We start from the raw sequence: 72,089 nt of genomic DNA, 5'->3' as shown, positions 1-72,089 counted from the left end.
ATTCGCACATGATAAAATTTGAATATGAAAATTTATATATTGAAATTTTATAGCGCGGATTGCCACATACAATTTGTAACGGATGGACGAAAGAACTGTTCAGATATTTTACAGATAAGGGGCCTGGCAATAACCGTGCCACACGCTAGGTATTGTTCAATCATATTATAAGGGATGTGAATTTAAAGTATACTTACTTTTGCGTTTAAAGATATGTAAATGTTGCTGAGTGTCAATATATAGTGTCATGAATGTTTACACTGACAGGAAAATTGCGCATTCGAAACTAAGAGAAGTTACTCAGACTAGCTACCAATTTCGGAAAAGATAACCAATATTAATAAATGCAGTTCTGTTTTAGTTAAAACCATCATTTATTCTATTTCAGACCTGTTAACCACTTCAAAACCATGTCAGTAGTCCCCAAGTCTATGTACTTTCAATTATCCGTTTTGATTCATGTAGACAGACAGGCCCAGACTGGGCGGAAAAAATGTTTGAGCCATTTTTACGTGGTCGGTAGCAGGGTGGGTGTGGGGAGGGTGTTCCTTCCCGCTTTGAACTGCAGTCAGATTTTGAAATGGGCATTGTGGCAGGTGGTAAAAGGGCAAATGTATCAAACTGTAAAGTGGCAATATGGGGGGAGGGTGTGGGAGGATACCCCCTCCTGCAAGTAGGGTTTGGGGTATCACCACAAGGAAATTTGAAAATGTAGACCCTTGATACAGCCTTTGGTGCGATTTCTAACTGAAAATTTTATGTTTCAATTTCTAAATATTACCTAGATTCTTTTTAGTATTACAATATTCAAAGTATGAATGCCTGTCACTTCATATTTTTACTTTCAGGTCATGCCTCAGCACTAGAATATAAGTCTGATATCGATTCTATGTATGTATAATAAAATTAAATTCTAGAATCATTTCTGTTACAATAATATCTATCATGTCTGTTACTTTAATGTTTAAATTTCATAACACAGCTCGATATTTACCCAAAGTATTATATCCGGATATGATTACACTTTCTTTTATACCGCCAAAATCTCCAGTTTCAACAATAAGCGGACATTTAGCAGCAGTTGGCAGTATCTGACATTGAAGTTTACGGTTAAATTACCTCTTATTTAAATCTTTTCATAAAAAAGTTGTTTGTTTCGTCAAAGCAGCCGAACATAGACGATCTACTTTCGATTTCAAAAACTACAAGAAAATACAATTTAATGTTTCGCCGATCTGTTTTATTTCTCGGAAAATAAGAATTAATATCATTTTTAATATCAGTAGTAACTAAACAAACCAGTAAGAGCTTCTTCTTCCGATAATTTATCCGTTTACTGACTGCAAAAAGTCGTAGAAGCATTGTTATAAACAGATCACGCGTGTTCGCCGAGAAGTGTCCAGAATGTAGTTAGGATTCATCCGCGAAGTCTCGCGGAAGAATTAACGTACTGCACATATCTTATTCGGTTCATTTAAAATGAAGCTGTCATAATTTAATTTCATCGATGTGGTAAACTCTTTGATAAGAGACATTCCAATGCTTTCAGAGGTACCCACTCAATAAAATACTAGCAGTATGTTCTGGAACTATATTTTGTCTTTCGCTGGATGTTACGCAAGCTTTGTAAGTCTGCGCAAATTCATAAAATGCAAAGCACAATAAATTTGTTATTTGCGCAATGATTTCAAAGATTATTTTTTTAAACGGACAGGGTAACAAATGAATAATTTGGCTAATAAGTTAATATGCAGTTTTTATTTGAATTTGTGAACATCATATTTGCTATTTTGTGACAAAAGGGCATAAAATTCGTCACCATAATCATATGCGCAAATGTATTACCAAATCCCGCAGAATCGTTATGCGTGTTTATGCTTAATGAGTTACCGCGGAAGAAAATACGTGGCTTAATCCGGGTACTGCACAATTACAAGTCATAAATATGACATATTACACCGTATATTGGTCATAGCAAATAGGATTGACATAAATGAACTTCAGTCGATCAATGAACTCTTTGAAATTAGAGACAATCCAATGGAACTACATCACTTCGCTGTGTTGTGAGGCCATTTAAGACTGAGAAATCGTGCGATAGCAAGGACTCGTCAAACGCTTTACAGCGTTTAGCCGACTCAATAATTTCATAATATAAATATCATGGTTTGTATACTTTCTAAAGAAAGTCATTGCAAACGTTTCTCTAGCAAGAGCTGTTATCTGAAAGACAAACTTCTATTGCATGAAATTATTGCATATTATCAATAGACAAAACACTAGATAGTTGTTTCATTATCAATCTGATTGTTTTAACAAGCCGATCGTGAAATTAATATGGGTTCATCATGTGCTATCTGCTGGTAATTTAGCTAAAGTATGTCATTTTTGTATTATTGAGAGAAAAACTTGTCTCGAGGTGGCTTTCATGCTCAAATAACATTCGTAGCCTTATGCCTTTTGATTAACAATTATCAAGTGCATATTTATATATAAAATTACAATTTCGAAGTTGAATCGGTAACGTGCTACTACATTAATTATAGTTAGCTTCAGCTTAAAACGGTCGATCTTGATAATTTATAGAATCGTAGAAAGCATGCCGGTTTCTTTTTCCACTTTCGAGTATATATTTACTTATTCCTGTATATTCACTTGCAATTTTTTGCAAACATGAACATACATGTAATTATAAACATGTTTCTCTTAATATCTAAATATTTCATTTTTATATGTCGTCCCCTTTTGTTTCGAGTCAGTACTTTAGACAGGATGCATCAATAAAATCTTTCAAATATAGGTTTGGTTTGATAGAGCCATTTGTCAAAACTACGTTTCGCACTTAAAATTGTAAAGGTTTTTCATGTTTATGATACAGTCTGTAACATTGTTTATGCATATTAAAATAATTTTGCATATATATTCAACGAGCAAGACAATGTGTTCTGTAAATAGTTCCAATTTAATGGCAAGGACACTAATTACGTGCACGAGAAAAATCAAACGATTTGTGCAACGATGTATATTTAGATAATTTTCCACGACTACCCCCTTGGAAGGAGAATAAGCTTCTGACTCAAATGGTAAAAATGTGTCAAGGTCACGGATCAGCGTGTTATTTGTAATCTTGAGTAATAAATTTCTGTTGAAATTAGTCCACTGCTAATTTAATGTTATTTAGTATCATTTTGTCATGGGATTGCATTTATCACGGACATATTCAAAATATTTTTGATATCATGTCAACATGTAAACAATTACCTTTTCTAATGTTTATCCAGTATTTGATTCGATGTTAAGTGCAGTTGATGAAATTTTACTTAATACGGACGACTTTATTTACGTATGAAATGGAAAGGATCAAATTTTCCCCGCATGCATATGTTATTGTCTATGTAAGTATAACAAAATGAAGTCATTATGGGTATTAATTACCCCTGCCGTTGATCTAATTTGTAGTTATTAACAAACTGCGTATATAGTTGATATTAAAGCATTGGACTGGTTATACTTAACGCTTTCGTCATAAAGTCTCTGTATGTTTAATCATGAGTTTATGAACTATTAAATATATATCTCTTTTAAGGAAGTATTGTTAAATAGCCGTTTGCTTTATGCGTATGTTTGACACGTTTATGCATCTATTGAATAAAAAGATAGGATCGTTATGTAAATATCACCAAACACTGTTTTTATAGATTCGTTAAATGCATCTGAAATTCTATATAAACTTTACATACAACGTACATGGGACCTACATTGCAAAATTTACAGTGAGATGTCAAAAAAAACTGGATGTTCTATATAACAAACATTTACGCACATCTGGTCGCCAAATTTTTATCCTAGTCTCTTTATAAAAATAAGAATGCTAATGCGAAACTGAAAGATACATACATTCACCGAAAGCCAGTTGAATTCAAATCAAACAGGATATCGTGTCAAGTGCAGGATGAATTAAATTCTCTATCAGAGTAATGTCAGTGATTTGTTAGTTGAAGAACAGATGTGTCCAGATTAGAAACCCGGACAATTTTGTGCTAAGTAAGCAGGGTTACTTATCCTGATCAAATAATAAAAGGCACATCTGTTAGTTTCCTTCCAATAAGAAGGTTTTTCTAATTTCCTTGAACACTAAATTAACCAGCAAGTATCAGATATCAACAATCAAAATCATATGTTATAATGCGAAATATTCAAAGAAGAGGACTCGATTGAAAAGTAAAAACCCTGACAATAATTTTCAATCAAAGCAAAAAAATAATGATATAACACGTTCAGTAATAACATGCATTTTATGGTGACATATGTCTGCCATAAGATAGTTAGGTAGCTATTGCGATACTTAAAAATATCTTGATGAAACGAAGTTTCGGAAAAAGTTATCTCAATAGCTGAAAGTTTTCTGGCAATGTCATTGTGATAATTTACATTTTTGTTTCGATTCAATTTGAGTTAAGGCCAAACATTGCAAAGCTAAATTTATCAGCTAGATAGCTACTTCGATGCTTTCTAGCCATCGTGTTGAGTGGCTGAAATATGCCACCATAGTGTTTATTTTGTTCTGTTGAGTACAGTGACCTTAACTATTCGTCCATTTTTGTCATAATTATTTAACCGAGTACATTCTATAAAAGCTAAAGCAAATTGTTGTTTTTGAATAAAAGACGAGTAAAATGAATGTTCCGCTTTAATTACCAACATAATACAAATGCTGATAACACATAACAGTAATAAATTATTTTATTTTACGACTGGCAATAAAATTGTAAGCATCTTTGCACCCAGTAACTGAATATAACTAGACCAGATAGAACACAATAATGGTTGCAGTCTATTATCTGTTCACAGCTTTATTTTATCAGTAAAATTTTAATCTAAGAGGAATAGTTGAGTGTGTGTTCGAGTTTAACGTGTTTTCAACAATTTTTCAGTCATATAAACGACGGTAAGAATAGTTGAACCAAATTACTTTTAGTCTTAGTATAGAACATAATTGCGTGTTATTATAAAAGAAAGACATTTTGTCTGACAAAAAAAAACAAGAACATATTTTCCGCTGTGTTTCTTCATGGAGGTCATTGTTTGTCCAGATATAAAAAAAAAACAGAAGATATATATATATTATTGCAAAATGATGAAATTAAATAAATCTGTTTGTGTGTTTGTTTTGGGTTTAACGCAGTTTTCCAACAGTATTTTAAGTATGTAACGGCGGGCAATTAACCTAACTTCTTGGATTATGTACCAGAATAGACCTGTTCTCCGCAGTTAACTGCCAACTTGTATGAAAGGGGATGCGATTAAAATCACATTAGATATATAACGTTATTACATATACGTTAAGATTTCTTTATCTGCATGCAGCATACCTAATATGCAAGAACAGGCAAATTTCATTCCAGGTCTGTAACTATTTGGTACAGTTTTTGTAAGTATCTATCTATTCTTGACATTAATTTTTCCTGACTTGGTCATCTAATAGATCATTAATTGTACGTTTTGTCAAACATTGCTTAAGATTTCACGCTCATGTTTGAAGATGAATTAATGTGTCTGTAAACGAGCTACACTCACAAACTTGAGATAAAAAGTGATCTTAATGTTCAGTCATTCAATTCAGTCAATTGTTTTGACAGATGGCGTTTTCTGTACTATTTGTGATGTTCTATATATTAAATTAAAATGGTATTTTACTTTAAACAAAGGAAAACAGTAAATCTGCATAATATGAAATTAATGTTCAGGATGTTTTGCTTAAGTTTGTGACTAATTGTTATACCATCATCTCCCGATAGTATCTAATGTTGTTATTACCATGTAAAAAGTTTCTTTACAGAACGGTTGGAGTTGCATGTAAATAAAGATAATTGTAACAACTGTTATATACTCACCATAGAAATTAACAAAATAGGAAACCTCATCATGTATATATATAAAATATGCACAAGCTATCTGAGATAGGAAGACTTTGCATTGATATCCTCAAGATAGGAAATTATTTTAAAATTGGATCAACAATTTAATCAGCAAAATTATTTCGAAATAGACAAGGAGTTCCTGGCGAGAAGAATGTTATTGCAGAAGTCTTTGCCATTCATTGGACAAACTGCAGCCCTATTCTTTAAGTAAACGATACAAAAACCATTATTCAGTGATGCAAAACACAAAGTCTAAGTCATAAAACATGTAAAAATTCATTTTGCCTACTAGTATAAAAATCTGATATATTTTAATGGAACTGATTTACTTATCACAAGCAGAACATAAACATTTATAAATCAAACCTACCAACCTAAACAAACCTTTTGCACTATAAACCTCAGAACGTGTCGACTGTAGTTACAAATGTAAATAGTAACAACCATAATGTAATTAACTTCGTTGCTTTAGTTATTTTTCCTTTATGTAGATGAGCTAAAAAAATACCACTTTCCCCATAAGACACCTTTGTGTCTCGGAAATATTTTGAATATTAAATATTTGTTGTAATACATTCCTACAGTCTGAAGAATTTATTTAATCATGTTGTTACAATTATGTAACCTGATTGCAAAAAAAGTGATTGTTGTTGTTTTGTTTAATAAAACGTTATTTTTGAGATAAAATGCCAAATTTAAACTAAACTTTGATACCATTGTTTTCCTATTTAAGCATAATGTTACGCTGTAGTTAATTAAGAAAATATTCATTAAATCCACAAGTTAATGGAACTACAATGTCAGTCGGCAGTTTTTCTTAATATATTTGTGAAAACGATACAATTCGACCGTAACGCTAATGTATACCAGTATGGTGCATAACCTCGTATAAGGTTCCTGTGTGCCCCGGAAGGCGAAACCACGAAGACACGAAAGGACGACAAACTAGCGATTTGCAACGTCCTTCATTACTTGTGTGCGAAAGACACATCAAATATTGACCAACAACACGGCAGTTTTGCCAATAGAATATTTCATGTGTTCGTCCATTACATAAAGTTTCGTTATTTTGCCTTAACTCTTCGGTGTTCTTGTGTCTAAGTGACGATATGACAGACAAATTAGTAGAATTTTCGTCTTTTGTGTTATAGACTGGTGACCGCATGAGACCACGTGGATTTATAATTTACATTGACCAGACCGAAGATACTTCTGACCTGTCTTGGACTCACACTCGGGAACTCTCACGCCTAAGGCAGAAACTCTACAGTGTCATTATAGAATCTACCGCTATAGGACGGACGTATAAATGCATCCTTATACTCTACCCGGCTACATACATCCCTCCATATTTACACATGAGTTAAAACAGGTACTTAATCAAAGGCGGACATTCCACCGCCTCGCTAAAAAAACCTAGGTATGTAGCAAAGCGGTATTAGTGCACGTAAAGTAATAAAGTAAGAACAATACATGATATATTTATCGGCGACCTTGTGATAGAATCGTGTTTGGGATTTGTTAATTTGCATAACAAACATGTCCGACGAGGTAAGCGGGAGGAAGCAAAACATTTTACCCATGGAATGTGCTTCGCATGAAAAGGCTATAAGTAGTTCTCATATGCCAGTATATAAAAGTTCTGAAGAAAAAAGTACGCACAAAAGGATCAAAAGTGCCATCTGTCTTAGACTACAAAAGTTCTGAGGAATATTTAAAGTACACTGTGATCCCTGCAAACCTGTCGGGGATCATGCCGAGGCTCAGGGATTTTGTACTAATTGTGAAGAATACCTCTGTGGCACATGCTTTCGGAGTCATTCTAGAAGCAAGTTATCAAAACATCACGTTCTGTTGGATAAGGACGCTATGCCAAAAAAGAAAGCTAAGCAGTGCGATCCGTGTAAATCAATGGGGGACGAAATAGAGGGAGTTGTTTATTGTAAGGATTGTAACGAATATTTGTGTGATAGTTGTTACAAGAGTCATACGAGAAGTAAATTGTCGAGGCATCATATAATAGTAGACAAGGACAAAATATCCGAACAATCCGGCAGTGATGACCAGTTATCATTCGCTAAAATCGATATTAGCAAAATAGCCAGGGATGACCAGAAGTCTAAAGACGAGTATAACTACATCAGAGATGTCGATGTCAAGGCCGACGGAGACAAGGAAAACTGCTATATCACGGAAATGACTTTGGTCTCAACAATAATCTAGTTCTGTGTGAACTTAACAACAACTCATTGAAATTGTTTGATGCTGAAAATAACATCATAAAAGGTGTTTTAGCATTAGAATCAGGCGGAATCACAACTATTCCCGCGGATCAGATAGCGTTTGTACTCCAAACCAAATGTCAGATACCTATTGTATCCGTAAATGGAGGACTATTTGTAATTCGAAAAATACATACAAACGGTAAGTGTGCAGATGTTAAACATGTCAATGGAATGTTTTATGTGTCGTTTGTTGAACCTGTTATGTTCCAGATAATTCAGCTTACAGGTGAGATAAACAAGACAATTAAACCTGATTCCGAAGTTCTAAAACATTGCATTCTTCCAAGACGTTTTGCAGTTAGTCCAGACGAAAGTCTGATCTATGTGTCGGAGTGGAAAACTGACAAAGTTGTGTGCATTAACAAACTTGGGAATATGGTATCTATGTATCAAGGTGAGTTGGATTGCCCGACTGTTATCACCATTTCTCCATTCGGATCAGTCTATCTTTGTAACACAGACAAGCACAACGTTAACATGATGACGTCAGATCTTAAACAATCCGCTATGATACTAGGACCAAGAGATGTATTAAGTTTCCCCACAGCCTTGTGTTTCAATGAAGCCAAACACCCTCTATATATTAGTAGTGCAAGTGGTAATGTCAGCTATAGAAATTGTATGAAAGTATATGGATGGAAATGAATGGACAGCTTGACTGTCAAATAACTTTTGGTGAATACACAATTAATGCTATATAAAACATAATAATATTAATGAAATTTACTATGAAATAGAGAAAAAGTGGAAACTTCACAGGTCGCTCAACACGACAAAAACGAAAATGTTGCAGGCTCGGTTTGATTGAGCCTGTACACGGACGGTAGTGGAAATGCATGCTACCGTCCACGCCCTCTAGCCCCGGGTTGAGCAGAACTCAACATTTACACATGCTAAAAGTACAAAAAGCAATTTAGAGACATCCGCAGATGTATTCAAACGGCCGTGAACATGGAACCTTCAATGATACACGGGTTGTGGCGTGTAATTCCATGAAAAGCGGCGTTTTGTCCCCAGATAAAGTAATGAGTATAAATTTTGTGTAAATTAATAATGATTATATGACGATTATGCAAATTGAGACAGTGTAGTTATTACTAATACCAATTATATTAATATAATTACGACCTGTTCTGCGAATCTTACTTATGACAAAGTTTGAACTAATCATATGACCGGCGCCATGAGATCATTTATAAAGTAACGTCAAAAACCTGAGACACTAGGCGCTTCATGTGAAAGACAGCTGTTCGTTTCATTTTGTTTCTTAAACTGCTTTCGCGGCATTTAAACTTTTAAAAAACTTTGATTAGTTTGAAAAGAACCTTAGAATAATCCAAAAAACAATTCACGTGATAATGTGGTGGCGAAAGCAAAACTTTCTTTTCAATCTGCAAACATTTGAAATTTATCATAATTGATTTGATTATTAAATCGGTGGTATTAGGAGTAAAAAGTGGTCAGGTATTGGATATTCAGGAGTATCTTGGAATAACCTGATCAAAAGGACAAGACTTAAAATTTAAAACATACAGCTTGATGTTTTGAATTAAGGATTTGAGCAAAGGACACAAATAAAAGGACTATACCAGTAAAATATAACCACATTTAAGTTATATGCAGATGATATTGCCTGTCTAGATAATTTTATGTTTGTGTGATTGGCTTTTCAATCATTACTAATTTTCATACAAAATACCAATCCATGGGAAAACGGAAGCATAGCAATAACATTGATATGATTCGGAAGAAGAAATCAATAAATCAATAAAGTTCCTACTTCAAATTTTGATAATGCGAAACCTGAACAGCCTGCAGCAATTCTGTGTAACGTTTAAGCTTGTGCAGTCTCTTGAATTAGATAACGTATTCACCACACCGGAGAGAAGCCTGTGAATCTACCTGACGTGCAAACGATCAAACTACTGTAATATTGAAGCGAAATTTACGTTTTTGCAAATATAGAAGGATTTTGCGACATATACTGACGAGATAAAGAAACGCCTCATTGAAATTTGGCGTTATTTATTTCCTAACGCTTTTAATTGTTGTGAAATGTAGTAAATCTGCATGTACTCTGACCGACAAACACAGTGAACAAAAACTCGCGCGATTTTATTCAGCCATTTGTTCACTTCATGTACCTGGTCATGATTTCCTCGTGCAGTCCGTGCATGTAAACCATGTGGTTTGATTGAACGATTTTTGCACATGTACATGTGTAATACGACACACAACCATATTTTCAGCTATTCTCTGAAAAAAAAACATTAGTTTTCGTAATGCCGAGGCTGAATTCTGAAGAGAGGGCTCAGGTTTTGGCTATGCTTGAATGTGGGCGAACGCAGGAACAAGTTGCTAGACGTTTTAACGTCTCTCGTTCGACAATTGTGCGTCTTATTCGACGTGTTAGAGACACGGGAACGTCTATCGATAGACCACGTAACGTCAATACGACAGGATAATTATATACGTCAACGTCATTTACGTGACAGATTTGTGACGGCGCAATCTACGTCACGTATAGTTGTAGGTAACCGTGGACGTCCAATTAGTCGACATACAGTGAGAAATCGACTCAGAGAACGCGGAATTACCTGTCGTAGGCCCTACCGCGGTCTAATTCTAACGTTACGCCACCGTCACCAACGTCTTATTTGGGCCCGCAACCATCGCGGCCAGCGTTGGCAGAACGTAGTGTTCAGTGACGAGTCGCGTTTCAACTTGTGGAACGCCGACGGACGTATCCGTGTCTATAGACGACGCCATGAACGCTACGCAAACAATTGCGTTTTGGAGCACAATCGTTACGGTGGAGATGGAGTAATGGTGTGGGCAGCAATCAACCATAGGTTTAAGTCCCAACTCGTCGTTTGCCAAGGTAATCTCACAGCCAGGCGTTACATCGACCAGATATTACATCATGTAGTTGTCCCTTGATTCCGTCAACGTCATGGATTAGTCTATCAGCACGACAACGCGCGACCTCACGTTGCATGCGTCACCAGGGACTTTCTACAGGCTAGAAACATTAATGTTTTACCTTGGCCGGCGTGTTCACCGGACTGCAATCCGATTGAACACGCGTGGGATTATCTCGGACGGCGGTTACGCCAACGTCAACCCCAGCCAGCAAACGTCCGGGAACTGGTAGCAGCGCTGCACCAGGAGTGGGCCAGAATCCCACGGTATCTGTTACGCAACTGGTGCGGCTCTATGAGGCGTCGCCTTGCTGCTGTGGTTGCTAGCAGAGGTGGCCACACGCGCTACTGATTTTCCTAATGCAATTTCTCCGACCGGGCTATTAAAATTCAAGATTTAAGCTTAATGCGACAATGAAATGATTTCTTATTGACCATAAATTCTTGTAAAGCATCTAATTTGCGAATGGAATTGTTCTTTTCTAATTTTGAATCACGGTGAACGAAAAACTGTATACCGAGTTTGAATGAGGCGTTTCTTTATCTCGTCAGTGTAGAATAAAATCTGGAAAGTAGATCCCTCGGAAGCACAGAGAACAAGGCAAAAAGCAGACTCGGTTTGATTGAGTCTGCCCATGAGCAGTAATGGAAAATGCAACACTGCCCACGCCCCTAACACCGGCTTAAGCAGTATTCAATCTTCAAATCTAAACCCTAGAAGCCTAGTTTTGGAAGTACATTTCTATTTCAACAGGCATTTTTAAAGGATGTAGCTTACCCATGTCGGGATTTACTGCTGAATTTATGCAAGGCGCGTACTGCTTCCAGTTGTCCTGAAGGCAATGTTCATTAAAAAACACCTTCTAGAAAAATGATGTGCCCGTCTGATCGATGGAGTACTTCCTTGGAATATTAAAGCTTTATTGAGATACAAATGTCAGAGATATTGACTTTGTTGATATTATTTCTAACTGTAATCAAAAGGCCTCAACAAAAATTTGACATATATCATTGCGATTCTAACACGGTATTAAGGATTGTTATCTGCATTTTTGACGACATCTACCACATATTTGTCGGTTTTGTGTGGTTTCTGTTTTTGATCATGCCGATATAACGTCTGACGCTATGAAGTCATATCTGTGACATACACTGATTTTATTGCACGATAACGCAGTATCAGCTTTCTTTATTTAAAGGGAAACAAATTGGGTCGTGATAGAATATGCTACAAAATCACTGTGTCAAATGCCATAGCCTTATTAATGTGCTAGGATTTATCATTACAATCATGAAAAATATATATAATTGAAATAGTTAAAATTTGATTGTATTCTTTTTGTTCATATATTGACTATTTTTATGTTATTTTCTTTAGGTTGATACGCTATTTTTATTGCCTAGTTTTACTGTCCTTATTACCAATTCTTTTAGTAGATTCATTGTATCAAACTGTTTCTCGTCTGAATCTAACGCATTATTTGACCGCTGCTGGCCATATCCGAGTCCTTCTCCAATTCTGTACATTGCAGAGAAATACAAATTATAAAATTGTTATCTTTATGCACTTTCATTTGGAATGACATCAAGTGCTAAAATGTAAGTAAAGTTCTGTTTGCAGGTTGGCCAATATAACTGACCGAGGATCTGTAACAGGGTCGTTGTAAAGACACAAGTCTGTTTGTGTTTACGGGGACTGTTATAAAAGAACGTAAACTTTTCTCTCGCTTTTACATTGTACATGCGTTAAAGAAGCAAAAGAAGAAAAACACCATCATAATTCGCATTCTTTCGACTAACTTAACTTGCAAATTTGACGTGATTATGATCATACAGTCAGGTGTTACACCTCCTCGAAAACAGTCACATACACGAACCCGGTGCACGATAATCATTTTTCAACGACGTTAACGGCGTCGTGTTTTCTTAGAGATGCTTTCATTAAATTTACATTAATTTATAATTGTAAATTTCTTTTATTAAATTTTATAAACAATACCTAGGTCATAATAAGTTGTTTGATTAGAATACTTAAAATTATTATAGTATGAACAAGCATCTCGGACAGGATACGCACCGTGAGTAGTTGGTCTTTATCCAATGCGTCATAGATCGACGTATGAGTCGAATCACGGATTTTTTGCTTTGTTCTTTTTTTTTTTTAGAAATTCTTGGCCATTTGTGAAGCGGTTGTACCACTTGAAGATCAAGACACAGAAGACAAAACATTGTTTGGGCGTCTGTTTCATTAGTTTATAATTTTCATTAGTTTATAATGGTGTTTGCCTACATCTCTACAGAACTTAACAATTGTCTGATTAGCAATACTCACAAAAATTTAATCGTTGTACACTTGCGTCTCTCACGTCCGAATGACGCCATACGTTCGATGCATATCGCCTTAACGTGTTGCCGCACTTAGGCGTATTTCTAGATATATTTTTTATTATTATTTTGTTGGGCTTATCGTCGCACCGGCACAATTATAGGTGATATGGCGACTTTCCCGGTTTGATGGTGGAGGAACGTCCCAGTTGCCCCTCCGCGCATTATTTCATCACGAGTGGGTACCTGAGTACAACCACTAATTCAAGTACTTTAATGATTGCAAAACGGTGGTTTGCTGTTTGTTACACTTCGCCTTTAATATATATAAACTAATAATGAGTCTATACTTAAACACAAAATAAACATAAAATACAATACGTCCCGAAACCAAATGAAACATTATTTAGTCTTTTAAAATATTCTGATCTATGACGAAAGAGGATTAGGTGTTTATCAGTGATGAGCTGATTGAAAATCATTTAGGATTTCAGATGATAAAACAATTTTATTTCATTTTCCCTTTTATAGACTGACTAACATAGCAATTTGATATCTTGTATCGGTCAGACATGGCAGTAATCTTTATTTCATGTTTCAGTCTTCTGCAGTAGAACATTAGTGAAAGTAATATGGTATAAATGCAATCGGAGGAATTATTTATATATTTTATTGGGTTTAACGTCGCACCAACACAATTATAGGTCATATGGCGACTTTCCAGCTTTGATGGTGGAGAAAGACCCCAGGTGCCCCTCCGGGCATTATTTCATCACGAGCGGGCACCTCGGTAGAACCACCTACCGTCTGTAAGTCAGCTGGATAGCTTCCTCACATGAAGAATTCAACGTCCCGAGTGAGGCTCGAACCCACATCGGTGAGGGAAAAGTGATTTTAAGTCAGTGACATTAACCACTCGGCCACGGAGGACCCTCGGATGAATTATATTTTGTCTCAGATGGAAATGTGGCTAAACATTTGGATATATCGAAACACATCAGACATTTTTGTAAATTACATATACGAGTATGTCCGGACTTATTGGATGAAATGTCTGTAAATACCAAATTTTTATAGCGAAATTTGTTACAGGACCCATACCTTTACACAAATGAAAGAAATAAACACTGTACGAAAATGTTTATTCCTTTGTTAGTATCATGTACGGTATCCTTCTCCAGCATCCAAAGAAATGATATCAATACTTGTGATAAACCATTTTAAAATATTATATTATATGACAATGTATGTCATTTCATTTTGTCCTCGCAGTGATGGTTAAAAAGGATCGTTTTAGGAATAATTGAAAGGTTTGTCACACTGTACGTGTACAAAGTACATAAAAATTATACTAAATAAAACAGAACAGACCTGTAGTATTTCATCTAGTGGAAATATATAGTTTCTTTTTGGTTTATTTTTATTTCGTCTTTTTGCGGTTTATATTGATACTTATTGGTGTGAAAATAAATGTAAATCTACAATATGAAGGCGCCGATGCCTCCAGAGGTACAGAAAATAAAGTACACATTCCCTACTTATTTTCAGTGTCTCGTATTTTCCCAATATCGTTAAGGTGGCCCTTCCTTTCATTAAATTGTCCTATTGGTCAGGCATTGATTATCATATTTTATGTACTTGTATTTAAGTAGTCCAGTTTGAGCACTATCATCGACGCTATAAATAAATATTTGTATTAGTTTGATCCGCTACTTTTGCTTTGACTCCTAATATTTTTGACTTTCTCTTCTTCTCTAAAATAAAAGTTGAAATCGAATTGAAATATTTAACCAGATCGTAATGATTTATTGATCTTACACTTTCAGACAGGATGTCCTTTATATCATTTTAAAATCAAAGTAAGTATCTTGACACAATTATGCATTAGCCATTCAGATGTTTCGCAACCAGAACATATATCAGATAGATTAATTAAGATTTGCAGAGTATTATACAGGCACATTCTAAGATACATTGAAATAAATAAACCTTCCGATATTTTATAGATTATGATAAGAGGAGCAGGAACAAAATATTTGGAATTCAAAACAATAGATCTATAATTAGCAAATGCAAGCGATTATGGCAAGCTACAAACAACAAACAATAATATGTAAGTTAACTCATAACCTTTTTCAAACTTTGATATGCTTGATATTGTATTTCCTAATGCTAACATAATCCTGAAATTACTAAAGCACATGCGTTATGTACTTGAATAGAGTTGTCATTGACAGCATTTGTTTGGTCGTTTCAGATATTACTTGAAAGAATTTGCACATTTCATACTATCTCACGAACGGATTAAATCAAACTGGGTTTGCCATTTTATCCGTTCTTGGCTTTTGAATGAAACCAAATAGATTTTGTTGACATGTCAACAGTTAGTACCAGTTTTATGACATACACTGGTGTAGTTTTTTACCTTGTAATGGTCAATAAGATGACAAACCAGCCTTTTTAAAGTTGTTAGCCTAGAAACGTAGGTTTTAGAAGGAATGCCTTTGTATATTAACAAAATGTCAGCGCATACGTAAAGTTTAACTCATACTATAGAAATAACTCTAGTTTTTTGAATTTGCCAATGTCAAGTTTAATAAACCTGCAAAACGTTATTTGTTTTGCAAAATGTACCTATCAAATTCATAATCATAGTGAAAATTGCAAATATCGGCGAAAATCTGACGTTTATAACAAAAATGCTCTTATTTGACCTTTGACCTTATGCTGTGACCTTACCATGACCTTTAGAAGGCGGCAGCCCCAATGAAATTCCCCCAGTTATCATAAAGTTAATACTGAACATAGCTGTCAAGCATTAACAAAAATACCATCAAAGGTAATTTCTAGGCCTCTTTTTTCAGATAGGCACACTAAAAAGCTTCAAATAAATGTAAAGTTTTCAAAACTTTATTTTTGATTCACCCGATATTATTATGCCCGCAAAATATTACATACGGCGTGCACTTTGTGAAAATATTTATATTACATTGAAACAAACATCTCCTATATACCATTGACATATCCTAGAAGTTCAAATAAACTGTATACATTATTAAAACTAAACAAGGTAAAAATGCTCACAAAAATGATAACTGTTCAGACAAAGTAGGTATGGCAAAATGTATGTTTATAGTATATTGATATTACGTTTAAAATACATTGAAAACTATCAAAGAAATCTAGATATTGCTATCTTCGGCAGACAGTGTATTCCTTCATGTAGAACATATTTTATACAAACACAGTTCAAAAAGCTTCATACATGTAACTTACAATTAACAGAGAAGTGTGTTAAATCGATTCTAGAATATTTTATCCCCCTCAAATACACATAATTATGCCAATGTACTGAAAACTGTTTTAAGACCTCGTGAACAAATATGGCTATCGGGGATTCAGCGGTACATTCGCTTCCGGCTGCTGTAACGTACTCAGAATTGTGCTATGATGTATGAAATACATACTCCAGTCACTCTCAATATATTTTACAGGTGCAGCATTATTTCTCTTATTTTCCAGATAGCTGATACTCCCAGCATAGCAGTAATTTAATGCAACATCACTTTACGACACTCAATGATGAATGATCCAGCAAGCATAATATGGCCTCTGAGAGGACTGTGATGTAGAACAGAAACAGTTTATGACAATGCAATGCTTGCAAGGCGCACAGTAAAACACATTTATTGAGAGGATAAAATCAAGAGGATTGTACACAAAGGTTATGAACATCAAAACATGATACGCGAGCAAGTGTTTTCATCCGTTTATTTTGAGTTTATAAAATTAATGTAACTCATCATTGTTACATTCACATTTTCCTTTAAAACGACAGAGAAGTATGTCTGCAGTGTTAAATGTAATATGTACAAAAACGCACTGAGTCATAAGCTACATGTTGCAAGTTTAAAATATTTATGTACCTTTCCTTAAAAGAATTCTTTTGAACGTTTTTATCACATTTACCGTAGATTCATTAGCTAGATATTTTGCCTTATGTTTTTGGACCATTTGTGACACACATAAAAGTAGTTATGTAGTTTTGAGTAACTCGTGTATGTCCTTCTTTGTATGTCTAACACAACTCTGTTTTACTGTTTTCTTCTCATGTGATACAGCTATGTTATTGATGTCGCATTATATATCAAAATGAACTAGCTAAAGATACATGTATGCCTGTCGTATATAAAAGGTTTGAAGGTTAGTCATGCTGCACGACAAGAAAGGTTTGCAGAGAAAACATTGTAGCGTCACGTGTTCGGAAGCAGCCAATGTGAATCGCGCTAATACATAATAAATAAATCAAATAATGGTTGTAATGATTAAGATATATAAAAGGTCCAACAGAAATGAAACAAAAAATTGTGCAATGTTTCTATATTCATAGACTTAATACATCAATTTTGATTTCAATCTGAAAGCGAGATAGTGTACACAAGTAACTTACAAGTGCTACATAAATGTCAAGATTAGCGCTTACCTTATAACATGCTATAATTACAGAAATTGAAGACAGTAGATGCAATAAATAATTTAAATCCTGACAAATACTTTCCGCTGCAACTGCATCACTCCTAAACCTTACTTCTATCAATTCAAAATGAAATGTGAAAGGATAATATAAGTGTACAATAGAATATCATTAGAAGCATAAAAGTTAAAAATCACAAAGTAGCAACAACACTGTGATTAAACACTAGCCGAAAATCATTCGAGAACGTAAAGAATTTACATATTGATAATTAATCAAACAGTGCAACCTACTGATGAGTAGATACTACCATAGCATCATAAACCTATTTATGCACAAATGCAAAAAACAAAAAACAAACAATCGGAAACTCTTCTGCACTAGTTGACCTCTTAATTTCTGTACAAAGGACCATTTCATGTAAAACCTACTTTTAAATAAAAGTGCGCGTACTTCAAAAAGGTTGTTTTTCTTTCTGGAACTTGGTTAAACACTACTTCCTTGTTTATTTTGTCAGGCAATTGGCGCTAATAGGTTTTCAGTTTGTTTTGTAAATGTACCGAGAAACATTGAGAAAGCAATTGTTTAGCTATTATGTTTCCATTAACTGAAGTTATTTGTCGTACCGATTATGACCATTTATATAGTATGTTTTATTATAAAGGCTATTTCATTTCAAACGCATCATGTTTTATTACATTCCAGAGACACAGTTCAGTGAAATTTATCACTTACTTTAAGAATTACATAATAAATGCCAGTTAGATATTGTTGTCTGGATATTTGTAAAACATAAAGCATAGAGCATATTTTCAGACGATGCCGGTCGCAGGGTCACATCTTAGTGTCCACTATATTACTGTTTTCACTGCTCATATACAAACTTCTAGAGGGGGAAATATAAAACAAAGATATTTCTAGTGAGTTAACTTTATCTTAAATTGAAGTAATCTCTATATGTTAAATAATTAAAATATAGGAATAACCAATAATATAACGAAGCATTTGGACTGATTTGTACGAAACACCGGTAGTAACTTCACACTTCAAACTTCAGACTTCACACTTCAAACTTCACATTTCAAACTTCAGACTTCACACTTCAAACTTCAGACTTCAAACTTCACATTGCATATTTCATACTTAAAACTTCAGACTTCACACTTCAAACTTCACACTTCAGACTTCATACTTCACACTTCGAACTTCAGACTTCACACTTCAAACTTCAGACTGCATACTTCACACTTCAAACTTCATACTTCACATTTCAAACTTCACACTTCACATTTCACACTTCAAACTTTTCTATTATTTGTATGTGTATTAAGAGTTATATATATGAAGTGTGAAGTGTGAAGTTTGAACTGTGAAGTATGAAGTTCGAAGTCACCACCGGTCTTTCGTAGATTTGTTTATGTAAAATTACTTAACACAGAGACCCATATAAGGTATTTGTTAAGTCATATCCGTAGCACGTTCCTGCAAACGAGTAACAATATCATTACAAGAGTCAAGGATACATTGGGAGTGCTCGTAAAGATTGTGCTTGCTTCTTGCCTAATTCGCTGTTCTTGCCGGTTAATGAACGCTCTTTTTATCTGTTTGGTGCTATATTGTAGGGATTCGCAGAAATAAATCAAATAATTAACAACAGATCTCTTATAGATTGAAGTTGTTAACAGTAACCAGAGTTTTACGTAAGTTTATCATACCAGTTTTGGTATTTTTGAAATTGTTTGTAGCATAAAACATAACAAGGCAATAACAACGTTTAATATTTGATTTTTGAAATACATAAGTATATACTATTATCGGTAGTATCAATTTTGTAAAGTTTAATGATCGTATGTTAACTTATGCACCTGTCAATATTTTGCCCGCCCGGGGGAGCGGCGGGCATACACGGGACTTTAGACAGAAGACCATGCCCGACAGGCGGGAATTTGACAAACATTTGATGTACCAACCAGGCTCTAGGGTGGGATTTAGACAAAAAAGGTTGTCCCTAGTGTGGGGATTTAGACAACAAAATTTTTGAAATGTCAAATTCCCCCGGGTCGGCCCGCCGCCCCCCCTGGGCGGGCAAAATATTGACAGGTGCATTATTGCTACAAAAAAATCGCATTTATATGTTATGCACTTATGTTTTCATTCCTGTGTTTGACAATTACAAAATGATACTGGAATTGTGTATTTAATTAATAGTATGCATGTAACAATATCATTTTACAGTCACAAAGAACAACTGATGAAAATAATTTTCGGCTACGTTATAGGCAATATTGCAATCTGACTTTGTAGCCTTAGGTCAGACTCAGTGTTCTGTTACTATTGTAATCGTTTTCATTTTCACCGAAACTGATATCATGATCTATCTGTCATAGACGAATTCGCATTTTTCATATTGTTTATTTGGTCTCTGTCCCATGTAGCCGTGACGTTTGACAACATTAACAACATAGACAATCATTGTTTAAACTTGAGATGGAAACTCATCCGAGGACATGTGCAAGTGTGAATGTACGATTATGCATATAAATTAACGAGATGTACGGCTTTTTTCATATGTCTGTTTATATAGACAAGCGTTTTAGAAGTATTTTATCGTACACACTTGCGACGTCATTTTAGCTGTTTGCATAGTATTTGATACCCGTAACCTTTACCTGGAACATAAATACTATTCCTCATAAATTGCCAGTTTTAAGTGTTTTTTTTTTATTTATTTTAGAATGTTGTTTGCCTTCAATGACCAATAATGGGATTGGAAAATTGAGTTGAATGATAAAATTAACTGTAGATCTACGCAATTTTAAATTGTGTTTGCCTGAGGATGTCTCATACAATCAACATGTTATGTTACTTTCAGCCTTTGATCATTGAAGAAGACATGTACTGTATGTGCAGAAGGAGATATTATCTTTTATTCTCCAGTTGATGCAAAATGCCACAGAAGTTCATCCGCCTTTCATCAAAGATTCAAATGTTGCAAGCCTTATCATTTTATAACATGTGTAATGTGATTGGGAGGTGACAAAAAACAGAAACCGGAAAAAGAGATTTAGGAGAATAGTAATAATTTTAAAATAGGTAACAGCTTGGTTTCCACTCTGAATCAGATATAGAAACCGGGAAATGTTAATAGTAACTAGAGCTATCACTAAAGGTGATGAATGTACCACCTGCATGCATTGACACAGTACATTGCAATTTGACACACACAAGATTGCATAATTATGTGGACTGTATGTATATAGACTGTATGTATGCAGTATAGTAACAAAAAACAAAGTCCTATAACTATACAGAATATTTATATAAAAGAACGTAACATGCACCATGCACAACTAGGGTTGGTACTGATCACTTGTGTGAAGTTTCATTAAATTGTATGCAAGGGTTCGGAAGATTAGGCGCGCACAAGACTGCATATGCAGACTATATGTACATAGTATGTTAACAAGAAACAGAGTCCCATAACTCTGCAGTTTTTGTCGTTGAAAGAACCTAACGTGCCCCATGCACAACTACTATTGTTACTAATCACTTGTTTGAAGTTTCATTAAATTGTGTCAAGGGGATGAGGAGCGATGGTGCGCACAAGATTGTCTATGTATATAGTTTAGTAACAAAAAACAAAGTCCCGTAACTCTGCAAGTTTTTTTTCTGAAAGAACCTGACATGCCCCATGCACAACTACTGTTGGTACTGATCACTTGTGTGAAGTTTCATTAAATTGTATCAAGTGGATGAGAAGAGATGGTGCGCACAAGATTGTGTCTATGTAAATAGTATAGTAACAAAAAACAAAGTCCCATAACTCTGCATTTTTTTTCTGAAAGTACCTAACATGCCCCATGCACAACTACTGTTGTTACTGATCACTTACGTGAAGTTTCATTAAACTGTGTCAAGTGGATGAGGAGAGATGGTGCGCACAAGATTGTGTCTAAGTATATAGTATAGTAACAAAAAACAAAGTCCCATAACTCTGCATTTTTTTTCTCTGAAAGAACCTAACATGCCCTATGCACAACTACTGTTGTTATTGATCACTTGTGTGAAGTTTCATTAAATTGTGTCAAGTGGATGAGCAGAGATGGTGCACACAAGATTGTGTCTACGGACTGACAGACGGACGGACAGACAAACAGACAGACACACAGACAACCTGAAACCAGTATACCCCCCTTACAACTTTGTTGTCGGAGGGTACAACTAGTAACACGGGAGGTAAATAACTGACATACTGCTCTAGTATATATTCATTTTGAAACAGTATTAAGAGAAACGAAACGTTGTGGTAATTTCAACTCTACCTAGTACTAGGTCTTCTTAGCGAAACCAATCTAAATTTGGCTAAGAAATGAGAAAGTTAGAAATAACAGCCATTTTGTTCCCATGGCAAAGTCTTTATCGATATTCAGACAAATTGATAATAAATAAAGTCGCCGGAATGTAAATAGATATACAAATTACAATATATCATTATCTCAACGAAATGGTATAGCACTAACACGATGAATTGGCTTTGAAGTACCATGTCGAATGAATTATAGAAATTATATTGTCAGGCTCACTACATGATACATACAATTCTTGCTTGCTTTAAACAATATTGTTTGCTCTTCCTTAATATTTGAAGTAGCACTAGGGATATTTTCATTCTCAAGACTGAGCAGGTACAATCTAGGGATCCTCAATTAGCGTATGCAGTCTTGAGATTGCTAAAAAAATAAGACACTGTTTGAGTTGGATAATCACGTTGGTATCTCTATCAATAAATGACTTTATTATTTTGAGGTTATTGGACCTGGATTTCATTTTTGTTTGTTCGCTATTGATCAATATTTTCTATACTATGAGAAATAATACAATTGATAAAACTGTTCACACATTTTAACAATCACGCATTTCTAAGCAGTGCAAAATTTAAGATACGGTGTAACACCTCGTCGTCTGCGTCCTAAAAATGCATAAACACATTTACCACGTTTATGGATATGAAACTCATTGTACAAAAAAAGTATCACTAATAAACATTTATGCATTCATTTCAATTGTTTTGTTCATACTGGAGTAGCTCATAAAACCCCGAAGTTCAATGTCTGTCTTAATTGCAATAATTAAACTCGATCACTGAAACAGATCGGTATTAAGAATGTTTAAATTTGATAAATAACAGGTAATATCTTTAAATATCTAATTTCCTACATGAAAAGTACTGGTTTTCGTCAAAAATACAACACACCTTGTTTACATGGGGTTGGGGTGCACTTTTGTGACATACATGTTGTCAAGTGCTTACAAAGTATATACAATATATATATACAATATACATAAATTAATCATACAACTTTTACACTGGGCATAAAACAAAATTTTAAAACCCTACTTCGTCCCACAAATACCGGAAGAAATACTATAAAGTTAACCTTTTTATCAAAATTGGAAAATGTTTAAATACGTTGTTTGTTATTCATACAAATGCAGTTATTATCAAGTTGTAAAAACGCATCTTACTGACACTTTATAACATAGACATACATGTACAATGCTTGATGATTCAGTTGTGGTTTAAAGCCAGTTCTAAACAAAGACAAACATTCAAACTCTTTGAGTTGTTATAATTATGTTACAGTTTTTGTGGGCGCTGAATATTATTAATTCGATAAATTAGATATTAAATGGAATAATTATTAATACTCAAAGTAATATCATATGAACAAAGAACAAAGCACGACAGCCAGGTCGTCTCTATCATGATGACGTGAAATGCCCCGAGATAAGACAGCTTCGGCTTGACAGGGTAACACCATACTTTGAGAAGACAACATGACTAGTTAACATAAAAAGGCACAGTTTGGACAAGTTAACACAACACTTTTAAATGATAACATATATTTTTAACATAATAAGATAACACCTGTCTCTGTCATGATAACGTGAAATGCCCCGAGATACAGCTTCGGCGTTCCATACTTGTGCTTGTGTTAAAGATTACAGTTCATAGATAACAGCTATTAATATTTGTTTAAATGTTTTATGAAGAGTAAAACATTGACATTTTCTTATTGCGTCTTGGTCAGTATGTCAGCTGATGTATTAATATCGCCCTCTGAGTTCTAAACGCAAATTAAGAAAACAAGTTCTTTTGAAACAAAAAATGAAACGAAGCAAAATTAGACTATATATTCTGTGCAACTGAGTATGATCATGAGAGGTAACGAAATGCTTCACAGTATATTAATAAGAGGAATTCTACTAAACATTATTACCTATTTTTTTTATTCTAGATTGGTACCGAACAACTTAATATATTAACAATACTGAATCAAAGTACGAGGGGAAACAGGACCAGAAATGAAGACATTAGAACATATTTCAGGGTATTATTTGAATATCCCTCGTGTATTTTGAGGTTAAAAGTCAGTCACGCTAGACTGGAAAGTTTAAGCAAATAATGAGAACAGCTCAGGAACACATATAAATGTAGCGTAGAAAAATACAACTTTTCGTTTGGCCTGAACACAACCTATTGATATCTGCATAAGATTATTTGAAACAATCTATACTGTTCGGAACTGTATATACATTTTTTAGAGCCAAAAATGATTTGGAAAGTTGATATTATTTCTCTGTCAAAATGAACTCGTCAGTAGAATAATCGTCTTCGCTAAAGTAAATCTAAAACCTTTTTTACAATAGAATTGGTTCATTTTTTAAGCAGAATATAATCTTTTTCACATAAATCAAAATAATGAAAAAGCAAAATTACCAACAAACCATTATAAATCAATACAAATGATATTTTTCTATAGAAATATAAAAGCCATTATAAATATTTCCACTCTACTTTATTTAGCATAACTGGAACCCGACATTGTGTCTTAAAGAAGAACACGTCTGCTATATCATTTGAATAAAATACCATTAGCTTAGTTAGATCAATCACCGATATTTCATGAATACGAAATCTAGAAATAACTAGTATAACAGAAAACCAAACGAATAAATCAAACATTAACAATAATAATGGAAAACAGTCTATTCGAATCAGAGTAATGCGAAAGAAACTTTGACGAGACTCAAACTATTATGTAAAATAAAAAAAGGTAAACCACTGATTGCCAAACACGACATACACGAAAATGTTGCAGGCTCGGTTTGATTGAGCCTTCTCATGGACGGTAGTGGAAGTGCAAGCTACCGTCCACGCCCTTTAGCCCCGGGTTGAGCAGAACCCAACATTTACACATGTTGTTAGTACCGGAATGTAATTTAGACATCCGCAGATGTATTCATACGGAGGTGCACATGGAACCTTCAATGATGCAGAGCGCAATTCCATGAAAAGCGGCGTATGGTCCCCAGATAAAATAATGGCTGTGCCCTAAACAAGAAAACAATAGGTAGAACTAAACAAATTGGAATTTAGAGATAGACTTGTAAAATCTCCGTGAAAATAGTCACAGAGAAATTTGAAGTGACAAATCGAGAATTGACTGAAAACCAACGTAGCACTTTATAACTAACGTTAGAAAGATTCAGCATGATCGAAACCATGACTTTTTGATATATATCTGTATATATACATTTTCTAATTTACCGAAATATAAGTCCAAGAGTTATTGAAATGTAAAGACGTTTTCATGTTAAGGCAATCTGTCACTTAGGTTCTATGTTCATTATCACACATGTGACAGTAACGTTCTATCAGAAAATGTGATCGAAGTACTTTTGCTTCCCTGCACACACAGGTCGTTGCATCTCGCCACAACGCCTAACACAGGTGCCTTCTTAAATATCTCTGAGAAACAACTAAAACCTGTCATTTATAGAGCACAAAAAAGTTGTAGTCGTAAATCAAAGATAACGCTGCAATGTTCCTTAAAAACTTATATAGATACATTTACCATAAGGTCCGACTGCAGAGGTCTCTGCTAAACGTCAGCCTTTAAACGCAGAATTTAAATGATAAATCTGCACACGAGCTGTCTTGTGAAATGGCTAAAGTAAACTTCAGACAACAACCTAATTGTAAACAGTCAGAAAACATCGTCAAACTGTTTCAGACATTCGCAATGATCAATATGGAAGACGAACAAATGTCACAGAGTCAAAGACAGATAAAGTTTGAAGATGAACGCTGCAAACGTTTTTGCTTAGCATGCAGCGTCAGTATCTTGTTCTCCAGAGACGCAAGAAATTGTTTTGTTTCTTGAATATGCGTCAGGAACTAGTTACACGTTATTCTGCATTGTGATGTTGAAAAACCTATTTTTTGTTCAAATACCTAGCAGGAATTTGGACGCTGATATTCATGTATGCGTGCCTAAAGACAATTCCAGGTCAGACACCAACAAATATTCTGTTTTGTTATGTGTACTTTTAAAGATGTTGTTTTTTATTCAGATTATTTCTTGTGACATATTTAAACATTACGTTTTCGCTCATTTTTGGCACGGACTTTCGCTAATGGGTTTTTAGTTTGTTTTAAATGTATCCAGAACGTATCTGTCTAGACCCTTTTCTTTCATTAATTGAAGACTTTCGTCATGTCAATCGTAGCTATTTCTACAGTTTATTGCATTGAGACTTCCATTGATCTCCTGATCGATGATTCATTGTGCGAAATCACAGAGACAGATAATGGAAATGTATATGTATTCCATTTAGATGGTAAACACCACTTAGATGTCAATGTTGGAATTTTCCATCAGGATTTGTTCAGACCATAAAACATTACGAAATTGGAAGACGGGTTCATCGGGACTGTCATTGATTTGTTTACTGTTTTTGTCGATCACGCATTTATTTTTATTTCAAATCTGTTTAATTTATTTCCTCCTACACAGAAGATAAAGTCAAACTGCTGTTGATACTGTTTTGTTTTTTTATCACTAGATTGTATGTCACAACGGCACTTTTATAGGTCCTATTGTGGTTTCTGGTGACGCTGGATGTTCTTAAGAACACGTCTAGAATGGAACCGTCGTCTTTTTCTTCCAAGAACCGCTAACGGAGTATTGTTACCGATAGGGACTAAGCTTAAACTCGTACAAATTCACGTCGCATTTTGGAAGGCGGTACTTCCTAAATCTTATGAAAAAAAAGTACATCATGTAGTTTTCTGCGAGATAAAAACAGTTTACAACCAATCAGACAGTTGTTAAGTCACATCTTTGATAACCATATATCACTTATATACAAGAATTTCATTTGTATTTAAAATTTAAAATGAGTTTGATTACGGTAGTGCGTGCAGGGAAATAAAATATATTACGCTGAAGTCCGCAGTCACCTTTTTTGTCTGGACAAAGAGGTACGAGTATAAACTATGTCACTTGTAAAGTACAAAATACTCGGGCTTTGGAGATATTTCTATATTTCTGTTTTATTCTCTGTTAAGATTGAAGCTTTAAACTTCAACCCTTTACTCACAACAATACCACCGTCTCTCCTCTGCTTTGAAAAAGTATTTATGTTGTTTTTACTGCTGGTTGAAAACAAAGGCAATACAACGGAGTTTATTTTCATTAAGATGTTTTTTAAAATTGTTAGCTACATTACTGCCGCGCCATGTTTCAACAACAAAAATGTTGTATGATCGGTTTAAAAAGTAACCGAGGTTTGAATACAAGCTATAATTTTGTTCTGTCGCCATTAAACATAAAAGCGTGAAACTTTGCACACATATTTCGTTTTTGTGTTTGATTATTAAGTGCAGAACACATGCACGGCCTGTAAACAATGGCTCTATCGCTCTACGGTCATTCGCGTCTTTGTTTATTGATTTATTTCAGTATATAAAACACATGGTATGGTACAACACAAATTAAAACAAATTTCAAATATCACAATCATATACAATGACTAGGATATTAAAACATATTGAAAGACAATTAAGAATCATTACTAACATAAAATACCAATAACTGCAGAAAAAAAAAATGTACCAGGACATGTATTCATATACCCAGGATGACACAAAAAAGGGGAATGTGAAACCCCTTATTTCCATTGTGGTCCTGGATGAATAATGACATGTCCTAGCAAGGCACAACAACTTTGTAATAAATGGTGGTAACTTGAGGAAGTTTTCAGCAGTTTAAAAAAGTATCACAGTAAAAGAATCACAGTATAATTAGATAAGACTACAAGCTATGTAGAAGATGATTTTTTACTGAAACCTTGAACTGCTGCATGTTTGCAGAGATTTTAACATTATGTGGCAAATTATTCCACACAGAACAACCATTATAGCTAGAAATTTAATTTAGAGATTTAAGACTTTCCTTTAAAAGCGACAGTAACCTTTCTGGTGAGAATTTGTGCAGGCTTTCTGTAGGCCAATAGAGCTAATTAACTCTTTTTCAGGAGTCTCCGTGGCCGAGAGGTTAAGATCGCTGACTTCAAATAACTTGCCCTTCATCGATGTGGGTTCGAGCCTCACTCGGGGCGTTGAATTCTTCATGTCAGGAAGCCATCCAGCTGGCTTACTGAAGGTCGGTGGTTCTATCCAGGTGCCCGCTCGTAATGAAATAATGCACGGAGGGGCACCTGGAGTCTTCCTCCACCATCAAAGCTGGAAAGTCGCCATATGACCAGTAATTGTGTCGGTGCGACGTTAAACCCAACAAAAATAATAAAATAGATAACTCTTATTCTATGCTTTCCACATTCTTGACTCCTTTTCCGTGTATTAATTTATGTTCGTATATATTTTCTATTATAATTTATTGTTTATTATAAGATATTTCGGTGTCGTATTTTGCCGTCAATACACAAACGTTGATTGCTCTGTTGTTTAAACTTAATACATTATTTGTGTTACTGTTGAACACGTACGCGTGAAATCAATGGCGACATAAAATGGCGGCCGAGAGGACGTTGGAGTCGTTATTGGACGTCGTAATGGTCTGTTACTGGTCTACACGTTAAGCTGTTGTTTATCGCAGATTACAATGCTTGGTTCTTTGTAAAAAACAGGACATTCATGCACATTATTACATTAGAGCTAGAAGTCCGAGTTTCAACAGTGTTCGGGCATGTGGTGTAAAACAGCATGATTCGCACCACACAATTTAAAAATTTCGACGAAGTTGCAGGTTTCTTCTCAGTGAAAATGTTATGACTGCTTTTCATAAACATAGATCTGCTGCCAAGAAGACTGCAGCTCAAATTATGTGTTGTTCCACATTTTTAGAATGGCGAACCATTTGATGAGTTTGATAGGTACATAGATACGAGTTTACTGCGCTCATTACCGTCAAGAAAGTCTGTAATTTGTCTAAATGTGCAAGAATACGTTTAGTGCACTCACTTATATTTTCCCATATTGACCCTATATTGCTTCCGGGTACGACTAAACACAGATTTTCACAACAGTACCCCAAACTATTCCGCCACTACAAACTAGCGTCAGGAGTTATAAAAGCCTTAAAGCCCTCAGGCAATTATTCTTTCTCCGGGCCGATTATCTCCTCCCGGCCCGGGTCTGTCGTATATTAATCTTTAATTAAACGGCATTACTGCTAGAGTAGATACATTCATCATAGTGATGACAAAAATTGCATCTGTAATTGCAACGTTTGATCGTCTTTGCAACCAACATAGGGTTATTACAACATTTTTGGCATATAAATAACTTCTTTTTCAATTTCATATTTCTGTTTGAAGTTTATTAAGGATGATGTTTGTTACGTTCAAGTCGATGTCTGAAACGATCACTTATAAATATAGAAACATATTTAATATTATAATATTTCAATTTAAACATTTCGCATATTTTAAAGAAGCAATCGACATCTGTTATAACGAAGTAAAATAAAGTAAAATACACATGTGGTATTTTCATTTTTTTAAGGATGTAAGTCGTTCACCCTTTTATTTGCAAATTTATATAAGGCTTTTAAGAGCCTACTTAGCTTAAAGCTTACGTATAAAATCCAGTGTACGTGTACTTCACGTTTATTGTAATCTGTCTAGTTCATCTCAACAAGTAATGCAGACTACATAATACGTAATACATCCTGCCATACATTCTCTTTCTTTTCTAGAAAATATAAAGCGAATTGGAGAAATGTCTAAATTAAGTAATGCTTATAGAGACTGGTCTCACCAAAACAATTGTCTGAAAAATGTGCTATATTTTCTCAGACAAATAAATGTAGTTTTATGTTCTTATCAAGAAATTTGATTTGCCATTACTGTCATACATCTCCCAAATTTAATTGGGGTAAGACAGATTGTTACTGCAAAAGCAGTCCGGTTGTATTTATATGTATAATCGCATTCAAGGTTTGTGTTTAAACCGTGGATTTTGAAAAGTAAATTCGTCTGTAAAATGATTGTCAGATGTTGCATTCCCATAATCAAAACATATACAACAATTTTGCGATTATTTAAGGTAGTTCTGCACGTTCGGATCATAAACAACTTTTCTGCAATGTAGAATTTGATTAAATCCCGATTTATCATAACGTCAAAAGACACAAGTAAGAAAATTCGGCAAATAAAATGATAGGACCGTGTGCTCGATTTTTAAAGAATAAGGCGCATTATGTGCAAACGTTTAAGTCATTTGTAATCAAAGGAACATAATATGGAAAAAAAAAACTATGTTAACCATAACTTTAACTTGAACAGGCTTAATGAAACCGAGCCTGCAACATTTTCATTTTTTGTCGTATTTACAGACCTGTGGAGTTTCAATTTTTTCTATTTTGTCATCACAGCAGTGTTGTTTGTTTGTGCCGTAAAATATAATTCCCCGTTCATTCAATCTCGGCTGTTATATTTCGATCTTTTCAGATCGTTCAGCACGACTTTTATGTTGTGCTATGTTGTACTTTTTAGTCTTTCAGCTTGACCATTTCGGGCTTGGTGGTTCCAATACTACTGTTTTCATAGCTTTGGCTATTGTATAATCACCCCTTGGATATAGTGCCTGCTTTTTGATTTTTTCTTTTGGCAGTTTCTGTGATATGCAGGCTCCGTAACCTCAGATCCCCTTTCTTAATTCCATTTTGTTTAGTTTTGCCCATAGTTTTCTCGTTTAGAGCAAGTTCATTATTTTAACTGGGGACCATACGGCACTTATCACGGAATTACACACTAGTGTATCATAGAAGGTTCCATCTGCAACGAGTATAAAAACATCTGCGGATGTCTCTAGTTTGTTTTTGTACTTGTAACATGTGTAAATGTTGAGTTCTGTTCATTTTCATTTTTGTCGTATTGAGCGACCTGTGGAGTTTCCACTTTTTCTATTTTTGTATCATGGTAAACATGACAAGTTATTCTTTGTGATTCCTTTCTTTCACGTTAATACCATGGCGCGTTTATCTATTTTTTTGCAGGAATTGATCTATCTCTATTGATGTTGATTTGGAAAGAATTGTAATTTCAATTGTTAACTTAAGGTATGATGCGCGCTACCTGCAAACGCTTAACTCACTTAGAGAAACTTAATTTCGAAAATGGCAATATTATGGAAGCGTCCTGGTGCCAGCAGAGAGATTTAAATTTGTCATACGTACGACTTACTATCTCCTACGTAGGACTTAGTATCTCCTACGTAGGACATAGTATCTCCTACGTAGGACTTAGTATCTCCTACGTAGTACTTAATATCGCCTACGTAGGACATAGTATCTCCTACGTAGGACTTAGTATCTCCTACGTAGGACATAGTATCTCCTACGTAGGAGTTAGTATCTCCTACGTATTACTTAATATCTCCTACGTAGGACATAGTATCTCCTACGTATGACTTAGTATCTCCTACGTAGGACATAGTATCTCCTACGTAGGACATATTAAGTACTACGTAGGAGTTAGTATCTCCTACGTAGGACTTAGTATCTCCTACGTAGGACATATTATCTCCTACGTAGGAGTTAGTATCTCCTACGTAGGAGTTAGTAACTCGTACGTATGTCACTGACTAAAAGACTCTCAAGCATGCGCAGTGGAACAATATACTCGTGTGTACTATTATTTAGTAAGGATTATCTGATACCGGTAGATTTACATATTTGTAAATAATTAAACATCTCCCTGCTTTCAATGTCTCACACAAACTTCGTAAGTATGAATTAAAGACACATTTGACCAAGTTCTGAATTTAACAGATGAAGTAGTCAATAAATTTGTTTTAATAGATATTTTTGAACATTTTATTTTGTTGTTGTTGTTTTTTTTTTTTTTTTTTTTCTTTTTTTCTTTGTATTTTTTGGGGGACTACGTAGTTTGGGTATAGTCACACTGCGCTACCCACAAGGTGCACTTCTAGGCATTGCTCCAGGCATGGGCAGACATCAGGTTACAACCGCCGACATTCCATAAGCCAACCGGGCAGTTTATGAGCATGAAGAATTGAAACATGTCATGTGAGGTTTCGAACCTTTACCATTCGGCTATGGAGGCCTCTCTTGAAATTATGTAGACAGTTCAAAAGTACGATTAAAGTATATCATGAAAGTTACTAAATATAATTACCGCCAGTTATTGTTTTGACCGATTGTGTGATTTGATTAATAAACTTTCTCTCAATAAAGGCACTGACCTACAAATTTTGGCTAAAAATGGTCTTTGAAGTTCGGTCATACATATTATGGACATTAAAATTCGAGTTTTTGTTTCTAAACTATCCTTAATTTACTCAATCAAGGAAAAAAATGCCAGAGCCGGGAATCGAACCCGGGCCGCCACGGCAATGAAAATTTTCCTGCTGTCTTTAACAATATACACCACGGAGGAATATGTATACAATGACCCTTGAATGTAGATATTTAATAATCAGGCAGTTTACCTCAGTAAAACGTTACAAACGCTTTTCAATTTCCAGTGTAAAAGATAGCTAAGACAACTAGTTCTCATGTGTTTCAATAACATATAATCTGTTAGTAATTAATTCAAAGCTTTCCTAAGCGGTATTAGCATTAATTTCGTGATACTGGTACCTAAAATTTCCCTTTTTTTCTGTTGTCGTATGATCTCAAGGACAGTGCCTTTAATAATCAATATTTATTAGGTGTTATCATCATTTGAGCTGCGCCATGAGAAAACCAACATAGTTGCTTTGTGACCAGCATGGATCCAGACCAGCCTGAGCATCCGCGCAGTCTGGTCAGGATCCACGCGTTCGCTTTTAAAGCCTATTGCAGTCAGAGAGACCATTAGTGAACAGCATGGATCCTGACCAGACTGTGCAGATGCACCAGCTGGTCTGGATCCATGCTGGTCACAAAGCCACTATGTTGGTTTTCTCATGGCACGGCTCAATTTTCTTTTTCTACATTCAGGTCATGCATTAACTAGTTACAGGAAATTGCTGTAACTGCATCTAAAGCATGATTTAACATGATAATAAACTATTGATACTATTTTGTTTTAAACACTCATTTCTACTTTATTTGCATATTCAAGATGATACATTTATGAAGTTTATTAAGGTATAAAGTTCATTAACACCTCTCCCATTCATCCGGTGATAAAAGGTACTCATTGGCAAGCACTTCATTATACAGACTGTGAAGGTCATAAAGGATATTCTATGATCCAGGGCACTGGAGTCAATCGACGGTTATGTTACATCATGAACACATTTGCAATGATCTCTAATGAGATGGTGATTATTATAGCTGGGATGAAAACTGCCTAGCACAGATCGAATTTGTCCAGTCGTTAGAGTCAGAGGTAAGAGGTATTGAATTTTTTTCCAGAAAGTGGTATCAGAGAGGAAAGTGCTTTACATTTAATGACTCTAACGACTGATGCAAGTCTAGAGTGTTCCGAAAAACTAATGTCAAATCAACTTGTGGTCCGACGGTTTTGCTTTCTTCAACATGGCGTGTGTATCTTCTATATATTGTATATGTTGTGAAAAAGAGGAAGAATAGAATAGTATTTAAATAAAGTGAAGCATTTTTTGACAGTAAAATCTTTTAATTGCCAAATATCACGGAATTTGTAGGTTTCAGTCATTAAATCTGGTTATCCTTTGTTTTGTTAAGTGTATGCCTAGAGAGAAGAAATTAAGGACGAGTAACTTGGTAAACATGATTTATTCCCCTTTATCGCTCTTCACAGTAGAGGCTATTTTTTTAATATAAGAACTTATTTCATGCGAAATAACATTATTTTGTTTGATCAGAGTGACTAGATAAAAGAATTATTGACTAGTTGAAACTAACTTAATGTTATAGAACATTGATAATCGTGTCATGCAATCAGGTCTATATAAATTCATTCTTTGTTATTGGTTAGAAACAGTGGTTAAGAGATAATTTCACTGATTGCAATATGAAAAGTTATTAATTAAGCCCCTTCTCGAGACAACACATAAAATACAAGAATATAAATAGTTTAGAAAATAAATCAAATATTGCAATAAATGCCATTTATCAGCACGCAATTAAAAAGTCAACCAGTAATGTTCAATTAACTCATGTACCGGAAACGCGAGTAGGACCACAGAACGCTGCAGCGCCCCAAAATAGGAACCCTTATGTATGAGTTACTAAGTCCTACGTAGGAGATACTATGTCCTACGTAGGAGATACTAAGTCCTACGTAGGAGATACTAAGTATTACGTAGGAGATATTAAGTACTACGTAGGAGATACTAAGTCCTACGTAGGAGATAATAACTCCTACGTAGTACTTAATATCTCCTACGTAGGAGATACTATGTCCTACGTAGGAGATACTAAGTCCTACGTAGGAGATACTATGTCCTACGTAGGAGATATTAAGTACTACGTAGGAGATACTATGTCCTACGTAGGAGATACTAAGTCCTACGTAGGAGATACTATGTCCTACGTAGAAGATACTAACTCCTACGCAGGAGATAGTAAGTCGTACGTAAGACAAATTTAAATCTCTCTGCTGGCACCAGGACGCTTCCATACAATATTAATCATAACTTTAACTTTGTAAGATTATCAAGGGATAAATATTCTTGTAAAATTGGCAATAAAGACAGACAATAGAAAAGTAATTATGTAACTACATTTGAGTGACCAACAAAATACAAGTATAAATACATTGCAGTATAAAGAGATTTATATCATCTTATTTTAGGAAATGATACTATGTTACTTACGGCCATCCCAAAAAGAAGACCAACCAATTGATACGACAATTTTTTCAAAGAACGGGATAAATTGTTCTAAAATTCAATGGCCGCTTTTCCAGAAATGCGGCTATCCCGCTAATCAACTTATACAACAACCATCACAAGTCCGAATCCTATTTACATGCTAAATTTGCCTCCACTTATACGACCATAAATATTTATCAATGAATACTGAAATTTCGATACATATTGGTCCTTTATGAACAGTTATAAACAGTCTATTTATTTTAAATACAAGAAAAAAAGGAAGTAATGCGTTGAAACTCCCGTTATGATTACAATGTAACAGCTTGGTGCTTATATATACTGTTCTGTTTTGAAAGTTGAGTTCAGTTAATTTTAAAGTTTTATCCAAATTTTTGAATGAAACTATGGATTTGCATCTCCGAGAGTCCATTTAGCATTTAAGTGTGATAAATGCCATATGAAATACAATTTATGCAAACTGATATTGCAATGTGTATTTTTTTTTCTCTTTCTATGTCAAGTATGGAACACATTTTACGTTGTTTTTTTTTATTGATTTCTTTGAAACACAGTTCGACCAGTCCTAGTCCTAGTCCAACTTTGTTCTTTTGTACAGATACGGTTATTATTATGACCTTTAGAGTAGAGCATAAACAAGTTAAGAGAGCTGCTGGCATAATATACTGAACTGTCATTAGACCGACGCAGACATTATCAGAGCCATAAATCAAAACAACATGTTATACCTTATTGATTACTAATAAACCGTTCCGGCAAGTATTATCTACTTACACCGACAACTGTATATTTCATTTCGTTGCATGAAATATTGAATGATTTTCCTCTAGCCAATTGCCGCAAAATATATTTATTCTGTATTAAGTATTCATAGGTTATTGGATCTTGTTATAGGAATAAGGTCTACTTTTCTACAAATTTGCATGTAAATATTTGAAAATTCACTTACGAACTGATTAAAGATTTCCATCGGAACAAATGACCAACTTCCTACTATATGTACAATGTACAAGACCATGATTAAAAAAAAAAGAAAACGTAATTAGTAATGTTCGTACTTTAATCGGTGTTTACATATATTTACGTAATGTGACACGTATTAACAAATAATTGGGCAATCATATTTAAGATCGGACTTATTGGCTACTGTAGATTTCCTCGGTAATAAAATGAGTTCGAAACGTTAACCGACGCGGAGACGAAGCCGATTAATGTTCTAAGTTTCATAACCACCGCTGCTATAGTAACCTTAACCTATGCAATGCGTATATAGCGAGCCACAAAGCCACAAGTGTTGGAATTACAATACTTTCTATTTACAAATTCGTAACTTAAGCCTGAAAATAAGATTATAAATTGAACAGGAGATTTCTTGTAAATATGAAATTTATAAATGTTAAGAAAGTATTATCCATTTTATATATGATATTGTCCTGCTTTTCACATGCAGTAGGTTTGAGACTGGATATAAAAGTCAACCCTTCCATGCATGATTCTGTTAAATTCTTCATGTGAGGAGCTATCCAGCTGGTTGACGATTGGTCGGTGATTCTACCCAGGTGCCCTTCCGTGAATGAACGGAGGGACACCTGGGATCCTTCTCCACCATCAAAAGCTGGAAAGTCACAAAATGACCTATAGCTGTGTCGATGTGACATAAGACCCATCAAATACATGTACAAAACCAAAACAAAAAAAAATAGTGGTGTTTGATACAGTGCTTTACGTAAGATCATTGGCTACAACCGGGCGGTTGTCTGAAACAAAAAAAAAATTAATTCGAAAAACAGTTATTAGATATTTGGCATCTTGCTAAATGAAATATGTAGTACATGCATGCATGTGGACTAGAACGGCATTATGAGATTAATCTCCTGTTGATGAGGTAATAAAATGGTTTACACTCAATAACAGGGGCAAATGTGTACAGTGTTTAAGAAATAACATATCTCATCCAGTGATTTGTCGTTGAATAAATCATTGTTTGGAGTTCAGATGCGAAGGAATTATATAATAATACTCATCTGAACGACAAGCAATGATTTATTCAAGAGCAAATCACTAAATGAGATATATTATTTCGATTCTAACACGTTACAAAGGATTTTCAAGTACATCCTTGATGACATTCATTAAATATTTGCCCGTTTTCAATCGGTTTCTTTTCCAGCGCGGCGCTATGCCGTTTGACGCCATGACGTAATAATTGTGACGTCAGAATAGTCATTTGTTGTTTAATAATTCACTGTATTCTGCCTTCTTTGTTTAATAGGAAAATGAATCGGATCGTGTTAGAATTTTGTTTAGTTCATATTATTATGAATACCCACCCATAGCCAACTTTCGATCACATGTATATTGCAAGAGAAAAATATAGAGGAAATCCTTTTAGGAAATGTCAGCACTTCAAATTTAGACCAAATGGAAGACGTTAGTCTTAGTATTATGTTAGTAGCAAGAAGCAATATTATTTTTTTTTTGTCAAAGATTTGGCAAAATGTGTTCTTCAATGACATGTACATTAAACTTATCAGGTAATAGTCATGATGTGATGATATGCGACCTTATGTACTTAAGCACTATAAAGTTACAAGAACATTTTTTCCCTATAAATATTTTACTAAAACATAATGTAAAAGCAATATTTTTCGCGAAAGTTTGATTTTAGCTATATTCGCGAGGCCCTACATCTCGCGAAAAATAACCCCCGCGTAAATATTCACAATTAGTATAATTCAAATTCAAGAAAGATATCATTTTTACAATTTCGCGAATATTAAACCTCGCGAACATACACAAACTTTCAAATTTGCGAAATTTTGACCCAGCGAAAATATGTGCTAATACAATACACGTGACAGTTTTAGCTCGCTCGGTTGCATTCTTTGCTTCCAAAAGGTCTTTTATATATTTTAGCGTGAGCGCCGTTTAGCTCAAATAAGACACTCTAATTTCCATTTAAAAACTTATCCTTCGTAAATGTAATATACTTTCTCTAGAGACAGAGATAGAAACTTGAAACTTCATTAAACTAAGCAAACTGGATATTTGATGCGACTGAATGGTTCGGAGACATCCTTAAGTTTTGTACTTATCTCTCTACGATGATAACCTGATATTCTATGCATGCATAAAACAGCCAACAAATCCACATTATGTATTATTTTAAGCAGCATATAACTTTGTACAATTTCCTTCTTAGACTGCAAATGAATAATAACTGGCAACAATCATTTGTAAGAGTGTCCGCGTCAAATGCAAGAGTCTGTAGTTTGCAGCTCTGTGTGCGTCACCGATAATGTAAAAGGTATATTTCAAGCAAAGAGTTTTGAATGTATATGCCATTACGCTTATATCAAAACGCACTTTGACAAAATTTGTAAGCATGCACTTATGCACTAACATGTATGTGTAATAAACAGATGTCAGACAAAAATGCAGTAAGAAAATTCAATACTCATGTCTCTACACACCTGTTTACTATTACCAGACAAACAAACCTGAATTATTACAAACGGTATAGAATACGACTGAAAGTGACAAACTAATGAGGACAACTGCATTCAGCAACACATTTTTAATTCTAAAAGAATAATTAGAATATTATATTTTGGTAAAACAAAAAATACAAGATGTCAAGTAGCTGAAAATGTGACCGAGAAAGGATGATAGAATAAAATGTAGTATAATGAAACAATTAAACGTTAATCCATCTCCTTTTTCACATTTTACCTATAATTCAAATGAACCAATTCGTGAATACTTGAGGGAACACGTCTCCCACATCTTTACAGATTTTATGTGTGTCTGGCCCTGTGCTCAATGCGTCGGTGAATGTTCTGTTACAATATATTATATGGTTATAGCTTAGATTTGGTCGTCGTAATAAATTGTCATAATACCTGTCATAGAGAAGAAACAATCATGCACGGAAACTTTGCGTTTCTAAGAGATGTTCTTAATTGTTACATTTTGTATTGGAAACGCCCAATACACTAACTTACCCATATTTAAACCGATGCTGAACACGAACACGGCATTCTATCTTGATTTCATTAGCAATAAGAAAATGAAACTGGTACGCAATTGTACATTTAACCGTTTGGCTAGACAAGCTCTAATGCAAAATACTTCTGAAAACATTGGGGAAGTTTCCAAAGGATAATGTTTGCTGTGTTGTCTCTATTTAAAGCTTTAAATCTAATATATAGCTATTTATCGATTAAGATACATGTACTTTATGTCCGGCACTTAAAGCACATGGTCTGCCATAATAAAAGTAATGGTAATAAACAATACTAACCCATCATTCATCCAAGGTTATATCAAATGAGTGTTATTCCTATGTAAAGGAGTTCACTATCTATGCAGATTTTAGGCAAGATGTTCTCTAAATCCCTTGAATGAGATGCAGTGCTTGTAATTATGTCGTCCAATATATCATTACACCGCGAACTGATATTATTAAAGTATTTATTATCATATAATATTTATCGAATTTCATGGAACGTTTTGAAAATACTAGTATATGTTTATGATAAAAGGCGCAAATATTACCCAGTCGTGTGGTTGTTTAAATTTATTACAATTAATGCTTAAAACGTATTGCAGAAAACTATGCAATGTTTGCTATTCAGCGGATTCTTAAAGACTGCAGAAAAACAAAAATCGAAAAAATTGAATTCCATTGCGTTTGGAAAGGAAAATATTTGAATAACTCAAGACTGCTAGCTGTTCAGAGTGTTTTGATTTCGAAGATCCAGAGCAGGTTTTTCAGTACAAAAGTATCGGAGCAACAAGCGATCAATCGAATGCTAATGTGTTTATTTTAGTAAATCGTTAACTGTAAATCGGAAGTGCCGGAAACTATAACACTCTGTCTGATGTATTGTGATAAATGTGCTTCGGACACCAGGTCAGAACATTTTCGTTTTTTTGCAGAAATATTAATGATGCATATTGATGGTGCCATAAGAACAAAATCTTTGTACTAATTATCTGCAAACGTCTGAATTGTATGTTTTTATATGGCCGCATGTAGATTACGTAGTGAGACAGGTGCTTGTTAAAATCAGTATGCATCGTCTTGAGTAGACCGTCCGTAGACAGCAAAGAGTGTAGATCATGGAAACAATGTGGGGAATCACATGTTCAACATACTCTCTAAACCAAAATAAATTTATGAAAAATATATGATAATATTGAATCAACTTTTGCTGTAAATCTTAATTATAGCCTATCATATGACAACATAGATGTGCCCTAAAACTACATAGATTGCAACCATAATCACTTTCCGATTGTCTGGAACACTTCAAGAAACTGAGAATTATTATTTTTCTTAGTGTTTGTAATTATAGGATATCTATCATTATTGTCAGCTACGTAATAATTTAACAATTTTCATTAGTCATACGTTAGGCTATGTTTAAATTTCATATCTTACCATGGTAGGAAATTTCTTCATGTTTTTCAAAATATAACTTTGGTTTAGAGATTACTTTCACCATGTGATTCCCCACAGTGGGAAAAATATTGATAGTAAATTTTGGAATGACATTTGCAGAAAATATGTAGACAAGTGGTTTTGACTTCGGTTGTCGGATATAAAATTGGTTTTCTGTTAACAGTCTAGTAATTTGTATAAGTAATATGGTTTGTCATATAAATTGATATATTTAGAAACGTATTATAACGAAAAGTTTTTATGTAAATACGCAAACTGTTCTGTTGGGTGATAGTATTTGTAATTATACATTAATAAATTACATTTTGTAAATCTATCGTTACAATAAACATGTACTATATTAATTTAATATATCTGTTAAAAGAAGCTTAAAGGTATAATACATCCAAATGTCATATGAAAAACATGAACAATTACTTCATATAGTTTACGAAAACATAACAAATAATACGTTTATGTGCATTAACAGTACTATGCATTAGGTTTAAAACAGCATACACTGTATACATGTATAGAGAAACACAGTATAAACGTGTACAATCACAGACTAAACTACTGGCTGTTTTTTCAACAGTCAACTGTAACAAATACATTTAATTATGAAATGAGCTCTATATGGAAATGTAATTTGAATATTTAGTAAAGTTAATTACATTTTAAACATCTGAAGTAAATATCTAAAGATAAAATAGTTTACTTAAAAATGACCATTAGATAACTTTAATAATATGCAGACCATTTAAATGAATCCCCACATATTTAATTTGAAATACGGTTATCTCGTGTTCTCATATTTAGAAAACACCATTTTTCATGTTATTTCCACTGGCGCCAGATCAGAAAGAAAATGCCTCTGTACATATTATACCCTACCCCTAGGTATTCTATAAGAACCATGGTCGTGAACGGGAAAATATACTAACCCGTTTCAAAAGCGCATTTCATACCTAAAACACGCAGTGGGGTAAATGTGTACTATGGATATCAAACAAGTGGTAATTTATCTTCCATTGTGCATCGGTCACATTTTTCAATACATCTTATCTTAGAAAAACAACGCGTAGTTTATAGTAATTTCAACATTACACAAAAAACTTGCTTGAACTTCCCTGGTGAAGTTCCGTTCTAGATTACAAAACCATTCTGATTGGCTGTTGTAAAAATGTATGTCAATCGTCATTTTACTACACGTGTTCGCTAAAATGTGAAAATGCAGCAAAATGTGCAAAATGAATAAAATATACAGAACAGACGCAGACCAATGTACGATTTCAAATTAAAGATCATATACAAGATGAATTTCATTCATCATTTCGAGTTTTAGTGTAAAATTTTGATTTTTTTAAAATCTGTTTTTGTTTGTTTACGTTTCGCCAAACATGTGCGCACTGCCGTGACCTCTAGACCGGATGTTCATTAGGGAAGTTCAAGCAAGTTTTTTCTGTAACGTTGACGAAAGCATAAAATATGTTGATAATCTCAGCAATATGGAATATTGAGACAATGTGACTGGTGCACGATGGAAGATAAATTATCGCTTGTTCAATATACTAGGTACCCATTCACCGAACTGCGCGTTTAAGTTGAGAAATGTACGATTGAAACGGGTTAGTGCACTTTCCCGTTCATGACCATGGTTCTTATAGAATACCTAGGGGTAGGGTATAACATGTACAGGGGCATTTTCTTTCTGATCTGGCGCCAGTGGTTATTTCTGCATAAAATATTCGACATCTGAACAGAACTTAGGAAATTTAAAACTTTCGTGGCAAATGACAGTCGACGACTGTCTATAAGCATTGTAAAGATTAATCGACGGGGTTTCAATTGTAACATTTATTTTTGATAAACGGCCAGTTCAAGACAAAATAAACTCTCGTACGGGAATGTTACAGTGAGTTGATGAAACTTATATATATATTTAGCTTAATTGTTACAGGAAACATCAAAAATATTATTAAACTGTCGAGCATATCCCATATTCGCATATTATGTAGACACAAACATAATACATGTACTAAATAGTTCAATACTAGTAGACTGAATATTGAACAGCAGATTGACGTTTTCATTTCATTATTTCTCAATCGTAAATTGTTAACCGAAGATCGTTTACCTTGATACTGCACACATGTTACACATTAAAGTAATTTAAGCTTTACTGAATTTCAACAGCACTTACTTCCGTCTTGTTGATTTCATGTTACACGCTCGGTAAATCGTGAAAGGTTCAATTTGGTTGAAATTAAAGTGTTCAGTCTGCTATATGAAACTAGTGAAGAGAATAATATTTTCCAACTACTTAAATTCATTACACTGTAATTTACATGGCGTTGCTATTTTCAAAACTGAAAAAATGTCGTCATGTTGATATTAAAGCTACTATATATATTCACAGCTTAAACGCACGCAGGGCTTATTTAAAAACAGAAAATTTTCATATTCAAGAAAAGTGTTGCTATTTTATATTGCACGTGAGAATTGGTTATTATAATCTTACTGATATTGAATTACTTGCCCCTAAACACTTTTGTCTCAAACCCCAACCGGGGTGTTTGTTATTTTACGAAAGAGAGGGTATACTTCTGTCTTGCAAATGTCTGCTTGTTTATCAAGTTGTCCGCGCATGTCTGAAGCATCTATGTATTTAAAGATATGAGAATGGAAGACAACGTGAAGGTTTAGGATTCGCGTGTGTTCCTACAGGTAATTGTCTTGGAATTTAAATATGTCTCTCATTTTACAAGATTTTAATGTAGATAATAGTGACCGTTTAAAACAAAAAAATTCTCTCTTTCATGTCTGCTGTAATTCCATGATAAAGCATATTGTACACCAGCACAAACCGCTGATTGATCCAGTGTGTTTGTTTAACACTTAATAAATAGTCAAGTTTTGTCTGTTAAACAGTCACGTTTTTCTGCACGATTTCCTTTGTTTGTGAACGATTAACAACACATCATTGGACAAATAGAAAGTACGTGATCGTTCAAGAACAAAATATTTCGCTCATAAATCGACATTATAACATTCAAATACACAAAAGAAATTAAAATCATCAATTAACAATTTATCACTCTCATGAAAAAGAAAGAAGCCAGGGATATGTTCAAAAGGTGCACTAATCATGAAGCATTTACTTTTAAGTCTTATTATCTTTAAAGAAAAAACAATCCCTTCTCAAACGCCGTTACAGAGGTTCAGTACAAAACAATAACAAAATATGATTAGTCCAAAAGAGGTCATACTTTAAAACAAATTCTTATATATTCTATGCACTGTACATTAAATGACAATAAGGAAAAATTAAATAAAAAACATATTTGTATTACATAGAAAACTAAACTATATAGGGACCCGGAAACCGACCAACGATTCACTCCGGCCTGTATGATTTCATGATGTCTGAAATTTGTTAATCTAATAATATCCACTGGAAGGCTGCTCCAAAGTTTAGAACCAACGAAACTAAAAGATTCTGAATCCTGCCATTTGACTTTTCGAAGACACTAGCCACCTGTTTGACCAAGGCATGCACTGTATGTATGTGTATACAGTCTTGAGGAGAAAATATTCATCCAAATAATCTAGGGCTACTTTCTTCGTAACTAAAAATATATGACATTGCAAAATTTGTTCAACTCAAAAGACTTGCTATCTGGCAACAAATCTATGGATTTAAAATGTTCATGATCTACATACTAGGCTCTTCAAACAAGATTAAGCACAAAATAACAATAACATATTGAGACGTTTGTAACTTGTTTCTTAAGACTTTTTATATCAGATACATGTATAAGAAGCGTAATCAAATTGACACTGAAGTAAGGACATAACAAGCAGTTGTTTAGTTTGTTTTGTATTGCTGGGTTTAACGTCGCACCGACACAATTACAAGTCATATGGCGAGTTTCCAGCTTTGATGGCGGTGAAGACTCTAGATGCCCCTCCGTGTTTTTTCATCATGGGCGGGCATCTGTGTAGAACCACCGACCTTCCGTAATCCAGCTGGTTTCCTCACATGAAGATTTCGACCACTCGGTCACAGTTATATAGTTTGTTGGGCAAGAGAAGGACTTTAACCTTGCATTGGATTTTTTAATAACTGATTCGGCCATTGCAACAAAAGACAAATGCTGATCAATAGTAATCCCAAGGTCAATCACAGCTGTGGTTGCGACAATAAATGTACCATTACAAGTTACATTTAATTTCGATTAAGACCTTAGTTTGTGTTTTGAAACAACCACTTTGAACTCTTTTTTACCAAAATGCAATGTTAAAGCCATTGACTTACAATGCTATGAATAAATCTTCAGATACCGCATTTTCTACATCGGATAACTATTTGCTAGAAAAAAGTATTCCAGAATCGTCAAAATATAATATAATTTTATTTTTCACTACTGATGATAAGTCGTTAACGTAAATTAAAAAGAGAAATAGGGCCCCAGAATTGAGCCCTGGGGTTTGGAAGTATGAAAATGGTAAGGGTAATGCCGTTGTAATGGTTCTGTTAAGAGTTACTTTGACTCTGACACTTTTCTTTTGATGAAGTTTCAAGCATCTGATATTGGTAATGACATAATAAGGTGGTTCAAATCATTTCTGTCTGACAGACAGCAACTTTCTGGTGTTTAGGTGTCTTTTTCATCTACTTCGTGTATTGAATGTGGAGACCCCTAGGGCTCAGTTCTAGGGCCTCTTCTTATCTAAGGTAAAGTAAGATAAACCACTACTTCAAGAATTTTAGAAATTGTATTTTTACCTACATGTATATTTAAAATTGAGACTGGTTGGCAGTTACCAACAGACAGTTCATATTTAAAAAAAAAAAGAACAACTCTAGCAGACGTATGACAATCAGGTACAACACATTGTATAAGGGATAAATTAACTACATTAGTTGAGGGATTTACTATATCGAATATTATCATAAATGTTAATACAAATATTTGAACTTTCGTAGAAGGTAGACCCAGATTCCCGAGAGTTTTCCACAAAGATTTTTATTTAAACAAAAATCCTCTCTAGGTCGTAGAAATGAAAATACCAGATTATGCCGTGTCTGCAGATAGAACAATCCCAGAAGGTAAACTGTCATTGAAACTGTGTTAGGTGCAAAGTGTGTTAGGTGCAAAGTGTTTAGAAATATCTATTCTGTATTATTTCGCCCGTGTATCGAGGGAATTCATATGTTTCATTGCGTAGTTAACATTTAAGTTCCGCAGTCTTTAGATGTATAGCTTTTAAGATATACAGCAAGTGAGAGTTTGGCTTTTTCTGAAAATTAGAAAACATAACTCGGTCATGATCAATTGATAACAGTCGACTTAAAAAGGTACACCTTTGGATGATTATGACATATTTCATTTATTAGTTTCCTACTGGTTGAAAACCAGTTTCGGGGACTATAGGAATGCACTTTTCCGTCATTCCGTCCGTTCGTCCGTCCGTCCGTCCGTCCGCAATTTCGTGTCCGGTCCATAACTCTGTCATCCATGAAGGGATTTTAACATTACTTGGCACAAATGTTCCCCATGATGAGACGACGTGTCATGCGCAAAACCCGGACCCCTAGCACAAAGGTCAAGGTCACAATTGGAGGTCAAAGGTCAACAGGGTTTTTTTCCTGTCCGGTCCACAACTCTCCCATCCTTCAAGGGATTTTAATATTACTTGGCACAAATGTTCCCCATGATGAGATGATGTGTCATGCACGAATCCCGGACCCCTAGCTCAAATGTCAAGGTCACAATTGGAGGTCAAAGGTCAACAAGGCTTTTTTCCTGTCCGGTCCATAACTCTCCCATCCATGAAGAGATTTTAATATTACTTGGCACAAATGTTCCCCATGAGGAGATGACGTGTCATGCGCAAAACCTGGACCCCTAGCTTAAAGGTCAAGGTCACAATTGAAGGTCAAAGGTCAACAAGATTTTTTTCCTGTCCGGTGCATAACTCTCCCATCTATGAAGGGATTTTAATATTACTTGGCAGAAATGTACCTCATAATAAGACGATGTGTCATGCACAACTTTCAGACCCCTAGCTCGAAGGTCAAGGTCACACTAAGCAGTCAAATGTTAACATAGCATGAACAGGGTCTGTTTCGTGTCCGGTCCATAACTCTGACATTCATTAAGGGATTTTAATATCACTTAGTACAAGTGTTCCCCATGATGAGACGATGTGTCATGCGCAAATCCCGGACCCCTAGCTCAAAGGTCAAGGTCACAATTGGGGGTCAAAGTTCAAAAGAGTTTTTTTCCTGTCCCGTCCATAACTGTGCCATCCATGAAGGGATTTTAATATTACTTGGCACAAATGTTTCCCATGATGAGACGACATGTCATGCGCAAAACCCAGTACCCTAGCTTAAAGGTCAAGGTCACACTTTGAGATCAAAGGTCAAGAGGATTTTTTCCTGTCCGGTCTATAACTTTGTCATGCAAAGAGGATTTAGATATCAGTTGGCACAAATATTCCCCTTGATGAGACAACATGTCATGCGCAAGAACCAGGTCCCTAGGTCTAAGGTCAAGGTCATATTTAGAGGTCAAAGGTCAAATTCAAGAATGACTTTGTACGGAACATTTCTTCTTCATGCATGGAGGGATTTTGATGTAACTTGGAACAAATGTTCACCACCATGAGGCACCCTTGTTTTTAGAATTACGTCCCTTTGTTTTTACTATAAATAGATTTTATTGTAACTTTTTTAATACTGGCGGTAGAGAAAAATCGAGACCACTTTTCTGTGGTACAGCATGCATGTTACATCCAATTTTTAGGTGTATTTTGACCTATCTCTACCTGGTAAAGAGTTTGTTGTGGACTTATATTATATAGATTTTTTTTAAAGATTAATTTCCCTTTGTTGTTACTATAAATAACTTACATGATAACAGTTTTATAATTAGCCAAAAAAAATCAATATGAAAACAACTGCGGGTTTTTATATATGCACATTTTAATCCAAGTGTGTTGTTATAACATATTGTATATGTAGTACAATATTGTTTATACATCATTGACAGATATCAGTTCATTATGTTATACTGCAGTAGAGAAAATTAGGTGCCTTCCAGTAGGGGACTTTGTATTGCATGGCAATACTTCATTCACTTGTTTCCATTGTATTCGTACAGCTACATGCACTACATTTTATTCAGAATGATTTATGTATTTTGTTTCGTAATAAACAACTGCGTTTCTATAGATAAATGTTGCATACCCATGTTGAGACAGAAAATAAAGTCGTCGCACTTGTTGTAATGCACCAATTTTTGTTATGTGGGTCACATTATTTCCAGAAGTTCAAACTCAATATTTGAAATGGAAGCAATTTAACTGACGCTTCATTTAGTACAAACTAACACAAAGTAATAAATGATGACAGTGAATATTTGTTTGTTCAATATCCTGACGCAGCAGTGTAATTACAGACTCGTACATAACAGTAAGCTGTTTCTGAGCCGGAGAACGTGTTTGCTTCAAAAGATTCTTAATTTGCTACAATACTGTTTGATATCGTGGAAGTGTTTCATTGTAACATTTATTGATGATTTTTTATGAGAAACGTGAGGCTGAGAGTGTTGATGCTTCGTTTTCGTACTACCAATTAATATTTCTTCTCCAAAAACGGCCAACGGACAGCGAATTGAATTCACAATCCGAAGAGGTGAATATATATTTGATAAGTGAAAAAGTAAAGAAAGGCATCAACGAAATGCCATTCGAACACACTTGATCCGGGAAGGATACAAGAACATGAAAATATAGAGTATAAGAAAATATATGTCCAGACAGTGTCAAACGTTTAATTATAAACCCGAGCGATTTCGGATTTAACATAAAGTATCGGTTGAAATGATATCTTGAGCAACCGAGTCGTTTTTTTTTTTAAATCAATCAGTCTCGTTATGCATTAAAGGCAATTAGCATTGTCATATTTTAAGATTAATTGAATTTGCATGGTTGTCCAAAGAGGTTCTTGTGTATAAAAATCAGGGTTGGACACGGACGTGATGATCTGTAATCATATTGAACTTTAGGTATTTCATATATTAAGTTAAAAAGTTAAAATTGATATCGTTTGACATGTTAACGCAATACATTTACCAGACGGACATTTACAAGAAAGTTCAGATTTTGTCATATCTGCGATAATTTGTTGTTTGTTTGACGACGACTAAAACACGTGTATCTATAGATAAGGTCAAAGGAAATAGTAATTAGTGTTTTCAAATCATTGACTTTTGCACAGCTCAATAGTCTAGATAAGTAGGTAGGTATAAACAAGCGAATATGTGTACAGTACACGACTTCGACAGATAGAAATGTTTTGAATTTATTTTCATAACAATGCTATAATGGCTAATTTAACATTCAAGGCATAAATACGCCGATATGTTCGTGTTTTATTCCTTCACACCATATTCGCATAATTCTTGAACTTTGAGTAATTGTGTAAACGCCCCTTTTTCTCATAGAATAGTGATCTGTCCTTTTATTTCATTTTCGAGACAAACTGTCTCAAATGTCCAACATCAATTACTCTGGTCAAAGTCTTTTTGAGCCGTGCCATGGGAAAACCAACATAGTGGCTTTGCGACCAGCATGGATCCGCGCAGTCTGGTCAGGATCCATGCTGTTCGCTTTCAAAGACTATTATTATTAGAGAAACCATTAGCGAACAGCATGGATCCTGACCAGACTGCGCTGGATCCATGCTGGTCGCAAACCCACTATGTTGGTTTTCTCATGGCACGGCTCTTTTATATAACATAATGTAGCAGGGTTGAATTTTAGTAGCTTCTAACCTAAAATGTCAATAATATGATTTACAGGTTTCACGCTACACCGAATTTGATTGTGTTATTTTTTACAGCGTAATCATACAGTATTTAGTAGTACTGCAGAGGTTAAAGGTTAAAATTGTGTACAAAACAAGTAGTGATTGGTCGTTTAGGGTTCAGCGTAGTAATTTTTGCTAGTGTAGCGGGAGTTTAATGGATCAGCTGACTGTACGATTGATAGTGAAAGGGGCAGGACTGTTTTCTGTAGGGAACCCTGTTGTTCCATCCTGGGGCCTTAGACAATATTAGAGATGTTGTGCATTATTTAGAAGTATGTATCTGTTATTTTAGAATGTATTGCTTTGTCAGTTTCCTGTAATTATTGCTATTGTACGGTTTTTTTTTGTTGTTCAGTATTCAAGTTGTCATTGGTTTCCGCGTTCCGGTTTGGAGTCCATATTCTGTCACTCGGTTTGCATTGCCGCTCTCTACATCTAATTACTCTAATTTGCATGTCTATAATGGTGGTTGGCCCTCTGTGTTTCAGGTCTTACTAACCAGCACAGTACCGCCACGAGTGAGTGAGCCAGTGTGGTAAAGTGGAGACATTCATCTCTTGGATGAAGGTAAACAATTATATCTATTGAGAAGTTGTTATTGTAATAACTATTGTATTTTTGATTAGTCATTCATGTAAAAAAGGCATTTGAGCAGCACTGGTGAACCCAGAACATAAGACGGAACTATTTCTTTTATTCATTGTATAATGATTTCTTAGAATACTTTATTATGTAAATAGTTGTGATATTATTATTCAGTGAACCAGTACACTGTCCATACTACACAGTAAATGTATGTTGTACATGTACGCATCATGAACTTTGTTTGAAATGAATTGTTGAACATTATAAGAAGAGCTGGATTCAATATTGTCCGTTTAGGCCGACAAAGACATAATATATGTATTATATATAATGATATTGATAGTTATTGTTCTGACTCATTTCTAGCCAGTAGTTTATTTACATGTTTCAGGTCGAGATCTCATGTTTACGAGATTGTACGTTTACCAGTTTACTGGATTACACGTTTAAGGAGTTACTGGTTCACTAATCTACATTATCATTTAGAGACTGATGAAATGATGTAAAGAAGTATCTAATTAAATAAAGTAACTTTAAACTTGTAACAGTGTTATGGTTACAAATTGGCGCCCAACGTAAAAAAAAAACTCACAATTGAAAATTCTACCTGGTGGCGGTTACTTCTGGTAGGACAAGATGGTACCTTAGAAACATTGAATGCTGCACAGTACAGTCAATACGGTTTTACTTTTTACCGGAAAAATTTTTAAACAGAATTTTAAAAGAACATTGAGACAATAAGTTGCTGGAGGGTATACAAAGTTGAATAATTTACAAGTATAATGGGTGCTGTGATTGAAAAGCAATAAAGACTATAAGATAATTTAGAATGGGTGCTGTGATAGAATCACTATAAAGTCAACAGTTCTTGTGATAGAAACGCTATAAAGTCAACAGTTCTTGTGATAGAAACGCTAAAAAGTCAACAGTTTTTGTGAAAGAAACACTCCAGTAAGATAATAACTGTGATCACAAAACTGTACTGTGATAGAAACACATAAGTAGCTGTGATAGAACATATTTAGGAGAAAACAGTAAATAGTATGCTATAATCTATAGACAACTTGGTACAATGATAGCAGACTGTTTAAATACACATATTTGAAAGATAACAGTAACAGGCAACTATTCAATAGAACATTGCAAATACCGTATTTCCAGTAACTCCAGGGAGATAATCAAGGACCTTATCTTCGATGCACGAAGAATCCAGACGAATACACTTCCGGAACATTCCAGGATGACGAAATCTTTCGAACAGTGAACATAACAAGATTCTACAGTGTGCACTTACAAACGATTAACAGATTAAAACTCTAGTAAACATTTGGTCAAGACATTTTTTAAGGTTTCTGTATTGGTACATAGTGTTCAAGTCCAGTGCTGTTCAACAAGTTGGTGAGTTAATATAGCTTAGTACTTAAGATTTCATCTTATACTGGGATTTCACTGAATTTTTTCATTTGCAAATAAATCTACAGTTATCACAGTATTTCTGAAGAGAAATCTTGGAAAACTTGTTAAGTTAATAAAGCATTGGTACACAAATAAGTTAATGAGCTATAAATCAGTTTGATCATACTCTAGGATTTTTTTTCATACAAGGACATTGATCAGATTTATTACATAATAATAGCCAACTGTATATGTCAAGTACTCTAAATTTCTGAACCTTTCAGTTCTATTTTAAGGAAATTATTTCGAGCTATTTGAAGTAATTAATTTTTTTCTGAAAGAAAAATAAGTTTCAATAATTTTGACAGAACAGGCATTCCATACATATATTTTAGTGTGGTAAAAAAAATCTTTATTAAGTAGTGAATCCCAGGGTTATTTTTATTAAAATATTGGTGTGATTATTTTGGAGTAAGCAAGTGGTCACTGCACTGATAACTCTGCATGTTTACTAACATTGGTTAATCTCTGGATTCTATATTTTCCTACTCCATCTTCTGTCAGTGGTGCAAAAAGGGTGACAGAATACTGGATACTCCCCTTGTTTGTTTACATGTACTTTTAGACAGATATAATTCCATTGGAATTTCATTCATAAAGCCAGGTGTAGTAGTATTTATGTACATTATTGGATTTTTATTGGTGGACTGATAACAAGCAACCTTTGAACTGTCACTAGTGTAGGTTTATTGGAAAATTAGGTCAGGTAGTATAGCTGAATTTAAATCAGCTGATAGGAGAACATAAATAGTGTACTTATTTATTGCAAAGAAAATAAAACTTGATGCAGTATTAAAACCTGTATAACATATTCTTATTAAAATAGTTTGTTCATTTTCAGGGATTTTGTACTCCAGCTGAATTGTTAAACATTTAAATCTTGACACAGATTTATCAAAGTTTGGGTCAATTTAATAAACACTTTTTGACTTGTGTTTCTTTTCAAAGAAAATAAATTACAAGTCATAGCCGTTTAGAAAAGATTTAAAACTTCAAGTGAAAAGAAATTGTTGTTCTGAAATTAATTAATAATTTCAGAATATATAGTTTAGATGTAAACTGCAGTGTAGTTTATATCTGAAATTCGCAAATATCATTCGCCGTTTAAGTTTCTCGGTCGGTTGCGATCTACGACAACACTGTACAACAGAAACAAATTATATTATAACTTAGTGGTAATAAAGAGTATAGATCTAGTTATTACTCTGTCTATAATTTAGCGAAAAAGTTTTTAGAATATTTTCACTTTTGTAATAAATTAAAAAAATTTAACAACATAAGTTACCAAGTTCAGTCTTACACAGTTCATAAAGTTAAAATTATCTTGAGGTGAATCATAATATTAATTAGTTAAGTTAAACTTAAACTAAGTGAAGTTAACTTAAGTTAAGATTTCAGTAAATAAAGTTAACTTTAGGGAATTAAAACAAAATTTCTCATAATCTTAAAAATATATTAAGCAAGTACACATTTAAGTTAATAAATAAGTTAAACTTAAGTTAAAAAGTTAAACCTAAGTTAAGTTAGTAATAATTACAGTGATATAAAGAAATTAAAGAAGAATTTAGTTAGAAATTAAGCCCAGATTTAACTCATAGATTTATTCTGGAAATAACTTTAACAAATACACATTAAATTCTTTTAAAAAAAAAAAAAAAAAAAAAAAAAAAAAAGTTAAACTTAAGTTAAAATTTTAATTTTATTTGATTTTGAACAGTGAGTTAAGGAAGTTCAACTCTGTTTACAGCTTTATTAAGCTGAAGTTATAAAAAAAAAAATAAATAAATAAATAAATAAAGTATAGTATTTTATTCTCTTTAATAATACAATAATACTTTGTACTATTAAGTCTTAGGTACTTGGGTATAAATAATATAACCAAACATAATTACACTTGGATCTTGAAGAGAATTTTGGTAAATTACATCATTACAGATTGTGTTGTACAAACGTATACGCGTGGTTCACTTGTCGCGAATTTTATTAAAACATACTATGGTGCACACTTAGAAAAAAAATTTTGTGTACACTTTTGAGAAAGACTATTCATAGTGAGATAGTTGTAAGCCTGTGTTGTGAAAAGTTGTGAAGTATACATAGAGAGACAGTTGTGAATCTATGTTGTGAAAAGTTGTGAAGTATTCATTGTGAGAAGTTGTGAGGTGTTGAAAGAAATTTAAAATTGTAGTTGTATATTGAAAATCGTTGTGAAAAGTAATAAAATTACATGTGTTATTGAAGTGTTTCATTCACATATAAATAAATTAATGACTTGTATCAAATTGTAAATAACATTCAGTGATAGTGACACTTGTGATTGATAGTGCAATTACTTTGAACCATATTAGTGATATATAGACACTTGAAAAAGGATTCAAAGAAAACACATATCATAATGGAGTCAGGAGACAAATCAACAGAGGAGGTAACCCCAGATGAGGTTAGATTAATCATGGCAGCACGGAAGCTAAAGATAAAAAGTGCAGAGGAGCTAGAAGAATGTGTGCATGCAAGAGACACTACACACCCACTAAGTCCACCTACAGCAACTACTTTGATAGAAACAAAGGATAATTTGCCGAAGATATCCATATTTTATGGAGAGATAGGAAAGGGAGAAGTAAACTTCAAGACTTGGATATATGAAGTAAAATGCTTATTGGGAAAGCATAAAGAAGAGAAAATAATGACAGCATTAAGGCGCTCCGTCAGAGGGGAGGCAGCTGATATACTTCGTAGATTGGGGGTTACAGCTGGACTTGCAGAAGTACTTAGGAAATTTGAGAGTACTTATGGTGAGATTGAGACAAAGGAATCACTTCTTAGGAAATTTTATAATTGCAAACAAGACAAAACAGAGTCTGTACGCTCATATGCAATTAGATTAGAAGATTTATTTGCAGAAGGACTACAACTTGGAGCAATAGTAGGACATGGTGAAGAAATTTTAAAAAGTGCTTTTTACCAGGGATTAAAACCACAGATTAAACAGATGGCCAACTACAAGTTCGACACCATCAGTGATTACGATAAATTTAAAATAGAAGTCCGCAAGATAGAAAATGATATTACAATAGAAAAGGACACAACATGTAAAGCAACAAATAAAATGGAAGACAAATCAGAACTGAAGGAAGTAAAAGAACTACTGATGAAAATAGATGCAAGAGTACAGTCATTGGAAGCTGAAAAGTCACCTAAAGATACAAGTAAACAATACATGTTTAGAGGTGGGGGAAGAGGCCAAAGAGATAGAGGATATCAACATCAAGAACATAGAGGCAGAGGTAATTACAGACCTACAAGACCAACTGCAGGAAATAATTTCAAACCGGATCAAAGAAACAACAATCAAAGAGGCGCTTATGGAGGGCGAGACACTTGGCCGCAAAGAAAGTGCTATAATTGTGGGAAAGAGGGCCACATTGCTAGATTTTGTCAGCAGTCGGAAAACTAACTAGTGCCTCTGTCACGGGACCAGACTTGGGCACGGAAAACAATGGTCCACAACTTGTTGGACAGTCAAATGAAACAGCTGTCAAAATCAGTACAATAGAAACAAAAGCACTTATAGATACTGGAAGCTGCATAAGTTACATCACAGAAACATTCTATAAAGATCATTTAAAAGACATTGACATTAAACCACTGCAAGATATTCTAAATGTAGAATGTGCAGATGGTAGCAAACTTCCATACATTGGCTATATAGAAACCTCGTTGACAACAGAGGGTATACCTAATTGCAATGAAAACACATGCTTGTTTTTGGTAACACCAGAAACAACTTATAGCAAAAACATTCCAGTTCTGATTGGAACAAACATCCTTAACAAACTCTTACAAGATTGTAAAAAGGATTTTGGAGAAACATACTTACAAAAAACAGGATTGTTTACACCTTGGTATCTTGCATTTAGGTGTATGTCTCTTAGAGACAGAGAACTTAGAAGAAATAAAGATAGATTGGCTTTCATTAGAAGTGCAGAAACCGCAAATGTCATTATTGAACCAAACTCTACAGTGAACATTAGAGCTTTCACTGATAATGAGATAGACCATGTTACAACTAGCGCAATTATACAAGAAACAGAGGAATGCATATTCAGCAATTTGGTAGATGTTACACCTTCAGTAATTAACTATAGTTTTCACAGAAATGGAGAAATTACAGTTAATATTTCCAACTTGTCAACAAAGACAGTCTGTATATCACCAAGGACAATCATCGCAGAACTACAGCCTGTACAGATAGATCAGTCTGTTTTAGAGAAACTAGAAAACGACTCACAGAAAGATATTTTAGATGATGTTCACATCAATTCATCTTTAACACCAGAACAGGACATTCAGCTTCAACATCTTCTACAAAAACACAAACAAATCTTCTCAACTAGTGAAACAGATATAGGAGAATGTGATAAATTCAAACATAGGATAGATTTAACAAATGATGTGCCTTTCAAACAGCGACATAGAAGAATACCCCCTGCCATGATTGAAGAAGTTCGTCAACACTTAGAACAATTACTTGCATCAGGTGTCATACAAAAGTCTAAGTCACCATGGGCCTCAAATGTTGTCCTAGTAAGGAAGAAAAATGGTAAATTGAGAATGTGCATAGATTACAGGGCCCTTAATGCGAGGACGATTCGTGATGCCTATGCACTGCCTAGGATTGAAGAAGTTTTTGACTGCCTTAAAGGAGCTAAATTTTTTTCAACAATCGACATGAAATCCGGATACCATCAAGTAGAAATTGAAGAAGAACACAAAGAACGCACTGCCTTTACAGTAGGACCTCTTGGTTTTTATGAGTACCGAAAAATGCCATTTGGATTATCAAACTCCCCTGCGACTTACCAACGATTAATGGAGGAGTGTTTAGGAGACTTTAATATGACAATATGTGTCATATATTTGGATGACTTGATCATTTTTTTCAGAAAGCTTTGAACAACATCTTGAAAGATTGGATTTAATTTTGACAAGACTATCTGAATGTGGATTAAAATTGTCAGCAGATAAATGTTACTTTCTAGAAAAGAGGGTCAAATTCTTAGGACATGTTGTGAGCGAAGATGGTGTAGAGACGGACCTAGACAAGATTGAAAAAGTCAGAAAATGGCCAACACCTAACAATGCAGATGAACTTAGATCATTCCTAGCTTTTGCAGGGTATTACAGAAGGTTCATCAAAGATTTCAGCAATATTACAAAACCTCTCAATGACCTCCTGCCACCTACAACAAAGAAAAAGAATACAAAACCAAAATCTTGGCTCTGGACTGAACTTGAACAAAACACATTTGTGAAATTAAAGGAAACATTAACATCACCACCTATTCTTGCCTATCCTGATTTCTCTAGACCATTTGAACTGCATGTTGATGCTAGTTCAACAGGATTAGGTGCTGTATTGTACATTGTAGATGAAAATAACAAGAAAAGAGTGATATCTTATGCAAGCAGGAGTTTGTCAAAGTCAGAGAAACACTACCCTGCATTTAAATTAGAATTCTTGTGCTTAAAGTGGGCCGTTACAGAAAAGTACAGTGATTATCTCACAGGACATCACTTTACAGTTTATACTGACAGCAATCCACTTACACATGTTTTAACATCAGCAAAACTTGATGCCACAGGACAGCGTTGGGCATCTGCTTTAGCAAATTACAACTTTGACATTTTATACAAACCAGGAAGAAAAAATACAGATGCTGATGCTATGTCCAGATATCCCCATCATAAGTTAACAAAAGACAATGAGGAATTTATTGTGCTACAAGATGATACCATTAAAGCAATCTGCAAGTCAGTATATGTGGAAGGTTTGGTCAACATTCTTCCATCAGCCTCAATAAATATTATTGAAGCTACTGAATCGGCAGGACAGACTATGGCCCAGGTTGAGATAAGGGAGATCCGCAAAGCCCAGAGAGAAGATTTTCTTATTGGGAAGTGGCTTAGAGCCAAATTAGATAACAAACTCCCTAAACAGAAAGAGAAGTATAACAAACTAGACTATCAGATGAAAAGAAACTTTGAAAATTTTCAAGTGATTAGAGGTGTTTTGTATAAAGTATTACATGACAATGATCAGGAAATATATCAACTGGTACTTCCAAACATCTATAGAAAAAAGGTTTTGAAAGGACTTCATGATGACATGGGTCATCCTGGGAAAGACAGGACATCTTCACTCATCAGGGATAGATTTTACTGGCCTGGTATGACATCAGACATTGAACACTGGGTAAATGGGTGTAAACGTTGCACCATGAGGAAAGGTAACAAGGACAGAGCTCCTTTGATAAACATTGTTACAACATATCCTCTAGAAATGGTGTGTATGGACTTTCTCTCTGTGGATCAGTCACAAGGTGGCTATTCAAATATTCTTGTCATAACAGACCATTTTACTAAATACGCAACAGCTATACCAACAAAAAATCAGACTGCCAAAACCACAGCAGAAGCTCTGTACAACCATTTCATAGTAAACTTGGGCATACCAGCAAAAATTCATTCTGATCAAGGTGGAAATTTTGAAAGTGATTTAATCAAAGAACTTTGCAACATCATGGGAATTCAGAAAAGTCGTACAACACCTTATCATCCGATGGGAAATGGAAATACAGAAAGATTTAATAGGACCCTGATAGCAATGCTTGGAACACTTAGACCAGACCAGAAACATAATTGGAAACAGTACCTACCATCATTGGTTTTTGCCTACAACTGCACCAAACATGAATCTACAAAACACACTCCATATGAACTGATGTTTGGTCGCAAGCCAAAATTACCAATCGACACACTTTTCGAATCTGCAGTAGAACAAGAATCAACAGACTATGTGAAAGACCTTAAAGAAAAAATAAAAGAAACACAAGATATAGTAAAGAAACATTCAGATGCAGCAAGAGACAAACAAAAGAAAAACTATGATAGAAAAGCGAAAGCATCTCAACTTCAAATTGGAGACAGAGTCTTGCTACGGGTACTAGCATTTAAAGGAAGACACAAAATTGCAGACAAATATAAAGAAAACATTTACACAGTGGTTGATCAACCAAACAGGGACATACCAGTTTTCAAAATTAGGTCAGATGATGGTATCACAAAAACCATTCATAGAAATCATTTACTACCTGTAGGATCATTCAATGATGAAGATTCCAGTCTAGAAAGACCAGTACCAAAACCAAGAAGCAGAGTAGATAAAACTGAGGAAAACAATAGGAGAGAATGTGAGCTCACTACAGAGTCTAGTGATTCAGAGGATGAAATTGTCACACTGACAGTGAAACATGGGGACGCCCATATCTCTGAAACATATGACAAAGAAACAAGTGTAAGAGAATTAGGATCTCATAGTAAAGATAAAGACACTGAACATAAAGATGTAACAGTGCGAGGAATTGATACAGAAGCAGAAAATGCAGAAGTAGAAGTAGACACAGAAGTTATAGATGTATTAGATGAAAGAACAGAGGTAGAAACTCACTATGATGATCATAGTAGTGAAGAAAACAAAAGATCAGAGAATGAAGTAGAAGATACAGCAATAAAAGAAATGCATAAAGAAGTACCAAACAAGAATCAAGAAGTTGAAATTACAGGCGCAGAAGCAAGTCGTACACACAAAGTAAAAAAAGACAAACCACCAGTCAAACCGAGAAAATCTGACAGGAAAAACATCAACAAAATGCCAAGTTATTTACAAGACTATGTCTGCAAATCTACCAGTATAGACAACAGGCCATTGGATTTAAAGCTTGATGCTCTTACAAAGTTTCTGGAGTCAGGCCTACTTAATACTGTAACTTCAGATGTAGCACACAGAATTGTAGAGGCAATTATGAAATAAATTTTAAATAATGCATATTTGTTTTTACCATAGTTGTTCTTATTAATTTACTTCTAGTTTGATAATATAAAAGAAACAGAAGTACACATATCCAGTTGGTATTAACATTCTCTTGTGAGATTAAATTGTGAGGACCAATTTTTTTAACCGGGGGAGAAAGGAAGGTAGATGGTTTCCTGTAACTATAAAAATGGAAACTGTAGATATAGTTATACTACCTTAAGGTGGTTCTTTAACCTATGATTAAAAAAAAAAAAAAAAAAAAAACATACTAAACTATACCAATTTTTATTATATTTCCCGAGAACTTCATGTACAGTTTAAAATATGTATTAATTGTCATTTGTCATTACAGGAACAAGGTAGAACTTTGCTGCCCAGTTAGCTGTCATAACCTTTAATTTTGTATAAATTTTTCAAAATGATGAGACATCATTTTCCAGAGAGGGGGAGAATGTAGCAGGGTTGAATTTTAGTAGCTTCTAACCTAAAATGTCAATAATATGATTTACAGGTTTCACGCTACACCGAATTTGATTGTGTTATTTTTTACAGGTTAATCATACAGTATTTAGTAGTACTGCAGAGGTTAAAGGTTAAAATTGTGTACAAAACAAGTAGTGATTGGTCGTTTAGGGTTCAGCGTAGTAATTTTTGCTAGTGTAGCGGGAGTTTAATGGATCAGCTGACTGTACGATTGATAGTGAAAGGGGCAGGACTGTTTTCTGTAGGGAACCCTGTTGTTCCATCCTGGGGCCTTAGACAATATTAGAGATGTTGTGCATTATTTAGAAGTATGTATCTGTTATTTTAGAATGTATTGCTTTGTCAGTTTCCTGTAATTATTGCTATTGTACGGTTTTTTTTGTTGTTCAGTATTCAAGTTGTCATTGGTTTCCGCGTTCCGGTTTGGAGTCCATATTCTGTCACTCGGTTTGCATTGCCGCTCTCTACATCTAATTACTCTAATTTGCATGTCTATAATGGTGGTTGGCCCTCTGTGTTTCAGGTCTTACTAACCAGCACAGTACCGCCACGAGTGAGTGAGCCAGTGTGGTAAAGTGGAGACATTCATCTCTTGGATGAAGGTAAACAATTATATCTATTGAGAAGTTGTTATTGTAATAACTATTGTATTTTTGATTAGTCATTCATGTAAAAAGGCATTTGAGCAGCACTGGTGAACCCAGAACATAAGACGGAACTATTTCTTTTATTCATTGTATAATGATTTCTTAGAATACTTTATTATGTAAATAGTTGTGATATTATTATTCAGTGAACCAGTACACTGTCCATACTACACAGTAAATGTATGTTGTACATGTACGCATCATGAACTTTGTTTGAAATGAATTGTTGAACATTATAAGAAGAGCTGGATTCAATATTGTCCGTTTAGGCCGACAAAGACATAATATATGTATTATATATAATGATATTGATAGTTATTGTTCTGACTCATTTCTAGCCAGTAGTTTATTTACATGTTTCAGGTCGAGATCTCATGTGTACGAGATTGTACGTTTACCAGTTTACTGGATTACACGTTTAAGGAGTTACTGGTTCACTAATCTACATTATCATTTAGAGACTGATGAAATGATGTAAAGAAGTATCTAATTAAATACAGTAACTTTAAACTTGTAACAGTGTTATGGTTACAATAATAAAGGTAAAAATAGTGCGCTACAAGAGGAAAGCGATGCAATATCGTGTGCGGTTTAAATTAATTGAGCTAATTTATATTCAATCATTGACAAGTATATATCAAAAGTAATTTCCTTCCACTTGACCTTTCAGTACGGTTCTGCAGACAGTAACAAATTCCCAAAAGTCTACGTTATTCGTATAAATAAACTGTCAACAGGAAATTGCCATCATTCCAGACGATACCAGAATAATTATACACACCAAATGTAATCCCTTTTCGGCAATGAATTAAGTATGGACGGCTGTATAAATAATATACTTTTGGCATTAACCACAAAGAAGTTGATTTCAGAAGGATTTCCGTAAGCATATTTACGCTGACCTTGGTTCTTGTAAGTCAATCAAGCGGTTTTATCTTGTAATAATTTTGCAAAAACCTGTTCTTTCCATCGTCAAAACAAATATATTTTTGTCACAAGCAAATAGAATACTGTATCAATGAAGTATTTATCGCCCTAGGTCGACATGTGAGCAGTACTGACGATATAACATAAATCCATTCAATTGATATATTTCATATTAACCAGTCTCCACTGTCGTCCTCTTATTTATTAGTGTATTCTCCTCTAACCTGTGTTAACTACGAAGAAATATAAATGTTCAGGTTAATTATCTCTCACATGTACCGTAAACTGTGCTAACTGCATATATATTATTATTAATTTACAAGTGAAATGTACTGTGAAATCATGTAAGTTCGAGGATGTTGCCGAAACGACTATTTCTTGGGGATTAGTGTTCGTAAAATGCAAAATCTGGACATGAAATGAATAGGCGCTGAGTGTTGGAATTTAATTTCCTTAATAGGGTCATCCAAGAAAGATATTAAATAAGTCACTCTAGAAATTAATTATAAATCAATATGAATGATTTCTGCTTAGGATTAATGTCACAGTTATCACACTTGTTTGCCAGTGACCTGTCCTTAAAGCATTAGTTTAATTTTGTTTTGATGTACTAGGATTTACTAACTGAAAATTGCAAAGTTTACGGGACTAATGTGTATCAAATTCTCACAGAATAATTTAATAACTGTCTACAACAAAGCTTACCAAAAGTGTTAAACAAGAATATATTGAAGTATAATCCAATAAATTGACCCAGTCATATAAATCAGTTTTGTAATGTGTTTTATTAAATTTCATACAACAAAACAGTGTTTAAAATTAGCGCTATGTCTTCTGAAATATAATTACTTTCCTGCCACATGAAACGTCAGAATTCATTATAGTGTAACACATATATCGTTATATATTGCCTGAAAAGCTTTCTCAATTGTTGCTTTTTCAATTTTTGTACTAACGATAATGACTGAGAGGGCCTACCTTTCTTTACGATTACTAAATATGTCATATATGTGTCATTAAGATCATGCTACTATACTTACTACATTAAAACGATTTTTTGTAGCATATTGTCTGGTGAAGATAGGATGTACTGGATGATCACATCTACAACATAAACAATAAAGACTTCCATTACGTGCGTTAGAGATTCACCTGCAGGGGATTACTTTTATTTACACTGTGCCGTGTCTTTGGAACATGGTGGGGGTAAGAGTGAGGTTGGGTGCGCACCATAAACCGGTTTAAGCTCCCCAGTGGTGTTTTTGCCACTGACCGTTCCAAGGCGGTGCCCCACTGTGTTCCTTTGTTTGTTCGTTTTGTCCTCTGTGTAGGCTTTGTATTTGTGCGCGTGTATGTTTGCGTGTTCCTTTGCTCGTTTTGTCCTCGTGTGTTGGCTTTGTGTGTGTGCACGTGTTTGTGTGTGTGTTTGTGGTGTGCACGTCTGCGTGCTGTAGGTTTCGTTTTGGGGAGGCTGCGATTTTGGTACGTGGCATTCCCTGTTTGATATTTGTCTTTGTTTTTTTAACAATACGAACATAAGCTTCAAGAAAACAGACTCGCTTGTAGAAAAACCTACAGCAGTGTATGTACGAATCTACCATCTTACACAATGAAGTAATTAGTCATGACTGACTATGGCTGAAGTGTTATGAATAAATCGAATACGCAAAACACGTAAGGAAAGTAAGCCATTTTCTTTTACTGGCTATTTAAGAGGACAGCTAATATGGGTTTAGTTGTATTAGTTTCGTAGAAGAAGCTGATATAGTGTATATTCTAGCAGAAGTCATTTGTATAAATTCAGCCTGTATGAGCTTTTTGGTGTTGTATGCTACTCAAAATTGTATTACGTAATAAAGAAAAAAAATTACAGTCAGCTAGGATAAATGTACTATAAACGTAATTCATATCCACAGAATTGAAATTGCCGACAAATTTAGAAAAGCTTCGAGTATTATTGTTACATTTCAATAGATAGATCCGATTTTTCTGATAAGGAACTCCCCCCTTGGATATTATTGCTATGTCTCACAAGCTTTCTCCAAAATGGCGGATAAACATTATACCACTATGACGGATTCTCTTTAATAAAGTGTCTACATTTTCTACTCATTACTGTAAAAAGATCAAAAACCTGTCGGATCACGCGCTAAATGAATCATTTTATAATTATACTTAAGGTTATATTAACTCCATGAAAAAATTGGTGAAATGTAGCCGTAAATGTCGGTGCTAATAAGGTCATCATAAATATGAATGTCGTAGAATTTGATAATTTTGTTTATTTTGGGAACTCACAAAATGTTCACAGACTATTGGTATAAAGTATGATACATATAATAAAAAGAAATCACGATACAAGAAATATGTCTATAAATAAATTAGAGTTAAATTTGTTGATTTCACTGAATAACACCTGCGCGTTGTAAATTCTATATTTCATATGTTGTATTTTTGTGGAAACTCGACAGATACCGGTAGCTACAACATCGTTATGTGTGGAAATTCTGCAATATTTATGTATACCTTCTGAAGGAATGTGCCGCGATTGGAAAAAGTTAAACTTTTGCAGTAGGTATCACGGTTAACAGATCGATTGTCATATCGGTGTCAATCACAAGTAGAGGGTGCCTGTTATAAGTTGTAATTGAAAATACATGTTTTTATTGAAAAGAACGAGTAAGAAATCTGCAGGTGTTAACGTTTTTCAATATGCGACACATTTATTCGTGTCATTAATTAAATCATCTTACTATTTGATCAGTCAATGCTACAAATTGACGTAATTCTTACAAGATGTACACAATGATGTTTATGGACATCTAAGTGGCTATTAGATATAGGAGCCATACGATCATTAACGCATGTTAATTCTATATTCATTGAGATTTGTATTTTGAAATCAAGAAAGTTAAGAAATATATGTCTATACATCTTTACGGAATTTTCTGCTAATTGCGATATCAAAACACTTTTGCACTCGCACATACGCACTCACGAACATTTTTCCGAAATATATACATAACAAGTTGGAAAAAAAGATGCAGAAACACACTCTTCCGAATGTATGCTGATATCCATGAAAAATACATATTTATATCTATAAAAATAGTTAACTTTTGTATCAAAACTAGAACAGCAACTTAAGTTGATTAGGCGTTATTGTTCTATGGCCCCTCTTGTAACTGGTTTTTCTAAGTGTGGTAACGCAACCAACATGATTTTTATAACAATCTTTCTTCGTTTCAGTTGGTTCACGCACCATCTGCAACGTTAAATAAGGCAAGAAACATGAAAAACGCTTGGCGCGCATCCAAAATTACTTCTGACATCCTTAATGACAAAAACGAAAAAATAATCCATTCACGGAATATCTAGCATTTAAATTCTTACACAAAATCTGTTGAGTGGGGCTGAAACTAAAAATGATAATGCATTGGACATCACTTCTGACATTCTAAGAAGAAAAGAAAAGAAAAAAAAAACAGTACACGAACATTTAGCATCAAAATTCTTAATGTGGCCGAAATTTGGAGATCGCCGTTCACATGTTTATGTTTTATTTGCCTGAGAGAATTGCGTTTTTCTCGAGTGCAGCATTGAATGAAAATCCTGTGACAACTGTCTGAACAAGAATTCAAAAATAGCTGTAATTTCTTGAAATGATACACTTGATAATGAGCATTCTACTTCGGTTTTAATTACATGTGGTCACTTTTTTCCTTTTTTCCCCTAGATGTCATATCTACATTTTATATGTAAAGTATCTCTTTTTCCACACATGGCCGTGAAGAGTACTCTTTTTATTTAGAACTTTACAGTCTGTAGATACTTAGTTAAGGTAAGCTTGTGAGACACAATGGCGCCCTAGCAACAAAGTCTACGGATCGACGGATAACGCCTTATCTTATCGGCCAATATTATTGGTTTGATTGACGGATCGGATCCATCCATTTAGATGTCACTCAACACTTTCACCTGCTAGTTTCTTTCATTTGGACATTTAAGTAGTCCGTACTGTTCTTTGCACAAATATTGCACTTACCGATCTGACACCAACGTCTTATCTGATTACAAATCTTAATTATACTACATTTCACCAGTTGTGAGAAACCTCATAAAATAAAGAAAATGCATTATACTATATGGTGTTTTCCATCAGAATTTATACCTTCAAAGATACTCCTTTAATACGGGGAAGATAAGAGTCTCAGGGTTAGAACAAAGTGCGACCAAATCAGCACTCGGAACAATAACCTTGGAATAACTCCATCTTCTCCGCCGACTGAGCTACCGGGCAGACTGTTTATGTTTTCAGTTGAGAATTAAGCCCAAAACCACAGGAAAAGTGATGTGCATTTCTACTGATGACGTAACTGTAACTGTTTTATTGAAACAATATACGATCGCAGATCAGTGAGAATACCTAGTACTGTATTTGTGCTCGTAATATTGTATTATACATTGTTATTATATTTATTGAATATATCATGTTCAATAAAATACCTAATCAATCGTTTTACCAATACTGATTTCATAACCGCTGCCTCAGTGATATATTGGGATAAACCTTGCTTTTTAAGAAATACCAGTGTTATATTTTGTATCGTAATTTGATATTTTAAATAAAAATGGCGAAAGCATACAAGTCTAACATTCTGTATCTAAGCCTTTCAGGTTCTGGAGACAAAGATAACGCAATATAAACAAAATAAGCCCTGCCTCCTGGTGGCCATGTATTTTAAGTGAAATGGAACTGCTTGAACAGCATTTCTACAAAATATCTTTGGAATATGGCTGATAATTTTGAGAAGAATATTTTTAAAGATTTTTATCTTTTTTGTCAAGACAGCCAGACTTCTGCATGTATTTCAATTCTTTTGGGCAATTTTGAAAGGAGGCCATCCAAGGATCTTACCAGTGGTTTTGAAGAAGCCGATTTTTTTTTAAATGGTTGACGGACGCACGACTGACATCAAGCGGTCACAAAGGCTTAAGGTGAGATAAATAAAACAAGAAAATAGGTCAGTATGGCAAGATAAAAGTCATGTGTGCAGGAGCGTAGGAACAATCCTGGCCAAAATTGTCGAAATTTCTAAATTTTACACTGAAGATTTACGAAAAGTCTGGTTGTTCCCCCAATAAGTCTGAAAACATTTCAAAATACTTTCTACGGGACTGATGTGTGTCATAATTATTTAGGATCCTCAGCTAATTATAATTAAACAACCTATGAATTTTGAATTGAAAAATGAACATTTTTCCTGTAGTCCAAGTAACAACAAGTGACCCCCGCCATGGAGCTTTGTGTGGCTCTATGTAAAATCAAGGGACCAAGGGGCGGGCCAATATTGATCCGGAGATCATAATTTGAACAATCTTGGTAGAAGTCTATTAGACAATGCAACATGTCAAAATATATCTAAGCTCTAACCCTTCAGGTTTCAAAGAAGAAACAATATACAATACATCAATATAGGGAAAATAAGCCACGCCCCTTGGCGGCCTTACTTTTTTCCGAAATAGAACTGCTAAACCAGTTTTGATAGAGGGTCACCTAGAGATTATTTCTACAAAATATATTTGACAGCTGGCGGACTGTTTCTGAGAAGAAGATTTTTATCAAGATTTTCCTCTCGGTTGCCATGGTAAACATAGTTCTGCATGGATTTTAATTGTTTGGGCAATTTTGAAAGGGGCCAACTCAGGATAACCTGTGAAGTTTTGTGTAAATCTGCCTAGTAGTTTTGAAGAAGAGTTTTTTTAGAAATGTTGACGGACTACGAGACCCGCCGAAGCGGACTCAGCGGTCACAAGCTCACCTGACTTGACAGTAAGCTAATCATAAATGAATTATGATTATATAATACAAGACTGTTTGGAGACCCGAGTCATCTGGAACAGCTTCGCACTGAACATATCCTAGATAAGTTATAAATTCAAAGAAATGTTTTTCGTTTTTTTTTTTTTGTTTGTTTTTTATTTTTTGTATTTTTGTCATATTATCATATTCATCATATTGAGGGTAAACTATATTTATCATCTAATATTTAAGGAGGTAGGTTGCCTTGTTACCAGGGTAAATTCTAATTAGTTAAACCGTAGTAATTTATTGAATTTGGTGTCATTTACTGTATTAACTGCTACAATCTTAATTTCGTTTATCTCTGTCCATTCAAGTACAATTTTTATCAAGGTTTGAAGAACATGACCCTCCAAATGTATTTATATTGTAAGGAGAAGGAACATATTTAACACTTTTCAGTGTATTTCGGTTTCATTGTTAACCGTAGAAATCTGCTGCGTAGTTGATAAGTTTACTAGTATGCGCGTTAGATTTCTAATATAAGAGTAAAGACGCGCCATAACTGTATTCTTTTGTATTTCAATGATGGTAATTATACATGCTTTGCAATAAGAAAATGAGAAAAAACAAGTATCTATAGTTACGCATTGACAGTGACATATATAAGGCCAAGACAACTTGTTCAATGTTTAAATATAGTATTAAATTAATGTAGTAGTATGCACAGCATTGATGTATTAAGATGAGTTTAGACCACACTTTGTTTCTACAATGTAAGATAGTTATTATTCTATGTTTATGAAACTACACTGAAAAAAGAATTATTGATTAAGTTTGCAGATGAAGTTGTGAAAATATATTAATTCAAGGAGGGCTTAAATTGTCCACCTGTCATCTTGAAGAATAGCTGTATTATACAAGTATTATAAGAATGATTTGCACGAAGTTCATGTGGGAGGAAAAAGTAGGTCACTAGGTCGTGGTCGGTTTTTACAATGTATATGTCGGGGAACTCGTGTTTCCATGGTAACGCATTTTCTCTCGCTTCATCTCTCTGTGTACGAAAACGGGTTTTTCAACGGCTTCATTGCCATTCAGTGAATGACCAACATGGAATATTAAGACAATATTATGAGCTAAATACCAAACATTTTACATGGTATCCTATTTTCTTAAAATTTCAAGAAACCATGGCAACATAGAGGTTTAAGATACCTTATATTTTGCATTTTTATCGGAACTTCTTAGAAAAATATTAAATAAAATTATCTTTCTTGTTAATGTAGCTTTAAAACAATTTCAAAGCTTAAAATACTTACACCAGTATCCATCGTCTGACATTTTTTATGGAAAAATCATTGTACTTGCAATCATTACTCTCATTGATAGTGTTGAAATTCAGATAAAAAGTTGGAGCCGTATTCCTTAAATAGACCAGTGTCAACGCCTTTGAATTTAACATTTAGACATATAAGTCACAGGCTTCGCTTCCATGGTAACATTAGATTAATTCAAGATGCCACTATTTTCAACTGAAATTTGAACAATTTTAGAGCTTAGTTTTAGTATATAAGTACCAAAGTATCAACGGAATCTGAAAAAAAATGGTATTACTAATTAATTTGTCAAATTTCTTTTTGAAAATGGCCACAAAAAGTAACTTTTCACCCAACTATATTCCCAATAACATCAGTTACCACCATCCATTTTCTTACAATCCGCAGAACATTTTTTACTACATATTAAAAGAAGCAGAATATATAGAGGATAATTGTTGGTTTCGGTGTAATATCACGTTATAATTTCACCGAGTGGGCACCAAAAGTGATATTTTCACGAGTGGCGCAGCCACGAGTGAAAATAACAACTTTTGGTGTTCACGAGTGAAATTACCGTGATATTACATCGATACCAACAATTTTTCCGTTTATTTAATGTCTAAAACTCTACTTTTAATGTGTTTATTTCAATAAAATGTCGAAATTTGCGGGAAATTTTATCAGGAAGTATCGCAAAGACGACGTCATTTTAACGACGTCATCGTCATATTGTTTTCGGCTTTCAGTACGCTCGGTAAACTTTTTGACGTTAATCCGGGTATCAGATTTGATAATTTTCACCGAGTGGCCAGTGAGTTTATCAGGATAATTCACCGTTATATTTCGATAAACCACCGAAAAACATAAAATAATGATCATTATTCAGAGCGAAAGAATAATATTTCAGCAAATAATGGCTGATTAAAAATAGTTCAAATGAAATAATTTTTGTTCATACAATTATATCAGAAGAATGGATATCCAAACACATTTAGTTTATCGAAAACGTTGTCGTACACCGTCACGTTAACTTCTGGTTGGACAAGCGCTCATAGAAATATTAAGTTATTCTACCTCCGTAAACTAAATTAAAGTTGTGATTCAATCCCTTAAATTTCAAGTAATCATGTCTCTGGAATGATTTTAAAATTTCTATGATTTTGTAGAAAAAAAGTTCGAAATTTACATTTATCTAATTTTGAAACAAAATTATGATCATCGAATAGGAAATGATCTCATACGAAAATAAGTACTCACACTTGCATGTCTCGTTTCAGAATTGACGCAAAGCTGGCAACGTGCACGGATACAAAAATGATAAAATGTGTTCATAGATGTATGAATGTCTGGGCTAAACCAAATTAAGGCGCTTGAGTTAATGGGTATTGGATTTTTTACGAAATACTTTCTACATGCATTGATCAATTGCTATTTCAAATGTCCAAAACTTGTAGTTTAATTAATGGTTAGCTCTATATCATTCTGCGTGAAATAATTTGATAAATGTGCTTCTAATACTCATAACTATGATTTGGCTTAAAGTTTGGATTTGTTCATGTCTCACGCAGTATTGATGCATATGGATTATTTTAGAAGAACAAGGCTAGGAATTAATGCCTTATAAACAGTATAACAATGAATAAATAAAGGAATAAATATCAACTTGAATGGTTTGCAGAACTTGATGGTTTAGGAGTAATAGATACAAATATTTTGATTTTATATGTATCAATGTTATACATGTAAAACATTTCTAAGACTACATTTTATGCAAATTCTTTAGATTGATACATCGTATTCGGTTTGGAAGCTGTTAAGATTCACATAAGATTCATTGCTTCTGCAAACGTACTGCCTTGCAAGATCTTCTTGACCATTTAACGAAACACAAGATAGTAGCAAACGGAAATCCAAAAGAACATGTAAAAGTTAGCATGAGAATTTACTCACCTAAGGTTTTCAATCCATAAATTCAAACAAGAGGGCCATGATGGTCCTATATCGCTCACCTGAGTACCATTGCTCTTAGATAACATAGGTATACACATTAAATATCATCAGGATAAATAATTTCTTGTAACAGTCCCTTTCGACCTATAGGTCATGTACTAGTCAGGGCCAATCTCCACACCAAGTCTGAGGGTCCTAGGCTCAAATGCTGCATTTTTGTACTAGCATGACTATTCCTTACCCTGGAAGACTTAAATAACATTTAAAACCAATCTCATTAAAAGCTGCTAACGTATATTCATTCACATAAAAAATAAAGGGAGGTAATTTCTCATAAATTTAGTCAATATGTATCTAAACTGATTGTCCAAGTCCGTGTGATGGCATAAATTAAATTTCAGATCAGTATCTTCATTAATTACGGAGATATTCTCATTTTAATTTGAAACAAAGGGAGGTAATTTGACATAAAATCAGTCCATAGTCATCTACCCTGATTGTCTCAGTCCAACTAATGACAATAATGACATTTCAAATGAGTCCTATAAATACTTACTGAGATAAATCCATTTTTATTGAAATCAGGGGAGGTGATCATGCATTGGTATATGCATGTAGAAGATACAGAGTACAAGCATTTACCACAATATATTAGAAAAGTAAGTAAAAGTAGAAATTTCTTACCATGGAAGACATAAATGACGTTTCAAACCAATCTCATTAGAAGCTGCTAGGTATATTCATATACATAAAAAGTAAAGAGGTAATTTGTCATAAATTCAGTCAATATGTATCTTCACTTATTGTCCAAGTCCATCCGATGGCATAAATAAAATTTCAGATCACTATCTTCATTAGTTACGGAGATATACCCATTTTAATTTAAAATAAAGGGATTTAATTTGACATAAATTCAGTCCATAGTTATTTACCCTGATGCCTCAGTCAAATTAATGAAAATAATGAAATTTCAAATGAGTCCTAAAAGTACAAACTGATATAAATTTTGATTTAAATCAGGGGAGGTAATCAGATATAAAATAACACCAGAACCTATGATTGAATCTAACAGATTCATCACGGAATCCAAGATTTATTGTTGTTGAAGCTATTTTGTATAAGTTCGTATCAAATCAAACCATAAATAAAATCTCTATATGGCTGCAAAAGCCAAATAGCAAATTTTTGTGCCAAAACAAGTTGTGTGCAAGTTTGAGTAAAACTGATTGCAAAATGTTGTATCTATCGTGTGCACAAGCCAAAAATAGCAAATTATGGCCATTTAAGGGGTCTTAAGGGATCTGGCAAGTTTTCGAAAGGAACCAAGGTATTATGCCAGTACAAGTTGTGTGCAAGTTTGATTAAAGTTGGTTGCAGAATGTGGTCTCTATCATGTTCACAAACCAAAAATATCAAATTTTGGCACTTTAAGGGGTCATAACTCTGGAACCCATGAGGGATCTGACCAGTTTTCAAAAGGATCCGAGATATTATACAAATACAACTTGTGTGCAAGTTTGATTAAAGTTGATTGAAAAATGTGGTCTCTATTGTGTTCACAAGCCAAAAATAGTAAATTTTGGCCCTTTAAGGGGCCATAACTCTGGGACCCATGATGGGATCTGGCCAGTTTTCGAAAGGAACCGAGATA

General features: G+C 34.2%; 1 long non-coding RNA gene across 1 annotated transcript; it reads left to right on the top strand.

The window, feature by feature from the left end:
• The first annotated feature begins 49,327 nt into the window (after window positions 1-49,327).
• LOC123555117 (uncharacterized) lies at window positions 49,328-60,943 on the top strand. Its single transcript, XR_008366979.1, has 5 exons — window positions 49,328-49,662; window positions 49,879-49,957; window positions 50,367-51,373; window positions 60,313-60,391; window positions 60,800-60,943. It is a non-coding gene; the product is annotated as an uncharacterized LOC123555117 (long non-coding RNA).
• The last annotated feature ends 11,146 nt before the right edge of the window (window positions 60,944-72,089 follow it).

This window comes from Mercenaria mercenaria, chromosome 14 (genome assembly GCF_021730395.1).
Source record: "Mercenaria mercenaria strain notata chromosome 14, MADL_Memer_1, whole genome shotgun sequence".
NCBI classification, from domain to species: domain Eukaryota; kingdom Metazoa; phylum Mollusca; class Bivalvia; order Venerida; family Veneridae; genus Mercenaria; species Mercenaria mercenaria.
The sequence above is the reverse complement of the archived record's forward strand: the minus strand, read 5'-3'. Positions and strand labels throughout refer to the sequence as shown.